Below are 72,089 nucleotides of genomic sequence, written 5' to 3'. Positions count from 1 at the left end.
AAATACAACAAATGTGAAGGCTTATACAAGACTTGACTCGGGCACAGTAAGGACCGCCACATGATCCCTAGCTTTACAGTACGTATATATGTCTCCATTATTCTTAAGTTTTTGCAATGATAGTATACAGTAACGATATGGATATATGTACACTACTACAAAAATAGACTCTCTTGACGATTTTAAACTATCAAGAATCATTATTCTTGACGATTTTAAAATCGTCATTGAATTCAGTGTCAAGAAAGACAAAGTTCTTGACGGTTGCTAAAAACGTCAAGAAATGTGAACGTTGACAGTTTATGGCCGTCAAGTATTCAATTTTTCATGACAGTTTAGAACCGTCAAGAGTATAAGTGTTAATGACAGTTTAGAACCGTCAAGAATGTGAGTATGTATGACAGAAACCGTCAAGAATATGAATATTTATGACATTTTAAAACCGTTAAGAGTACATTTTTTTCATGACACTTATTAACCGTCAAGAAAGTGATTGTTATGACATTTTATAATCGTCAAGAATATGTTTTTCCATGACATTTAGGAATCGTCAAGAATGTAATTGTTTATGACATTTTAAAACCGTCAAAAAAGTTATTGTTCATGACATTTCAAAACCGTCAAGCAATTTTCTATTTTTTTAATTGTAATTTATTTATATTTTTGTTCCTATATTATGCATCCATTGGTCCTGTATAGTAGTCCAACAATTATTCCATTTTAAATACATATAAATGACAAATATTCATAAATGGCAACTCAACATCATCTATTCACATCATTTCCAAAACTTTGCATCATATTCATATCATTTACAAAGCCAATATAAACAATTTCATCAGATTTCCAAGAATTCAACTAAAAATCATCTAATTAACTAACTTAGTCCAAAAGTATATCATCTCCATACATAAAGTTTCATAATGGCAACCCTCCTATATACGAACAATTCACCTATCAAAATTCACCTAAACCCTAAACTACAACAAAATCTCAAAAGTATATCAATCAACCCCCCTCCATATGAACAATTCAAAAAATCAGCCACAAAAAAAAAAACGTTTCCTACTTCAGAATCACAAATAAGTCGTAGGTCATATATACGAACCCAAAAACTCAGCCAACTCAATCTGCACCTCATCTAACTCGGCCTGTGAGTATGGTTTTCGTGTTTCAATCTGTAAACATGTAAAATAAATGTATTAGTACTCATGAAAATTATTATACCCACAAAAGAAATAATTTGATATATAACATAACGAATTCGAGATGACAATACTTCCCCTATTTACAATTTCTCTCATAAACTCCATGACATAGTATCCACACACAATTTAAAATATGACACCAGAATACGAAAGGCAGATAAATACTCGCAAAAAAACTAATAATAGTATATTTTTTAGGAACAAAATCCCATCAAACATGATACATACAAATTACAAAAAGGTTTCTAACTAAGCAATTTTTATCAGAGCCTGATTAATAAACAACCAACATTCTTGCCAATAATTTAAGCCACTATGGTTATAAAGGCACCTGTTGTCTTCGCCATGCTAATCACAAAGTTGCAGCCTCAGATAGAATTTTAAGTTCAGCCTCCTCTTCTTCCAAGTTCAAACTAAACAGCTCTGATGCACTTTCATATGTCAGCATGTAAGTTGGTTTGACGATTGAGTTTTCCACAGAGTATTCTGCAATAATGCTATTAGGGCACAAGGTGTTATTATTTACAGGTTTGCCTCCTTAGTAAAAACATCTGAATGGATCCCATAGTTTCGTGAAAGCAAAAATTCCATTGTATAATTTGACCAAATGAAAGATTTTTTTTCACAATCTCTAATGAATGCTAGCTCAAACAACAAAAATAACAAACACAGACAAGAAGAGTTCTCACATCAATAGAAAGTAACAATGAAAAGGAAAGAGCAATAATGTGCAAGCTATAACACAAAAACTTTCGCATAGGGTTTTCCGATTTAAGCACATAAATCACCAAATCTTCTAGTTATATGATATCAAAAACAAACTTCACCATTTGTTCCCTAAAATAACATTTGTAGTAAGGTATCTTTCATATTAAAGTACAATAAGGTAAGAACAAGCTTTGATTTCCATCAGAATAAAGGACAACAACATTTCTAGGGAAGAAGTCTTGCGATAAAAACAACGAAGTACATAAACAAGCTACCTTCCATCAGAATGAAGGACAGCAGAGTAGAGGCTGTTTTATTTAATTCAAAACACATTAAAATAACAAACTATTATTTTTATGTAAAAGGAAAAAAGGAGTAGAAATTAGTCCTAATTTTAGGAGCCAAAAGTCTAAACAAACTATTTTAAAGTATTATTTGACTACCTTCCTATCCATTAACACTTTGAAGAAACTATTTAAATAAACAAATTGTTACACTAACATCGTAAATGTTAAAGTTGTTAGGTAATTATGTGGAATCTTCACATTAAACAAACAAATTAAACAAAGAACACTACCACTTTTACAAACAGTCAAACAGCTTCCAAGTTTTATTAAAAAAGAAAAACAAGTTGGACCCATGATTCAAGGCTTTGTTCAAATATAAAAACTGAGATAAAGAGATTGTGAATTACAATTTTGTCTATGAGAATAGGATATTATGAACAATAATGTTTCGAGAAATTATTGTCCTTTTTCTTTTATTAATTTCAACAATTACAAACTAAAATGATGAACAAATCAAGAATATAAAAAAAAATTCTTCTGTCCCAAGACTGTTATTCAATTCTTTAAAAATATAATTGAAATGACAAACATAAACAAGAGATTTGATACATACAGATTTGCTTTTTTTTCTTATTTTGAGAAATTGAGTTAAGAATACATGTAAAAACACATACAGTTTATATATAATCAGCAGATTACAAGTCAATCTAATAACAATGGAGTCAAGTAAAAAGAAAGAAATTCAAAGGAGATTTTCGGATGAGAAAGAAAATTTCTTTACCCCAACAAAATGCAAATTCTTGAAACGAATTTTTATTTCGTTTTCTTTTCAATTAGCGAAACAGGATTTCACACAAGAAATTATGATATGGAGGAGAATCAAGAAATATTTACTTTAGATTAATCATCACACAATCAATCTATTGCATAATCAAATTACATAGATCTCAAATGTATTCAGATTCTATCGCACAATCAGAGTAAAAGCAGCAGCCCATGATTAAGAGAGAGATCTCTTCCACTTCCAATTTTAGTTCGTCTCCGATTATCACAATAGGATTCCACACAAGAAATAATGATTATAGAGAAGAATCGCGAAATACTTCAGAAAGAAGGCAATTTTTTGGGAGAAGTTTCGCCACTTCAAGAATAAGCACCACATGCCTACCAGAAATATATATAAAAAAAGAAACCATGAATTCCAATTAGAGAAATGGATTCCAAAACTGGAAGAGAAATGAAGAGAGAAGAAGAATGGTAGACCTTGGAGAAGCGGTGAAGAAGAAGAAGAAGGGAAAATTGAGACGAAAAGCTTTTGTACATTCAAGACTATGCAAGCATTATAATGAAAATTTCAAGTTGTCCAATCATTCCAAGTTTCCTACGTGGAATATAGTCCATAATGAAAATTTGATAATCCAAGATTATAACATCATAAAAGAGAAATCAAGAAATGGATTGATTAAGATCATGAATCCAACGAAGTCAGACAAAGGAGGCATTTCTTCATACAAGTTGTTAACAAAAACGAAAAAAGGTAAAAATGAAAAAGAAAAACCAACCAGAAGATCAGGAAAGGCTCATCCAAACTATTAAAGACATTGATAATCAAATTCTCATTAGTAACTGACTCAATTTGTGGCCCTAGAAATTGTCCATTAATCAAAATAAACTTAAAAAGAAAAAAAACACACACACACAATGGGGAATACATCTTTAAGCTAAACAAGAAAATGGGTGTTGCATTGATACAAAACTAATACATGTTGCTTTACTCCAAGAGGCCAAATGTCTCAATATGTGATATTCCAAGTAAAAAACTTATATGGGTCTTCACCATTAATGCAACTGAAGTTCAAAACCAGGAACAAGGAAATGAGTGAATATAAGAAACTATTTTCTCTCATTTTAGAGAAAATGGGTCAATGGGAAATGAGAAAATTGAAGAAGAAAAGCATATACACAATTGGAATGCGATGACTAAGATTTTCAGACACAGTTCATTTTTAATAACATCGCAAAACAGAATGGAATTTCTCAAAAAACATTCATAATCAAGGTTAAAGCTAAGAGATGATAAAATTAAAAAGAAACCAAAAGGTGTAAGAAGCGTACCACAAGATTTAACCTAACTATTAAATCTCCACCACTCGCCTTTAACAAAATCAGGACACAGGAAGAAGAACCAATCGAAGCTGAAAAAATGCAAAGAAGCTTGAAAAGATCTAAACCTCCAGAAGCATGTCGAGAACGGCAGATAAAACAACGCTTGACCTACATGTTCGATTGAAGAAGTTTGGAACGGATGAACGTTCGACTAAAGAAGAACGCTCAGAACAACAGCGACGGAGTGACCTTGACCAAGCTGAAGAAGAACAACGCTCGGTAACGGAGCGACGTTTGATGGACGACGTTCGGAAGACGGAGCGATAGAAAGTGAAGAAAGTGAAGAAAACATTGGGGAAGGCGCGGAGTTTGAAATTTGAGGAAATTTTGGGAAATTTTGAAGGTTATGAAATATTTATATTAAAATAATATTTTTTTTATTTAAAAATTAGTGATTCAAGAAATTTGGAAAATAACTTCCTCCACTTTTTTATAAAAATTCTTGACAACTAAAAATGTCAAGAATTTAATTGATATAACTTGACGTTTTTAAAACGTCAAGAAAATAAACATATTACTTAACATTTACAAAATGTCAAGAATGTTGATTTTTTAAATATTCTTGACATTTTAGAAAACGTCAAGTATTTAATAGATAATCCTTGTTGTTTTTAAAACGTCAAGAAAGATACATATTACTTGACGTTTAAAAACCGTCAAAAAATAGAAACTACAACCGTCAAGAAAGGTCTTTTTTCTAGTAGTAGTACTAAATTTAACTACTTTTGTATCATTATAGGACCTGCGGTGTAGAATGGCGCATACGAGGCTTATTAGGAGACTATGACTTTCTTTGCGCTTCTTTGTATTTTAAATACTATATTTTTTTGTATTATGAAGGCTATTATATTTTTTGAACTTCTTCGTATTATCAATATTTAATTTTTTTGTTCAATTTATGTTTGTATTTCATAATTTACTAATTTATTTTGAATTTTCTTTAATTTAATCCAAAACAAACGTGATTATTTCACAAAATAGAGAACTTGTTTGAGGAAAATATTTTAGGAAACAAATAAAAATTTAAATATTAAAAAAGACATATAAAAAGAAATTCCCGACACAAACAACGTCGGGAATAGGTTGCACACGACATGTCGAAAATAGATTTTTCATATGCACATCAGATGTCGGCTATAAGTACATGGGGAGAAATCATTCCCAACGCACAGAGGGACGTCAGAAATAATCATGTCAGGAATTACGATTTTCGAGGCGTGACATGCGTCGGCCAATCAGACGTCGGGATAAAGTTATTCTCGACGCATTTCTACCGACGACCTTTCTGAGGCGAAAAACGATGTCGGGATATCTTTCCCTGACCTTTTTTCACTTTTCTCGACGTTTTTCTGCGTCCAGAGTCCTCCCGCTTCTTGTAGTGTATAGATTGGGTTGGAAAATTAATTCGGGTTATTCGGCTTGCCAACCCAACCAACTCGAAAATATGGGTTGGATTGAGAATGTCTCCCAACTCAATCCGTTTACACGCCTAGTTGTTAATAGCCATAATGCTATAAAAATTAAGTCAAATTTGATCCAGTTAATGACAATTATATCATGTCATAGTAAACTTGATGCTGACAATTTATAGTTGTAAAAATTGTTAATTGTTGACAATTATTTATTGTTATTAATTGTTTGATTATGATATTTTTAGTAATCGTCTTTTATATAGTATTTTGGAATACAAGGACACCATATGTTTTCAGGTAAACCATTTAGATTAATCATTTATAACAATTACAAAGTCAGTCATATCTACAGCATTATTAGGATAACACATCCAACATTACCTATATATGATAGACTCTTTAAATAATTTCTTGAACCTGCATAATCATCATCACATATGCTGACCACATGTTGAGACCACATATTGTTTAAGATAATATATACTAATAACTTTAAATTTTGTGTATAATAGATAGCTTACTATTACCAATAAATAATTAGATGATGGTTATTATTAGATAACGGTTAAACTAACAGATAAATGTGAGGTTTTTAGGGTACAAATTAAATCAACTTATAAACCTTGAGAAACTGAAAATTTTCTTTTGAAATGTCATGACTTTACTAAAAGTATAATAAAGTTTTAATCGTTATTATTAAAAGTTAGAAAAACCAACCTACAATAACTTTCAAATTATTATTAATATATTAAAAGAGCAAGGACGAAGCACCTAACTCATCCTCCCCTTTCCTTTACACAAACTAAAAGAATTTTTTTAAAAAAAAAAAAAAATGTGCCACTTCACAATTTACTATATAGATAAATACAATCTAAGCATCATCCAAACATTTTATATATTATAATAATTACCAACTCGAAATTGACAATTGACACACAAGGACCATCATATTGTTTATATCATAATTTTCAATTTTCCATTATTGAATTACAAAATCATACGCTACATTCATGAATGTGTCAAATACTCTTAACAAATAAATATTATAACACAAAAATAAAAATTATAAAAGAATACGAAATAGAGATTAGCACAAGAAGAGCCAAAAAAAAAAAAAACTATGGCCTTCTTGTCAATGAATGAAACAAAAAATAATAATTTGGAACAACAAATCATTAATATTTAAATACGTAGGTAGTGAGTAGGATCATATTAAGATTCTTACAAATAATTAAGGAATCCAATTATTGTTACCAAAGAAAAACCACTTATTGGTTCTTAATTATTCTTTAATTAATTAGACAAAATCTCCTATTACTTGGGACACCATGTTCCACACCATTAGGAAATTATTATTTTTTTTTATATTTTTCGTATACTGTAACGATTTTTTATTTTGTTATATATATATCGATAGATTTAGTATAGGTTGAAAAAGCTCAAACTTCCCTTCTTTTTATAATATATATAATTAAAATAATAGTAACGATAAAACTGTCACCCATCTCCCCTCTTAGACCCAAGTCCAAGCTCCCACTATCTACCTTTTTATTTTTATCAAATCATTTTTAATGAATTATAAAGCTTTTTAGATATGGTATATTAGGTACTACTATTCATGAATTTTTGTAGTCAATGGTTTGTACTATCTTATAGTCAATTAAGAGAGTAAGTGAGTTGTTGAAAATTGAGGATAATGTTAAGAGAATTATTAAAGATGTATCTCGTTATTATTCAAATACAACAATCCTTCTCATTCAAGAATTAGAATTATTAAAGGATGTTCCTAGAAAGAAATCAAATAATTATAAATATGGTTAGCTAACACTTTTTTCCGGGTATTAATTGAATTTGTGAATGAAGTTTCAAATCATTAGGGTATGTTTTGTTACATTTTTGAGCTCATATGATTGACAGTGTTTTTATGAACGGTAATTGCATTTCATAACAATTTCAAGGATATTAAATTAAGAAAATTTTTAAATATAAAAAATAAATCAAAATGTAGCAATATTTTACATCTATTACCAATAGACATTGAAAGACTTCAATCAGTATCTATAGTCTATCAGTAATATTGATTGATGCTGATCAAAGTCTATCAATATCGATGTCAATGTTTATTATCGATAAAATCTAAAATTTTGCTATACTTTAGTTTATTTTTAACATTTTCTTCCTTTACAATCATTCATCTATTAATTAAGTGTATATCAATATTGATTAATAATTACAAATATAACAAAATTTATTGCCACTAAATTCTTATTAATAATATAGAGTCTTTTTTTAGACAAATGTTTGATTTTTATATTTACAACTCTTCCTAACTCTTCCTAGCTATAGTTATTAAGATTTTAATATAGTTTCCTTTTTTTGAAAATAATAAAAATAGAGATGGGTATGGTAATTTTTTTTGTTGTTTTCCGTTTCATCTTTCTCTCTTTTTTTTTTTTCATCTTCTTATTGTTTGAAAGGATATAAATTCTTTTTTTTATAGTTTATTATTAATAAACATAAATAGACATTTACCAACGATAAATACACACACGAAAATGAGCTTAGTTAGCAACGGTAATTAGTATAGTTTTATATATATATATATATATATATATATATATATATATATATATAGAAAATGTTAATAATTTGATTGTTAATCATCAAATTTTTATTGCTAATTACAGAAGCATCATTCAATTGTTGACGTATATTTTAAGTTAAAAATAATAATTTAACTTATCTAACCGACCTATTAGTAAAAATACTATTTTAAAAGTTGACGATAATTTAAAAGAGTAATAATAAATCAGTAGATTGAAGAGGTATATCTCATGCATTAGTGTGATTTAGTCTCTAGATATGAACCATCTACGTCTAACAATGAGAATATATATGTATAAATAGACAACTACATCTTTTGATTTTAAGTACCACATTAGTTTTATTTATGAATCAGTATGATTTGACTGTGTTGGGGGAGAGTTTGAATATAATATGAACTGATTACACTAGCAACCTTATTACAACTCATTTGGAAACAAATACATTTGAGCCACTTAAGCCAAATGATATAATTACGCTTAAAATGACAACAAAATATAGTTGATGAATGTTTCTGTTAAACGTTGTTATGAAGACAATTATTAGCTCAACATGAACTTTCAAGAAGACTACAATTGATCGTCTCAGTAGGATACAAGGACTAACTCTGATAGAACTGCAGTCTTGAACTATTCAAATTTAGTAGAACTTCTGGATATTTTCTCTTAACTCATCACAAGAACAAAAGAAAGAAAGAAAAAATGGAGAGAGAGAACACTTCAATTTTGGAATGGATGCTACAAATAAAGGAACAAATTGCTCTTTATTGGCTAGCAACTTATAAACTCTCCAAAATATATATAAAAAAAATCAAATAAATACAAAAGTTGAAATATTTTTCAATCAAACTATGAAATATTTTTCAATCTAACTCAATTTAGTTGTTAATTATTTGACTAAAATCAAACATAACTCATTCAAATTGAAGAAACAACAAATTTAACTTTCATAAATATTCAATTTATCCATGAAACAACATCTCAATTTGATGGTTTCAATCCAATTTGATATTTCTTACTAATTAATTTAATTTTTGCAATTAAATCCAATTGGTATGTCTTCACTTTCTTTCTCACTATATAAATAAACATTGTCATCCTCTTGAATTCATGGTTTCGAAATAAGAGTTAGGATATCAACATTTCAAAATTAAATCCTCTTTGCAAAACATGAACATAAGTTTTATACACAAATAATGAAAATCTTTAGGAAAAATTAAGGGTTACATCAAAATTGATTGAATCAAATTTCATTCTAAAATTTTGATAAAAAATGGTTAAAGAAAATATGGTCGATTGTATTTTTTTGATTGAATTTAATAGTCAACCTAAACATAACTCAATTGATTACGATATATATCTCCAATTAAGAAGGGCTAAGGAAAAACAAGGACATAAAATGATATATGTTAGGTTAAGTTATCATTCTTATCAATTTTAGTTAGTATACTTTCAAATATTCAATTCTCGACCATTTTATATCATTACAATTTAATTAGAATTCTTGAAGATAACTTTTCTTCTCTACTCTTTTTATAAAACAATTGTAATAATAAATTTGATGTCTATATTTTCAGATTCATTATAATTTTTCTTTTAAAAAAAAAAAGGACATAACGTGATATACTCAAATAAATATCTATAAAAAAACTAACCATTATTGTGAAGTACACTCGCTTTTGGCTAGTCAAGTTTATTTCAAATTAAAATATATATCTATTAAAAAAAAGAAAAAAGCGTTCAAATTAAAACATTATTTCATCTTCATTATGTCATTTTCACCTTGAAATGATATATTACCGGTTACAATCAGTTTAATATTATTATCAATTCATAAATGAGTAAGAATTTGAAGGAAATGTCTCTTTCATATTATATAAGGGGAGATTGGTTTAATTTGTAGTTACAATATACACATAAAGGTAGAATGGAATAGGAACCAAGGTAAGAAAAATAAAAAATATTGTTATATACTAACCCAAGGATAAATCTAATTGGTTGATTGGTGAACCGTAATGGAATGAGTCGGTAATATAATGTAATTTAAAATCTATGTTTCGATTCAACATCGTTTTGAACTCGATTAGTAACATTTTACTCGTTTCGCTTCAATAGTTTTCAATCCAATATATTTTTGTACGTTTTGAGATTCTATTTTTATTTTGTCCAAGATTTTTTACGCATCTCAACACCCATCAGATTTCCAATAATCTTGTTATATTTCAACCATCCAAGTTCTACCAATTTATTCTTACTCCTTTAAATTATTGTCAACACTTAAAATAGTAATTTTACTAATAGGTCGGTTAAAAAATTAAACTTAAATAATGAATATATTAGGTCTATGTCACACTCATACACGAATAGATTATAATCCCATTAGTAATGACAAAAGAGACATAACGTTGTTTGTTCAAATGTGTTTCTACTTCTAGATCGTGATTTAACATTTTTAGTCTAGATCACATCCATACATAAAAGAATACAACATTTCGAGTGTAACTACCTGAATTCAAATAGTTGTGATGTAAAAATGTAAGCACAAAATGGAAATGTAAAGATCTAACGACTTTAAAATTCGAAAATAAAAACTTATCAAATCAACATATTCGATCTACTTTACTCAAAAGTGTTACATCAATACAATAAAACAAAATAAATGTTCCTATTAGATCATGAGTATAACACGTTATACATTCCTAGCTATATGATGTTACACATCAAGATAAAGTGCTTAATTACAAACAAAAACAAATCCCTAGATATTAGATTACTACATACATAAAAGCTAATGAAATGTTCTCATTGAATCATGAACAATAATATAACCGTTTCCCTATCATGTCATTCTAAATATCACTGCAAATTAAATCAGAAGAATTTTTATACATTGGATTAGTCCAAAAAGCAATCAAACCACTACATAAATTACAAATTTGGACACAATGTCTTAGTAATACTATTAAGACATGAAAAATTTTCAACATTTTTTCTAACAATAATAGTAATAGAATCAATTTTGAAATTAAAAGCATATGTTTGTGTATTTTCAACTGTTATATCGCATCTTTTCTTACACTTTTTCCCTTAGGTTTCATATTTTCTAGACTCTTTTTTCAACCTTTTATCATAACCCCATGTTGGCATCATTATTTAATTTCTTTTTTAAAAAAATAGTATCCAACCAGACTATTTTTTAAATATAACAAAATAAATCAAAATATTAATAAAATATAACAAAATATCATAATTTATCTATGATAAATGTAATAGATCAAGACTATTATTTGTGTCTATGATCGATATTTGGTTTATCATAGTCTATCATATATAGACGGTAATATTTTATTATATTTGTTAAATATTTTTAAAAAATTTTGTTGTTTAAATAATTTTCGAATCAATACCATTTTGTTGTCGTGTAGATTATATATATTATAAAGTTATGCCCACAGATTTGCAATAATTAGGATCCTTGAAATAGTTTGGATATATAAGACCAAACCTTTGTTTAAGCCATACAATACTCCTACTAAAGAATTAACTAAAACCAAATAAAATTTTATATATCGTATTGTTTTAAGTACTTTTTAGAGTATTGTTTTCTTGAAGGGAAGTATTTTTTAGCATAACAACTACGAGATTAGGAATATTAAACTTTTAATCCACTATAAGAATTTTGGTCTCTGTCGATAGTTTTTTCTGGCAACGTAAAAAAATTATGGATAAAGATATGTTGTGCCGACCTAATTTCATTACATGGGTACACATATTCATTTTTTGCCGACAAAAATATAGACATGGATAAAAACTTGCCTATTACGTGGGCACATCATTGTTTTTACCGATGAAAATATATTCGTGGACAAAAAGTTGTGTGGATTTAAGAAAAATATTTTAAGTTGGATTTCTACCGACGTTTATTTTAGTTTATGGTCATGTACCATTGTGTGAGCAGATATTTTAAATATTTTTTGACGTAATTTTCATGGCGAAAAATTCACGATTTTTATACATATTTATGGCGCCTCAAGATTTATATATGGCGACGCAAATAATGTGGGCATAAGTTTTTTTTTTAAAATCTATTTTTTTTTTACTTTTTGATCCATTTCCCCCACAGTTTCCCCCTCTCTTCCACACAACCACTCCCCCCCCCCCTCGATTTTCTTCTCGCACACCCCCCACCCCAATTTTCTTCTCGTAGATGCCATGACATCAAGACGCCACCTCACTAAATGGGTCCCTTACTCCAACCACCCCCTTGATTTTCTTCTCCCAAACGCTCGACACTAATTTCTTTCTTCTTGCAGACCCTCCCCAATACCAATGAAGCACTCTCAGATTTCCCTCCTTACAGTCCTCTCCCCCGACGCTGTCAACGTCAATTTCCCTCTTCTCATGACAACTTCTAGATCTCACTCCTCGTCAAACAGCTCCCTTGCTTGCCGAAATCCTTGTCGGCTCGTCACACACTCGCATACCCCTCGTTGCTATAAGTTCGATCCAACTATTGGTAATCTGATTGAATGTTGATAACTAATGTTACACTTAGAATTATAGTATAATATATTGAACTATATTATCGGTATATAATGAAATATTCAATTATATATATTAAGAATTAAAAGTATTACATTTACACTTTTTAACTTGTTTTTAGAGTTATATTGACATTTTCACACTTTTAAGACAAATTTAGGTTGACATTGATATTACATGCGAATATGCTTCAACTACGATAGCAACTCATGCATATATTTCATATTTATTGTATGCTTGAGTTGTAGTATGTTGTGGCTATTCTGTAGCTACGTTAGCCAATCATGCATATATTTCATATTTATTGCACGGTTTAGTTGTAATATGTTGTGGCTATCATGCGGCTACGGTAACCAATCATGCATATCTAAAATATTTTTTACATACTATGTAGTTGGTTTTTAGTTTGAAAGTTACACTTGAGTAGTTTTAACTGGTGTTTGAGAGCTAAAGTGCCACTTAGACCATTTTTAGAGATTTTGATGTTGGTTTTGAGTTAGGAAGGTACAATTGGACATTGGTAAGTTGTTTTGAGATTTAAGACATTTAAAGGGGATTTTTATATGGTTTTTAGTTTTAATGTCATACTTGAGTGGTTTTCCCTTAATTTGAAGGTTAACAAGCTTAAGTTAGACACTGTTTAACTTGTTTTGACATTTAAAAGGCTACACAAACCCATTTTTGAGTTAAGTGTCAATTAAGCACTTTTTAACTTGTTTTTAAGTTAAAATGCCACTTATAGACATTTTTTTGGACATTTTATATTTGGTTATGAGTTTGGAAGGCACACATAGGCATTTTGAAAGTATTTTTGAGACTTAAGACACTTTTAACTTGATTTTTAGTATGAAAATCACACTTAGTCATTTTTAACTTGTGTTGATAGTTAAAGTCTCAACATTGATTGTTTTTAGTAATTTTATGTTTGGTTTTGAGTTAGAAAGATACACTTAACATTTTCTAAATTTTTTGAGATTTAAGACACTTAATAGGTGGGTTTTTTATGGTTTTTCGTTTGAAAGTTACACTTGAGTAGTTTTAACTTGTTTTGAGAGTTAAAGTGCCGCTCAAGCCATTTTTTGAGATTTTGGAGTTGGTTTTGAATTAAGAAGGTACACTTAGACATTTGTAAGTTGTTTTGAGATTTAAGTGCCATTTAGACTCATTTTAGTGATTGTGTGTATGAATATCTTTTATGTTGTTTTGAGAGTTAAAGTGAAAATTTGATACTTTTTGGATGTTTTTTAGGTCGGTTTGACACTTAAGCTAATATATGTTGTTGTAATTTGCTACAAGGTTGACTTTTTGTCCATTATATTTGAAGATGGATAGAGATTGGATTGAACTAAAAAATAGATTTTCAAAGTGATTATATTGATGGAGTTGCTCAATTTATGGAATTGGCTAAGTGTCATGTCAATGATGTGGGGAAAACTAGGTGTCCATGTAAGTATTTTTAAAATTCAAGACACAAACATTGGACGGAGTAGAGCGCCATTTATTTACGTATTGAATATCTTCTTTATATAATAAATGGGTTTATCATAGAGAAGCAACGAACTTAGCTCGATTTGAATGGAGTGCTATTTCATCAGAAGGTGGTAGATTAAGTAGAGAGTATAATGTCGACGACGAGGACGATGATATTTTAGATCTTTTAACTGATTTGCAAGGATCAATGATAGCAAGGGAAGAAAATTTTGACGATGGAGATGGTTTTGATGATGAATTTCTACAAGATGTCGATGAAATGGACACTAGTAACATTTTTTAGGAGTTAATTAGTGATGCACATAACCCATTATATTCTGGATGTACCAAATTTTCCTCATTAATTTTTTTGGTGAAGTTAATGCAAATTAAGGTTCTCAATAATTGGAGTAACAAATCGTTCGATATATGCTACTAGAACTATTGAAAGATGCATTTCCAATCAGTACATCTATACCTGGATCATTTTACGAAGCTAAGAGAAAATTATGTGACTTAGGGTCAGGATGTGATTCCATCAACACTTGCAAATATGACTGTGTATTATTTCAGAAAGAACTTGCTAATTTTATAAGTTATCCTGTTTGCAGTGAATCATAATATAAAACAGATAGTGGAAAAGGAAAGAAGATTCCAAATAAGGTTTTGTGCCACTTTCCATTAATTCCAGAGTGGAAACGATTGTTTAATCAAAATATATCGCTTCTGAAATGAGATGACATAAGGATAAACGAGTTGACACAGAGGATGTTTTACAAAATCCAGCTGATCATGTAGGATGGAAGCACTTCAATAGAGAATTTTCTCAATTTTCTTCATAGCTAAGAAATATTCATTTAGGCTTAGCTTCAGTCGATTTTAATCCATTTGGGAATATGAGTAGTACCGCATATAGACTGTGGCTAGTGGTGCTTATACCATATAATTTGCCGCCTTGGAATTGCATGAAGAAATCCAATCTTTTCATGTCTTTACTTGTACCTAGACCTGAATCTCTTGGGAAAGAGATTGATGTATATATGCAACTCTTAATTGATGAGTTGAAAGAGTTATAGAATAATGGTGTGCAGTCCTTTGGCTGTACATATGAGGAGTACTTTCGATTACATGCATGTTTGTTGTGGACCATCAATGATTTTTCTGCATGTGATGACTTGTCAGGATGAAGTATGAAAAGATATCATTATGGGATAAAAAAAATATCATTATGGGACATCGACATTATCTTTCTTCTAATCATAGTTGGCACCGAAGTCGACAACATGACAAAAAACTTGAACACAAGCCTCCACCGATTGTAATGAGTGGAGAGGAGATCTTACAACAAATAAACTCCATCAACTTTCCAGTGTTAAGTAAGCATCCATCCAAGACAAATAAGAAAAGAAAGCATACTATTAATTAGAATAAAAAAAGTATATTCTTTGAGTCTAAACTTCTTTTGAGGCATAAGCTGGATGACATGCATATTGAAAAAAAAGAGTTTGTGACTACTTGCTTGACATTTTATTAAATATTGATGGTAAAACAAATGACACAATCAAATCCCATTTAGATCAGAAGTGTGTACAACTATTGTTTAGTTATGTAATTTCTTTCATGATCTGTGCTCAAAGACAATACATATCAGTCATCTAAATCGTCTGAAAGCCGATATTGTTGTAAGGCCCTAATCCGAAGAAGGAAGTCTTGTTGTACATGACCCTTGTTGGGAGGTTGTTTCGATAAGTGTTGAGACATCCCGCAAGAAAGGATGCGAAAAGAGAATAGGTGACGCAAAGAGAAACGCGTAAGTTAAGGATCTATCGCGTGTAAGTGAGCAACGCGATGAGGATGGCTAGCGAGGAAGGCGTTGCACTGGGTGCCAAGAGTGAGGCGTTTAGTAGGATACTGGGAGAAGAAGTATCTGGGCAAGAGACTGAGGTGAAGAAGGAAATATCTTGTCATGACTTGACTACAGCAAGAAAGGAAACGCAGTGACTTTTTGGGAAGAGAAAATGGCAGTCGAAAAATTAAGAGTTTGGCTTCTCAAGGAGATAAGGTGTGCATCTCAAGGAAAAGTCAAATCACCATTGACGATTAGATTACGTGTGGAGTTTGAGTTGGGGGCATAGTGCGGCGTGTTAGTAGGTGACACGTGTAAAGCACAGAAGTGACCCTTGGATGTAAAAGGTCTCTATAAATAAGGCCAAAAGCCAAAAGAAGAAGGGAAGTTTTTTTTTAGAGACTCTACTGGATTGCCACTCTTCGCGTCAAGGTGTTTAGAAGTATAAGAGCCCATTTCTTATCTTTCTCCTTGATTGCAGCAATCCATCTAAAAAACAAGACTCATACCATACACAAAACTGGGATGCAACCCTTCCTGCACATAAAAACTTTAAACCATCCGAAGATGGATAATTTGATCAGCTTTCCTGCGTCACAATCCATCTTACCTTTCCTGCCTTGGGCTCAACGCCTCAACACTTGAGGAAAGAAAACTTAAACTAGTAAGTTAAATACTTAGTGACTGGGGATCTTGAAAAACCTTTTTAGGAATACAAGTCAAGCACAAATCATTTTCATTTTTAAAATGCGTCTTCCAACGCCCAATTTCATAAATCAAAGAAATCTCACATTAGCTCCTTTTATTCCTTTCTACCAAGAACATGAATACTTCCCCTTGCCAAGCTTACTACGATTCACTCTCCTCAGTATCTTGCAAATGAGTTATTGTGATGTTCACTCCATCCATAGCATCTAGGAAGTTTCTTGATACATTCATTTCTTGTTTCATTGGTCGTCCAAACGCCGCCATTACATTATGCGCACACTGCATAAGCACTGCTCACTTTGTAGGAATAAGGCTAATGGTTTGCAGGCATTCATCACAATCAACATAAAAAAAAAAAAGCAATAGTTTTCTCTTTTCAAACAACAACAATAATCATAATAATGCGGAGATATACAGAACGTGTTATGCATAACATAGACTCAAAAAGAATCTATTAAGAAAATATTACAAATCATTTAGCTTACAAATCATCCATGCAAGAGTGTTTAAGAAAGACACCCACGCAGAAATGTTTAGTTTAGAAAGTCACTCACACAAGAGTGTTTAGTTTAAGGTCACTCACGCAAGTTTCTGGTCCATTTTCTTCCCTGAACGCCTCTCCTTGCCTAGAACTCTCTCAATAGCAACTCAACTTCTTACACTCCCTCAACGAAACTTCCAAAATAACAGCACTTCTCATAGGTTTTCACTCCTATTTACACCAATTCTTTGGATCAGTTACTTTCTTTGCCTGCCAGTACCAAATTATTACTTTACACGTGTCGCCTTACCATCTTGTCGCACCATGCAACCAAATCCAAACTTGACAAGTAAGCTTGATGGCCAACTTCAGATTAGACATTCCCTCGAGACGCAAACCTTATCCTCTCGGGAAGCCAAACTCTTTTTCACCTACTCCCTTTCAAGAAGCCAAATTCTTTTCCGTCTTTTCCTTCCTTACCTTCCCTTTCTCGCAACAGACCTCAACCATCCACACTTCCTTTTTGACTTCATCTCGCGTTACTTCATCGGAACACCTAACTTTCCTTGTGATAGAACACCTTCACTGCAACACTTTGTCTTCATCGCATTCTTTCCAACGCAACTTCCTTCCTTTCTTTGAACTTTATCTTTAGAATGATCATTCCTTTCATTTTGGAAGGATCATCCCACTCCTTGACGCCTCTCTTCTTCAATAGGACTCCCTACTTCAGATTTGGGCCTCACATTGTTAATGTTTAACGTGGGCCTTTTTTTTCTTATAGACCGTAAGTATTTTTTATATTTTTTCTATTTAGGACAATTTCTCTGAAATAAAGGTATGAAAATAATTAAAACATAAAAATTAAAATTTATAAACTAAAAGTAATTGAAACATGAAAACCAAATGTATATAAATTAAATTAGACCATGAAGAAAAATAAATTAAAATGGAACATTTTTAAACATAACCAAAAAAATTGAAACTATTTACAAAACAAAATAAAGTCTATCAAATTCTTTTTTAACATATTTAAGTTTATTTGCTATATGTAAAAGGTAAATTTTCATAAATATAACAAAACACCAAAATATTTAGGGGTCTTTTTACAAATAAAACAAAGCGACAAAATATTTACACTGTATAGAATAATCCCGAAAATAGAAAAAGCTCATAGGCCCACCGTGTAAAATACCAAAAATGTCCCGTCAACAACGCGCGCATAATATATTTGATACAAAACTCACGCGTAATATATTTGGTACACGATCGTTTAAATTTGGCTATTGTTTAATACACGATCGTTTAGATTTGGTCATTTAATTTGACAATTATTTTTTTAATTATATCATTTAATTTGGTTATACGATCGTTTAATTTGGTTACTTTTAAAATTGGTTACACAATCATTTAGATTTGGGTAGGCAAATCGTTTTTCTTTTGGTACACGATCGTTTAGATTTGGCTAAATGATTTTTTTAAAAAAATTTTTGTACGCGATCATTTACTTTTTTTACATGATCATTTATTTTCTCAAGTGTTTTAGTACACAATCGTTTAGATATAGATAAACGATTTTTTTTTAATTATTTTGGTACGCGATCGTTTAAATTTATCTACAAGATGGTTTGTTTTTTTACACGATCATTTACATTTTGCTACTCCAATCTAAATGATTTTTTCAAAATTCTTTATACACGATCTTTTAGATTCTGCTATTTTAGATTTGGTTACCCAAATTTAAATGACGTAAAAAATAAGAAGAAGAAAAGAAGAAAGATGATGAAAAGAAATCGCAGAGGAAAAAAAGAAGAGGAAAAGAAGAAAGACGATGGAAAGAAAACGCAATAGAAAAAAAGAAAAAAAAAAAGAAGAAAGACGATGGAAAGAAATCGCAGCAGAAAAAAAGAAGAGGAAAAGAAGAAAAACGACGAAGGAAATCGCAACGAGGAAGACGATGAAAGAAATCGCAGCGAGGAGGAGAAGAAAGACGAAAGGGCAAACTTGAAATATTTAAAAAAAAATGGCTAATTTTAGGGGCTTTGTTACATGGACCGTAAATAGTTTGGTATTTTGTTACCTTTATGAAAATTTCTCAAATATTTACGGTCTGTATAACAAAATCAAAAAGTCCATGAAACTGGTAGAATCATTTCCATAAATTTTAGATTTGCTCTTGATATTGCGGACAATTTGTCACTTCTCTTTCTTTTACTTATTTGTCATTTATTCATCTTCTCTTCCAGATTTTTTTGGCTCTTTCTTCTTCTGTTTTTATTTTTATTCCAGATTTCTTCAGCTCCTCCGTTTATCTTCTTTTGGGTAAATAAAATACAGATTTCTTCCAAAATTTTCTTTCTTCTATATTTTTATTCATCTTTTTTCTTTCTTTCTTTCTTCATCTTCTCTTTCTTTCTTACAACTCCTCTTCTAGAATATCAAGATCGTTAGAATATCACTTTGATATGATCTAAATGATCATTTAGATTTGAAACATTTTCTACACGATCGAGTATCATCTTCCACACGATTGTGTATCATTTCCTATACGATCACGTATCATGATCGTTTAGAAGAAGAATTATATGAAGCATTTTTTCCATCTCTAAAAAGAACTACATGATCTTGTATCATCTCTTACACCACTACAAGAAACGGGGGTACTCCCGACGCACAAATACGTCGGCGAAAATGCAAAGTACGTCGGAAAAGGATATCCCGACGTACAAAACGGCGTCGGGAAGCACGTCGGGAGAAATGCGTCGCGAGAGGCTTTCCCGACGCCGTACCAAAGCAGCGTCGGGAAAGGCTTTCCCGACGCCGGAATATGCGTCGGCATGACGGCGTCGGGAAAACCTTATTCCCGACGCCGTCTATGCCGACGCATATTCCGGCGTCGGGAAAACCTGTTTTCCGACGTTTTTTTCCCGACGTAATGAACGTCGGGAAATATTTTTTTATATATTTTTTAAAATATTGTATTTTTACTTTTTTCCTTATAATATTTTGCTCAAACATTCACAATGATGTTCGGATTGCTCAAAAAAATTTCGCGACGTTTTGGATTAAATTAAAATAAATTAATAAATATACAAACACAAATTAAAAAAATAGAATTAAAATTAATAATACGAATAAGTTGACTACAACAAAATATAGTTCTCAATATAGAAAAAACATAAACATAATGAAGCTAGGGATCATGTGGTGGTCCCTGTTGTGCACGAGTTAGGTCTTCAATCATCTTTTTCATAGCTTCCACTTGTGAAGCTAATGCTTGGTGATTTCTATCTTGTACTTCAATCCGTTCCAAAGCTTCATTAAGTTTAGCTTGTAATTCAATCTCTTTTTGTGTGGACTGCGAACAAGATGTCGACGAACTGCTTGCACTTGCCGTTCTGCGGGTCTTCGGCTTGGGTCCCCAACCAAGGCCTTTTGAGTAGCCTGGTCGTCTACCCAACACCTGATCGCATATCTCATCCTCAGAGAGTGGCTGACTACCCTCTGGGATAGGCTGGGATTGGAGTTCCAGCATTTGATTCTGCAACAAATTTAAAAATTATGTTAGGTAACGCGCAAAAATATATAATAAAAGTGGATAATTAATAAGGGTATAACTTACATGCGCATCCTCGGCGGCTTGCGACACGAATGTCCCAGCTCGAACGTGTGTTTCCCGGAACAATTCCACACGATCGACCGGCTGCCCTCTTCTTTCAGCGAGCTCATGCTGTCGTTGTAGAAACGACTTGGACCCGCTACTATGATTGTAAGGCTGCTTCTGTCTAGCAGCCTTGTTTGTCCGTGATTGCTCCTGCATTAAAACAATTATATTGTTTATTTCTTATACATATAAAAACTTGTTATCATAATTAATCATGACTTGGGTCTTCGGCTTGGGTCCAACCAATGCGTTTGGTGGGTTGGCACGAGCCTCCTCCGGGTCGCTGTACTTTTTGAAATGTTTATGACAGTCGGCCCGGAACTCTTTAAAGGTCGTGAGCATCTGATGCTCAACAAACCTGTTCATTGCTTGATCATTGAAATCGAGCACAAAGAATCGCTGCACATTACAAACATAACACATTAGATTGGCTAAAGTTAGATATGTTTCAAATGAAATCATATATAAATGTGTAGTGCATTTAATTACCTGGAGGTCGCCCTTGACGACCTCAATGTATTCTCTCCCAACGTCCGTCCACTTAAGACAGCGGACGGGAAATGTCTTTCGCACGCACACGCCTATCGCCTGGCTGAAGCGAACGGCGTGTGGAGAAATAGGCTTCTCCGCTCCAGGGGCGATCGTCATCGGAATGCGCCCATTTATTGCAACGTGGCGCTCTAACTCCAAGAGTCGAGACTGCGCACGTCTCCTAGGAGTCGGAGTCGTTTGTTGAGAAGAAGACTCTGCTCAATAAATAGACAATAACATATAAAGTTAGAAAAAAGAACATGAAATATTTGTAAGTTAAAATGAAGAAAATTCTTAGACTCACCCGTATTGTCGCCCACAGATGATGACCCTCCCGCGATGTTATTATCTAAATCGTCCTCAAACTGGAGGAACATATCGTCCGTCTCCATAAAAGTTGATCGTCGATATGACATAATGGCTATGGACATAGAAAACAAACATTTTCAATTTAACTTAAACCTCCCTCTCCCCAGATAAGTAGTAATTCCATTTCATAATAATTACACGACCACTGTACACAAGATAATCTTCCCCATAGAATCTCTATCAGATCAAGACATCTCGGTATAGACTTAAGCATATTCAAAAATCTCATGCTAAAACTTTAACTTTCTTAAGTTAGCATGCTTATGAAAAAAGAAACTCTTGCATTAAGCAAGTCTCAAATCTAGCTTTGCTTTAAATTATCTCTTTGCTCTAATATTTTCAGAAACTTAGCATTCTAACACATTCTCATAAATCTCATGTTTTAAGAAATATGTTGAGTAGACCCATTAAAACCATCCGTATATAAGATTGAAGAATGTTAAACATTTTGTATAAACACAAAATTAAAAGTTTATTAGGTATTTCTCAAAGTTCAAACGACTAAGTAATTGGAGATCCTAAATCACAATCTCAAATTCAATAAACACCCCCCCCCCCCCAATTCAATATAACCTCAAAAATCTCTACACATTCAAATTTTTTATCAATCTCAAATTCAATTTCAACTTCAATCTCAACGTCAATCTTAAATCCTAAAACCACTTCAAATTCAAATTCAACACTAAAACCTAAAACTAATTCAAAATCTATATCCTAAAACTATTTCAAAATCTAAATTCTAAAACTAATCCTAAAACTAATTAACTAAAGCAAAACTAAAACAAAAACAAAAAAGAACTTTAAACAATTTCAATAATACATACATTTTTTTAACTTTGAAACAAAAAAAAAAAAAACAAACAAACCCTAAACTAATTTTTATCAAAAAAAACCCTAAAAAAACTAAATAAATTTACATATTTCACTTACCTAAAGTGGCAGACGGCGACGAGGAACAACGGCGAGGCGGTCGGCGACAGACGGCGGCGGAACAAAAGGATGGCGGCGACTTCTTCTTCTTCTCCTTTCTTTTTCTCCTCCTCTCGGTTTCGGTTCTGTGAATACAGAACTGAAACGAATTTAAAGGGGATTTCCCGACGCAGTGACGTGGCGTCGGGAAATCCCTCAAAACGCGTCGGGAAAAGGGGAATTCCCGACGCTCATTAAACCCCTTTTCCCGACGTTTAACGCGGCGTCAGGAAAAACCCCTATTCCCGACGCCGCTCCCGACGCACTGTTCACGGCGTCGGGAAAAACCCCTTTTCCCGATTTACTTTTTGCCGACGCCTTCATGTTGCGTCGGGAAAAAAGGTTTTCCCGACGCCGCTCCCGACGCACTGTTCATGGCGTCGGGAAAAACCCCTTTTCCCGATGTATTTTTGCCGACGCCTTCATGGTGCGTCGGGAAATATGGTTTTCCCGACGCATCTCCCGACGCGTTGTTGAGGGCGTCGGGAAAGCCCTTATTCCCGACGTTCTTTATGCCGACGTGCTTTTCGGCGTCGGGAATTCTCCATTTTCTTGTAGTGCACAATCATGTATCATTTCCTACATGATCGCATATTATGATTGCTTAGAAGAATAATTACACAAAGCATTTCTCATTGTTAAAAAGAACTACGATCATGTAATCATTTTCTAGACAATCATGTATTATTTCCTAAATGACGATATTGTATTATTTCCTACACGATCGCGTATCATGATCGTTTAGAAGAAGAATTACATGAAACATTTTTCCATCGTTAAAAAGAACTACATGATCGTGTATCCTAGACGATTGTGTATTATTCCTTACATAATCACATATCACGATTGTTTATAAGAAGAATTACACGAAGCATTACACGAAGCATTTTTTTCCATCATTAAAAAAAACTACACAATCGTATATCATTTCCTACATAATTGCGTATCATGATCATTTAGATGAAATGTTACACGTGCACGGGTGACCGATTAATCGAGTGTTGACTAGGATATTTTTGGTATTTCTCATTGTGGAATGTGAGTTTTTTTATTTTCAAAATTGTTCAATACAATATAAAAATTTTGTCAATTTACTATATATATATTTTTTAAATAATCCCTATGTAAAAGTAGTTTCAGTTCTTTTGCTATTTATAACAATTTCTTATTAAAAAAACTTACCTCAACCATGAAAAGAAGAGGGATCTTTTTTTTTAATAATGCATTTTAAAAAAGTAATGTCAAAAATAGGGTGGGAGGCAAACTATTGACAAAAATAGAGTGATTTTGTGGAAGTCGTGTACCATGTACACGAGTTTGCTACGAAATCGTAGACGGGGTCCACGACTTCCATGCGTGGACCCCACTCCCTCCTTTTTTTAATTCAAAGATATTCAATATATATATTTATTTATTTAGTATTTAATACGTGGGTCCCACAAATATTAAATATATATTTATATATTTATCTATTTATTATTTAATACGTGGGCCCCACAAGTTATTTATTTTTAAATTTAAATATATTATATATTTATATATTTATTGTAACATTTAATATATATATTATATTTTGGGTTTTTAATGAATGCATTAAACTTCTTAAAACAAAATTAAACAAACTCAATCTTTTGGATTTCTATTCTACCAAATTTCGTTATTCGGACTAAGCTAAACAGATAAAAGATGAAAAATATGTAAAAAAATTTGGAAATATTTTTTTTAATAATGCATTTTAAAAAAATAATATCAAAAATAGGGTACGAGGCAAACTATTGACAAAAATAGATGTATTATTAAAAAAAATATTCCTAAATTTTGTTGGATTTTATTGATATAAATTTGATGTATATATAGAATACTATTGTCTTAATTTTTTTAAGCTCGTTTTTACTTAATTTTCATCTTTTATCTACTTAGCTTAGTCCGAATAACGAAATTTGGTAGAATAGAAATCCAAAAGATTGAGTTTGTTTAATTTCGTTTTAAGAAAATTAATGCATTTATTAAAAATCCAAAATAATACATATATATATATATATATATATATATATATATATATATATTAAATGTTACATAAATATATAATATATTTAAATTTAAAAATAAATAACTTGTGGGGCCCACATATTAAATAATAAATAGATAAATATATAAATATATATATTTAATATGTGTGGGACCCACGTATTAAATACTAAATAAATAAATATATATATTGAATATCTTTGAATTAAAAAAGAAAGGAGTGGGGTCCACGCATTGAAATCGTGGACCCCGTCTACGATTTCGTAGCAAAGTCGTGTACGGGGTACACGACTTCCACAAAATCACTCTATTTTTGTCAATAGTTTGCCTCCTACCCTATTTTTGACATTACTTTTTTAAAATGCATTATTAAAAAAAATGATTCAAAGAAGAGGTTGAAAAAGAGATTTAAAAACGGAAGCATTGTTGAAGTTAAAAGCCTTATATAATTAAAAAACAAAACAAAACAAAAATTCTAAAAGTAATATTAATGAAGTTGGTTGTATTTGAGGTGCGCGTGATTATTGTTTTTTTTTCTTCAAAAATGGAAGGTTTGATATTTGAGAAAGGAAAAATTGAAAAAGTAAATGCAGCCCACCTAAAGCTTGAGATTACAGATGTTAGAGCATGCATTTATCATTAGACAATCGTTTCAAATCCATTTTCAAAAGTTTTATTTTAAAATAATTTTTTTTAAAAAAATTGGAGTATTTGGTAAATACTCAAAAATAACTTTTTTATTGAAGCGTTTGTAAAAATAGCAAAAGAATTTATGATAATAAGGTTCATGTTTCTTCATTTTCTAAATTGCAAAAGTATTGAATTTAAAAAAGATAGTCCTATGATATATCTAATTACTTGTCATATTTGTTATATTTGCAATATGCAAAAAATATGTGCTATGAATTGCTTTTTTCTAAATTTTTTTGTCATATATGATGCAATTTTTCTATTTTTCTATTTTATTTTAATTTTTTTATGAAAAATATTTTTATAAATAAATTTTTGAAAGAAAAAAGAATCAAATCATTCTAAACAGATTTAAAAGTTTTAGAATTTATATATATTATAGAAAAAAATAAGGTCGAACAGGAACTCAAACTCCGTGAATCCATATTATTAAATCTATGGATGATTTACACATAGAATTTGATTTCAATATTGAATTTTGATAAAAACAATTGAATAATAAATAAAGGTGAAATGTTTTCCAAAATCAACCAAGTTGATGAATATATGTATGAGAGACAAAATACATGCAACAACATGCCAAGTAAGGAGGATTCCCTATTCTTCCATGCGTTCAAATAGTAATGGATCCCTTTTGTCACAAGCAAAGCTATATTAGGGAGGTTTTTTTTTTTTTTTTTTTTGTTTTTTTTCCTTCAAGTATTATGGCTAACATTGAAACTATCAACTTCTAGTAATTACCTTATCTAAATATCGTAAAAATCAATCTCCAATCAATTTCTATCATTGATACACTCTCGTAATTACTTCTATCATTTATAAGTTTATTTACGATAGATTTTGATATATTTATATTTTTTATTAAAAAAATGTTGCTATACATTAATTTATTATTTTTAAAATTGCTATCTATTACGATTACCATATATTTTAAATAATAAATAAGGCAAATTTAAAAGTATACTAATGAGTTGATAATTACTTAATTTTAGCTAAGTTTTCGAGAATATAGATGTAATTTTGATCATTAATGTTTAAAAAAAGTGTGTAGTGCATTTGCAATTTATATAGCATTTATCTTTGCACATTCTACTAAATGGGTCAATAATAAATTGGGGCATAGCATATTCTATTAATTCTATTTAAAATATTTTTTAATTCAATTTTTATTTACATGATAAGAGTGTGATGCTATGAAAATATTGTTTTAGTATTATATATTGAGTTTTCAACCGGGGTCTTTTAAAAAATATAACAAAAGTGGCAAAATATTTACACTGTATAAAATAATTTCGAAAATGAAAAAAACCCACAAACCCACAATGGAAAATACCAAAATTGTCCCGTCAACCACGACATCAACAACACGCATAATATATTTGGTACACGATCGTTTAGATTTGGATAGCCAAATTTAAACGATTTATTTTGCCAATTCTATCGTTTAATTTGGTTACACACGATCGTTTAGATTTGGCTACCTCAAATCTAAACGATTTTTTTTTTTCAAAATTGGGTACACTATCGTTTAGATTTAGCTAAACAATTTGTTTTTAATTCTTTTGGTATACGATTGTTTATTTTTTTTACACGATCGTTTAGATTTGACTACTTCAAATCTAAACGATTTTTTGCAACATTCTTTATATACGATTTTTTAGATTTTGTTACCCTAATCTAAACGACATAAAAAAAAAAGAGAAAAAGAAGAAAGACGATGGAAAGAAATAAAAAAAGAAAAGAAAAAAAAGAAAGACGATAGAAAGAAATTTGGAAAGAAATTACAGCGAAAAAAAAAAGAGGAGGAAAGGAAGAAAGATGTACCATAGAAAAAAATTGCACCGAGGAGGAGATGAAAGATGGAAGGATAAATCTAGAATATTCAAAGTTGGATAACTTTAGGGATTTTGTTACATGGTCGTAAATATTTTATTAGTTTGTTATATTTATGAAAATTTCTCTTTTCAATGATGTTATTAAACATAAACATCAAAATTAAAAGATGGCTAACATGACAAGAGACGATTTAGAAGAAAAAATAATGATATTTCGGTATTTCCCTCCCCTCTCTCTTCTTCGTTTCTCTTTCTCATTCCTCTCTCTTGATCTTCTTCCTTCTCCTTCCTTCTCCACCTCATTTCTCTCCATTTTTTCTCTCTCTTGCTCTTTCTCCTCCCTCTCTGTCTCTCTCATCAATAAATGCTTAAAAACTCAAAGAAAATAAAATGTTTAGTCAAATGCACCTTTTGTTGACGACACAAGCACCTATTCTTAATAGAAATATTTTCAAATATAGTATAATAAACCAAAATATTTACAAGATTTTATATTCTATCAATAATAGATACCGATAGATTTATACTAATAGATATAGATAGAATTCTATTAGTATATATCTTTGATAAATCATTTTGAAATTTTGCTATATTTTATAAATATATTTTGTAGTTCTGTCATTTACAATAATTTTTCTAATATTAATATTAAAGTAAAATAAATAGCCTAATTTAAATATGACCTAAAAAAAAAAAAAACAAAAGTTATATGGAGGGAGAAAAGTGATCTCGAGTTTAAACTCAACCCATTAGAAAAAGAAAAGAAAAGAAAAAAAAAAAAAAAAAGACAATACTTAGATGTTATAGCCGAGTTAGGTTGCAACTAAATCTCATATTCTCTGTCTTTTGTATATATAAAAGGTTGATATGTGTCAATTTTTAGTGGATGCAGGTAGGTGCCACTCGGATGCATTTAAAGGTTTTTTCTCAAAACTTAAAACTCAATACTTTTAACTTTTGAGGTTCTCAATTTGATTTCATTTTAGTTGTACATGTTAATTTCTTTTCTAACATTTTGTTTCAATCTAACTATATATTTTAAAAAGATTCTTTAATTTTTTAGATAAAAATATAATTTTTCTCCTTTTTTTTTTTAATTCTTTTTTTCCTCCTCTCTCTTTCACTTTGCTCCTTCTTCTACTTCTACTTAAAATTAAAACATAAATCTAGGATGAGTCTCTTTCATTTTTATTTTTAATATATAAAGAAAAATGAAAGAGAACAAAGATACGAAGATAAGCTGAAGAGAAAAGAAAGCATTCTTGTTTATTTAATAAATAATATTTTAACTAGAATAAACATTTTGTTGGCACAAAGAGACATCGTTATCATTGATGCCAAATTTTGATAAGTAAAAACCGTACTTGACCCTCATGTCATACAAGTAGTTAAAGTTATAATTTACATAAGAGAGACCTACAAAAAAAAAAAAAAGGCTATGATGCCTAAATCAATAAAAGAATGGTAGTATCGAGAAGAAATCAAAATTAAGTTTTAGTTACTTCATATGAAACCATAAGGATGTATATTTATAGGGAATTTGTTATAGGGTTTCTCTTTGTCCAACTAGGAAATTAAGATATGAGTTTTCTAATCCTAGATAAGATAGGTTATCTCTCAAGATAATGGGTTTGGGCGTACCATATGAAGAAGGTCAGTCTCGACCTCGACCTCATTCAGCCTCATTTTTTGCCAAGCCTCAAATAGGTCATAATATGCCCTGATCATTAAATAGAGAAGGTCACCCTCGGCTTCATCGTTGGCTGAGGCCGAGTACAATCGGGTTATTTTGACTTAAAGTCCTTTAGCCCTTTTCTTTGAGCCTATTTTATCCACTAATTATTTCCTCATCTTATTAAAGGTTATACATTGGATAAATTGCATGCAAATCTTCTTTGGGTTGAGGCCAACCTGATCTAACATTTTTGCTAAGTGTACTAGGGTTTCATCTTTTAAGGCTTAGGCTATGTTGGGCCTTTGACCCCTTAGACTAACATAAGAGGTTCGAAACCCCAACTAACTAATCAAGCTCAATTTGTTCCTAGGACCTTTCCTTCGATTTTTACTTTTCTTTGATCATTTTACTCTTGATTCTAGAATTCACCCATAATAGTTATGTCGTAAACATCAATGAAAATTGACGGCCTGGACCAAAATTTTACTAAAAAGCCCTTAGTTTGAGATTAAATTCCAAATTTGAATCAAAATACACCAAAGCTAAAACCTTTGTAAAGACTTAATATAATGGCGAGTTTGAAAACGAAAGAACCAAAACATGTCCTAGAAAAGTTTAATTGATTTCCCTAATTGTTTTATGACCTTAGATTAAGCATGATATGTATAATTGTATAAATATTTTCACACATTTAATAATTTGAAAAAAAGTGATATTGTTGTCACAATTAGTACGTATGAGGATAGCGATATGATCATGCTAAAAATGAAGGTAACAAACATTGTCATGTTTGGGGAGACAGCTGATAACTTTCTTTTAGATGAATGTAGGCTTGGTTGAAAACTTAGAAAAAAATAAATATCTCTTTATTTTATGTAAAAACAAAGTTAAAAAAATTTAGCAATTCTTGTGTTTTTATGCCATTTTCATAAATTAAACCTATATATATTAAGACAAAAATTGTGCCCATAGTCGTGAGAAAAATATGGTTGAAACTAATCAAAGTGTAAATAAATTGCGAAGTGTGCAAGAGTGTTGCACTCAAGTTATGCCATAAGATGTGACTGCAACCTACAAGAACAGAAAATTTCAAGATTTTCAAAAGTTTTAGAATTATTTTTCAATTCGACCCAAATCAAATAAAATTTTCATTATAAGTAGTTTTCATAGAACTCTAGCTAATGGAAGTATAAGTCTATAAAGTTACCATTCTCTTTCTCCAAATCTTCAAGTATCGTTTCTAGAATAAACTATCTCTATAAATATAGTGTAACGAAAAGAATCAGTATTGTAAAAGTTTATTAAAATGTAAGCTATAATAATAACATATTACTTTTGAACATTAAAGAAAATGTAATGCTTAAATTAGAAGATATTCCAAACATGACCAAATTTTGACAAATTAGACACACTTTTGCATAAGAGCAACAAAACATGTCTAATATTATTGTTTTCTTTTCTTTAACTTTATATTTGAAATGGAACATTTAAACCTACATTTGATTCTCTGTTTGAAATTCAAATTGAAACCGAACTAAACTTTGTGTTCAGTTCAAAATTCTATTTGATGCAATTCAATTTTACAAGAAATGTCAATTAATATTAAAAAAAAAAATCTATAAATATCTTTCTCTACATGATATACAAAATATTATAATGGGTCAAGTTTTTTAACCCAAACCAATCATAACTTTTTTTATTTCATAAATATCTAAATCGAATCAAACACATTGTATTATATTAGTAAAAAATATCAAAATTTTAGTTTAGGTAAATTTGATTCAATCATTTGGCGTTTCAGCTTTAATTGAAATTACATACTCGTAAATGATCATTTTCAAAAATAGCAAAATATCGAAACTATTTATCAAATATAACAAAATTCATCAAACTCCCTACAATTCAATTGAAAAACTTATTTTGTAGATAGTTTCATTTTTTGTGTTATACATGGTAATTTACCTATTGACGAATGTAATAATTTGGCTTTTATTAAAGTAATAATAACGTATATCTCAACTTTTGAAGTACAAAAAATTCAACAAATCATTATACACTTGTGTTTACTTATTAAAATTTTGTTTATCCTCAAATTAGACGTTTCCCTCTGTGAATTAAAGCTTTCGTATAACTTTTGGTCTATTTTTGTGAAAGCTTCATAATTTAACCAACTTAATTCTTACCCTCTCTCTCTCTTCCATAATTCAAGGTATTTTAGCCACTTGTCTTCCTCCATTATCTCTATATAAGCAATAATAACTTCTCTTCATCTCTTCATACTAAAGCACTTTTGAGAAGAGAAAAAAAAAAAAAAAAAAACTCAAAAAGCCCTTTTCATATTCTATGATTCTCTCCCAATTATACACAATATTTTAACTTTTTTTTTTTCTTTTTTGAGAGAGAGATCAGAGAGCTTTGTAAGGAAAAAAATGGGTTTGAGAGATATTGGAGCAAGTCTTCCACCAGGGTTTAGGTTTTATCCAAGTGATGAAGAGTTGGTTTGTCATTATTTGTATAAAAAAATTGGAAATGAAGAAGCTTTGAGAGGCACTTTGGTGGAGATTGATTTGCATACTTGTGAGCCTTGGCAACTTCCTGGTATGTTTTGTAATTTCCTTTTACAACTTTATTAATTGGTGAGATCATTTTTAAAAAAATGATAAGATTTTTGTAATGGGGTTTAAATTTTGTAGTATTTGTTTTGTGTTTATATATTGGGCTCTATTTTTGTGCAGTTATTACATATTGATCTTTTGAGATCCATAATTCTTTTCTTCTTTTAACTTCTTTTATGAGTTTTTTAACTTCTTTTATGAGTTTTAATTTACAACTATTGGATTGGAGTTGGATATTATGAATAATCGATGCTTCATATAATGATAATTGATGTCTTATGATCAATTATTTAGCTAAACTTGGTATTGGAAGAAGGTTTATCTCAGTTAATTATTTAGCTAAACTTGATTATTGTGTAAATTGTTGCTATATTATTAATAGAAAAACATAAGAAAAAAAGACATTGTTTTTTTTTTTTCCTAAAACCCTAATCTCTAAATGAGGATTTCACTACCCAAGTTAGAAAAGGGAGGAGGAATTTAAGAATTATGGAGTTAAAAGAGATAAGAAGCGCGTCATGGGTCCCACCTAATTCTACGTTACAATTCAAATTAAAGGTATTGTACATATCATGTTTCACGAGATAATTCATCACTGAACACGATATCAGCTGACAGCTGACTGTCGCATTATAAATATAAATATATTTTTCATGTGATGTAAAATAAACTTAAACTTTATGCTATATTTGATTAATTCTCTTATTTATCATGATTGTTTAATTATATTGAATTTTATAGAATACAATATTGGATTACAATTGAGGTATTCTTGAACCCTTTGAGTATAAAATGGACAATAAAATATTGTTGATGTTTTAATCAATATTTGAGTTATATGTTTACTCTTATCATTTTCCTCCTATACTTCTTCTTCTTCTTTCTTTCTTTCTTTCTTTCTTTCTTTTTTTTTTCTTTTGGAGTTTAATGACGTGTAAGAAAGGATTCGAACATCTAATATCTTGATAAGGGTGTTAGTGAGTTATTTTCGTATATCGAAGAAGAGGAAGAGGGTTTGAAAAGAAATAGATGAGGGGTAGGTTTGTTGGGGAAGAAATTAAAGATGGGGTAGGGGTGGGTTAGAAATTAAAGATGGGGAAGAGTGGTTCTTTTTTAATATTGATGATGATGAAGAAGAAAAATGTGACGGCGGGTGACGACCCGAGATGGAGGACGATTGCTTCGCTGGATTAGGGTTAAAGGAGAAGAGAGAGAGAGTTTTTTTTTAACTATATATTATTATTATCATATATTTTTCTATTTAAATGATTGCCATATATTAGCGTCCGTTACTTATTTAACGTTTATGGTCAATAAAGAGACCAAAGTTAAGTATTTTCTAAATATCGGAGATTACATTGTGTAATTTTAAATCTTATGAACCAAAAAAAGTTTATTCTAAAATTGATTTAAGAGATTAGAGAATAAATTGTATGATTTGAATGTAGACTAGAGGATGATTCTTTAATAACCAAAGAGTTAAAAATGAAATAAAATATGAAAATTAAAAATTATATATATTATTATAATATAAATAATGTGATAAAATATTTGTCTTGTAATTATGAAGAAAATGAAATAATTACTATTTGTGAAAATGTGGAGAGGCCAATCCCTATTTCCCATATTTGTCCAAGAATGCCATTATTATATCATAAACAAATATACAAATACCAACTTTGTTCTCTTCTCACAAAACTGACTGAGCATTATTTCAGAAGAAAATGGAGAAAATTGACTCATTTTTTTTTTCAACATGCAAATGATTTATGGAAGGATTATTGTCCCCTACTTTTGTTTTCTTTGTTGATTGATACATTTATTTTCATTCATTAACCATTTGTTTCATATAAAAGTACTATATGGATAATTTATATTATTATTACATAATGTGACATATATATGTAATGATACTATTAGATTCCATTGTTGAAGTCTTTTTTTTAATTGAGTACTTCTCATTATTTTCACTTTTTCAGAAATGCTTTAGATGTGTGTAGTTTTCTAAATTGGTTGGTTTTATTGGATTGAAGATGATTTTTTTTTTTTTTTTTTTATAGTATCATCACATATTTCTATGTTTATAGATATAAAAGACTAAAAATAATGGTGATTACTTTTAAATATAGTAAAATGAACAAAAAAAATATATATAAATTATAGTAAAATAATGCAGTCTATTTACATTGGACCGCGGTACCAATATAGACTATTATTTGTATCTATTTGTTTTATGATAGCACAGACAACGGTCTATAATAGTCTATTAAATATAAGTTAATGATATTTTGTTATACTTTATAAATATTTTTAGAAGTTTGATTATTTAAAAAGATTTCTTAATCATTTTATTGGCATGGTATAAATAAAATCTATACAAATCATAAAAGAAAGTACCAATAAAATATCATAGTATTATTGACAATAAATCATAACCTATATTAAAATGAAGAAATGTTTATTACTCTCATTTTTATTTTGACAATTTCTTTTACAAATATTTATCGATATCAACATTGTATTGATATTTTTCAAGGTGAGACCGTTCACATTTTCGTGCACATCATTATTTCTTGATTTATACGTACATACGTACACATACATATATTATTTATATGTTCTCTTGTTTAGTTATTTAATATAGAGTGCTTGAAATGAACTTTTCAAAATAGTTCCCTCTAAGTATAAAAATAAAGGGAAATTGTCCTACATAGCAAAATATTAAAATTGTTTATAAAATACAGAAAAAAAAAACATAAGTAAGTTATAGAGAGCTTTTATGAATTTTGCTATTTCTAAAAATGTTCAACAATATGTTGGGAATTTTCACAAATACATGTGATAATTAAGCTATGATCCTTTTAACTTCCTTACAAAAAAAAACTACCATTTTAGCCAAAAAGTTCAAATCTTTTTTGATATAATGGTGACTTAATTAACATATGAAATCAAAATACTAAGTTTTATGTTTTTAATTATTTTTCATAATGCCATTCTCTCACATTACTCCTTGATAAATATCTACTTTTTACAGAAAAAAAAATCTAGTATCTAGAAATTCAAGGTAGTATTTACATAAATTAATAATTAATCAATTTCATGTAGGCTCAGTTGTTGAATTTTTTTTTTTTTTCAAATCGTGGTATAACTGATAACCCTCTCTAGCTAATCTTTCTCAATTATGGTAGATATTGAAACTATATATTTATATTTCTAGTTCTTTTTTTTTTTTTTTTTTTGTTCTTTTATTTTCAAGAAAATTATATTGAATAATAGCATATAAATCTAATATGCATTTTAAAAATGTTTTACATTATATGTTTTTCTTTTACAAATTAAATTTGACAACAGAAGTTTATGCTTATGACCCAATGTGAAATAACTGAAGTGAATAATAACTCTATTTTCTCAATGGATAATGCGTAGAGGTAGCCAAGTTGAATGGAAATGAGTGGTACTTCTTCAGCTTTCGGGATCGAAAATACTCGACGGGTTTTCGAACCAATCGAGCGACAACAGCTGGCTATTGGAAGGCAACAGGAAAAGATAGAATGGTAATGGACCCAACAAAAAAAGAGATCGTGGGAATGAGAAAAACTTTGGTATTTTATAGAAACAGAGCTCCAAATGGGATCAAAACAGGATGGATCATGCATGAGTTTCGAATTGAAACTCCACATATGCCTCCAAAGGTATTCCTATCTCTCTTTTCCCCCTTCACTACTTTTTCTTGCCTGTTTATTAGATTGTCTCCCACCATACACACACAGATGATAGAGAAATATTTAGAAACATTTAAAGATCAATTGGAATGTTGGGTTGAAAATCAGGATCTGAAATAGTATGAGAGTAGCTAGAATGAAAATTGGAACCCAAAAACACACCATATTCTAGTTATCTATTTCCATCCAAAATATACTAATTGATTTCTACTTTAAAGGGTAATTTGGAAAATTTATGAAAGAAAGAACATAGCATATCTAAACAAATTAAATTGAAAAGTATAATGTTGGGGTATTTCTTATAATATATAGTCTATATATACTTTAAATAAGAGAGTTTGGAATGCCAAACTTGATAATAGTTTAACTATATAAGATGTACATCTAACCAAAAAGTTAAAAAGTGTGAATTTATCTATCTCATAGTTGATTAAAAACTAATGAACATATGATAGAAATTGAAGAACGGTAAGTAAAATCTTTATGCTTAGGTTGGATATAGCTATCATTTGTTTGTAAGTTAGAGCTATTGTGCATATCAATGACACAAGAAAAAAGTTGTCAATAAACTACCATAAAACTTATTATATCTATTTTTAATCTGTTTTTGGTTCTTGAAAAATGGGCGGTTTTTATAAAAATTTCCAAATCAATTACCTTAAGGTATATTGTTTTTGGTTTTAATAAACAAAGATTTGTAACAGAATTTAAATATACTTTTTAAAAAAATAATAACAAAAAACTGAAATGATATCCAAGCAAATTGTAATCATATTTTGAATTTAACGATGCAACAGGTTCGACTTTTGGTTGTCAAATAATAATAATGATGATCATGATCATGATAATGAGATAACGAACCAAAACTTGTTGATCAAATTTATTTTTTTGACTTGGTCATTTATTTAAATTGGAATTCCATTGTGTTTAATTGCCTGTTAGGGTTTCCACAAGGCACCAATTTTCATTCTTTTTTTTTTTTTAATTATTTCATTTTAGAGTACATAATTGACCTACGCTGTACTTTAATCTCAAAAATCTCAACCTTGACCCTAAATTTTACATAATTTAATTATAATACACATTTAATTTGCAGCCTCAACCTTAACCTACGTCAATCTCATTCTCATATAGTTGTCTTTTTCTTTAAAAAACATACACATAATATAATCTCTTATGTAATTTCAATTCATATTGTTTTTCTTTTTTTAGCTTTTTATATATAACTTAATTTATGTTGTAGATATGCAGGCTTATTTCTCACGGGTAGTTGAAGTTAATTTATTATCATTCCTTTCTCAACCTTCTTTTTCTTTTTTTAAGTAAAACAAATGTACAGTATAAAGATTTGAAGGATAAAAATATGTGAAACTTAGGTTAAAAATAACATTGTGATTTATGATTCATTAAAGCATGAACCATAACCATTCTAAAAAGACAATATCAAAATAAAAGTTTGGTAACAGAAAACATTTTTTTAACATTCAGTTGATTACGGTCCTATCAACCACTTCTTTAAAAGTTTATTTAAGTAAGCTTACCACAAATTAGAGAATAAGAAGAAAGAAAAAATATTATCCCAAAAAAATTAAATGAGAGAAAAAACCAAAACAAGATAGAACTCTTGAATGGTAAGTTAGTTGTATATATTAACTATATGTGTGTATGTGTGTGTATGTATGTATATGTATATATCTAAAATGTCATGAATAAAGATATTCATTATATCAATGTACAGGAGGATTGGGTTTTATGCAGAGTTTTTCACAAGACCAAATCAGATCAGGACACAACCGAAACAACAACAACAAAACATACCACCTCACATTTTACGTTTGATGCAATGATGGCAGAATCGTCCTCCTACTACTTGCTGCCAAACAACGTCGAGTTTCTGCCTAGCTACAACTCGAACGGGCTGCTACCATTGGACATCAACTTGGAAGAAACATCCTTTAATGGTTCATCCTATGGAGTTGGTGATTCAAATTCAGAAGAAATGAAGTATGAGATAATTGACAACAACATCCATAATAATGCCTTCCCTTTTAACTATTTTGTTGCTTGAGAGAAGAGATTTTATATATATCAAAGGTGATTTGATTATTTTGATGTTGAATTGTTATAGTGCATGTGTAACTAAAAGGGTTTTGGTTAAGTACTGTTTTACTTTCTAGTGTCTATGTGCAATGCTTTGTATAAAGTGATGTTTAATAATTGATATTTTTGTTCTTCAATTGGCTGAAGTTAAAATATAAATTTATAATGCATTTGAATAAATAATAATGAAGAATTTGTGTTAAATTAATAAATTATATTAGAAGTCCTTCAACGCACATATGATTATCAGAGGGCTATATATTTGTCTTGTAATGTTGCTATGATAAGCTGCATTGCCTTTTTCATGCATGGTCTTCAACTATAAAGTTAGTTATATATGGTTGTCAGTAAATGAGCCATTGAAAACATTGAAGGAAGGGAAGTTAGTTATTTGAATCAATAAATTGAATAGTGCGTGCAAACCCTAGGAAATAGGGTTTAAATAATCTTTACTCCTATTTTCAAACACTTAAAAGCTATTTATGGTAACTTTGTGGCATCCACCAAAACCAAAAATATATATATGTATAATATATAATAATGAAAAAAAAAAAACTCTCTTTCTAACTTTTGTCCGAAATAAATTTTATTTTTAGCTTTATTAGGAGAGAACCATATTTTCTTTGTTCATGTTATAAATTTGAATTCATGAATATTTGTAGACTCTAGATTAATATCAGAGGAGTTCACTCTATTTTTAAAACAGGTAGACGTGACACAAAATAAGTAAATGTTATTTTAAAGAGGATTTTCATTGATTCATAACATAAATCTGGGATACTTGCAAAAAGGGCAAAACAAAATACATTAATTAGGTTCATAGTCCACATGTTGGTTATTTGCAAAAATGGTAAAAATGAAGTTAAGTTCACTATATAAAATATGTAAATTTTTGCAAATGTGCTTGTTATGTTGATATAACACTTTATACACATGATAAAGTACTAGTGATATATATTTGATACACTTGGTTTGTATTTTTGACAATAGTTTGCCCCACCACTCTACTTTTGCAATTTATTTTCAACTCACCCTATTTTTGTCAATAATTTTTAAAATCATTATATTTCCTAAAATAACCCCTAATATTTACTTGATATACTTGTCAATCATGCACTCATTTATATAGTTGATAATCTTGGATACACTTGCCTGATATCTTGGATATACTTGACTGATATAAATTTGTTAATCATTCATTCATTTATACTGCTAATAAACTTGATATACTTTAATTTACTGATTATGATACGTTGACTGGTATATTGTTGATACATCAGATTGATATACTATTGATAATAATGTTGATAGCAATACACTTGATTGAGTTATAATGATACACTTAGATTTAAAAAAAAAAAAATAAACTTCTTCTTTCTTCGTAGCAATAAACGTTCTCTCGCATCTTTCTTTCACCAACCAACACTCCTCCCCACCATTCGTTGTTGGCCAGTTCCACCTTCTCACCACTTATCTTCGTGATCGTCGTACAACCAATCGTTAGTCGTCGCTTTGCTCTCTCTATTTTTCTTTTCTCCGACTCTCTTTCACCAACTAGCACTTATTCATACCATCTACCATCAGCCAGTGTACCCCTTTGGTCGTGGATTACCCTTTTTCTTCCTCTACCAATTGAGTTCTTAGGGAAAATGTGGACTAAAAAATAATTAGAAGTGTTCTATCATATTTGTAAATATGAAATATGTATGACACAATCATTAGATACCAATTCAAATTCTTACGCATTGCAATTTTTCAATAATTTTACTTCGATAGTTTCAATAGATCTCACACAATTCTTAAAAGCAAACTAATACAAGGCAATGAAAAAGTTCCCGTACAAACTTTCCCTAACAAGACGGTGCGCCAATTTCCCGCGAACTTCCAAGACGTCTACCATTTTCAATGCGATGAAATTCCAGTTTCTTTGATCTCAGCAACTGCCACGTTGTGTTTCAATGGCACATCAAGTCCTAGCCTCAACTTCACAACCAACCTATGTGGCCTTCGATTCCCTTTATAGTTCTCCAACTACCATCTTCCCTACTTTTGAACAGTCACCCACCAAATTTCTTCATTCCCTGCTAATTCCCCACAAGGGTTTTTAAATTTTCTGCCCAATTCTTCATCTTCCTCAATTTTGCTCTCCACAAATGGCGGACAACGGAATATCTCTTGTCGGGAATGATGGTATTGAAGTTGTAGATGAGAAAGGTTCCCCCGGCATCAAGGTACAAGCGATGCAATTCTCTTATGAAAGTGATTCTCCTCTTTTTGTCGAGTTTAATCTCCAGATTGGCTCTGGATCTCGATGTCTTCTTGTTGGCGCCAATGGATCTGGTATTTCAATCATTGTCTATTTCTCTCTCTTTCTCGTTTGGTTTACTGCGGGAATATTGGGTTTAAACATGAACCCGATGGGAAAGTGAAATACGAAATCTCTTTTAGTTTTTGCAGCCCACCCCCATTGTTTCTTCGGAATTGAATGATGTGCAATTAGTACGCATTAAAGTGCTCATGAATTCTCTTGGACAGTGGTCAAGGGTAGAGCGAAGGATTGTTGCTACTTTCTGCTTCTCTTAGATTAAGAAAATTATGTAAAAACACTAAATTTTTCCCTGGCTTATTAAATGTATGGCTATCTCCCTGCTTTTGGCAGGCAGATTCAAATATTACAGAAAACGTAATGGTCCCAATGGCAGATTTTTGGTGACATTGATACATGTTATGCACTTTTGTGCAGGGAAGACGACTTTGCTGAAAATTTTGGCTGGAAAACATATGGTTGGAGGAAGAGATGTTGTCCAGGTTTTAAATGGTTCAGCTTTTCATGACACTCAACTCGTATGTAGTGGTGACTTGGCCTACTTGGGAGGATCTTGGAGTAAAACCGTTAGCTCTGCGGTGAGTACTTGCACTTCTTGTTTAAGCTGTGAGCTGCCGTATTGCTTTTATGTATTTCTATTATCCTTGCATTGTTATCATTGTTCATGTCTTTTATATGAAACAAGTATCTTTCGAGAAGTATGGACACAAATTTGCTCTGATTGTTTCAAATTCAAACAAAGCATTTGACGTCTTTGGCACATTACAAAGGCGCAATCCTGCCAACTTCACAAATCTCAGTTGATTTCCTATAATTTGATTATTCTAGAATTTTCAGTGGTCTTCCTGGTGTAACCTCGCCTTTGTTTCAGGGGAGGTAGATTACCAACTAAATATAGTTTTCTTAGACATCCATCTGGTTTTAGCGCTGAGCTCTCAGAACATTTAGCATTGATTATGCTATAACATGTTACCACTGATTATTTTTCTGTTTATTCTAAACAGTAACTGGTTACCTTCAATTTGTCTCTTGCAAAAACATGGATGAACTTTCTAATGTTGAATGCACCGTCTTTTCTTAAAATCAGGGAGAGGTTGCATTACAGGGAGATTTTTCTGCCGAGCATATGATATTTGGAGGTGGGCTATGTTCAATTGTATTATATTTGCTGTCTGGGACATTATAAATGTGAACTTTTATTATATTTCTTAAACTCATGTGGGGAGTAGATTCTTTTTTCTTCCTCTAGTCAGGGGTATCTAAGGATACATAGGAATTAAATTGACATTTGTCTTAATAAAGGAAACATTACTAAAGATGGTTAAGAACCTCCCCTTACTAATCTAATTCTGAACCTGTTGGAGTCCTCTATTTATAACAACCTTCACCCTAGAAAAAAAAACCTGTTTTAGCCAACTTACTAGTTATGACCAATATAATAAAGAAAACCCCTTAAGGAACAATGTTATGTATCTTCTCCTAAAATCCTTCTTTTCCAGAGGATGTGAGCTATGTTCAAGTGAGGAATGAAAATGCTGGTAAACTCTTTTAGGTTCCTTCTTTTTACTGAAAATGAGGATGCAAAGCAACATGGTGTCTACAAGCTTATCTCTAACACTACTTGAAGTTATAAGTGTAAAGTAGGAAATGGAGGCATTGGTGAGAAATATATTTTTACCACAATTGTTCAACCACCCAAACTTCTTAATCATTTGTTGTATTTTCTCTCATATTCAACCCTCTTATTCTTACTTTATAAGAGTTGAGAACTTGAGAGGGGTGCTTGCAATGTGTGGTCCATCAGTAGGTTCTATGTTTCTCTTTGGGTATTGGTTACAAAGTCCTTTTATTTGTTCGTTAGGTTTTGTTCTCCCTTCCTTTAATATCATCTAATAGGCTCCCTTTTGTGGGCTTTTTTATGGGATGTCCTTGTATTCTTTCTTTTTCTTTTTTCCTCTATGAAAGATTTTCTACATCAGCATATTAAGTTTCTTAGTTCCCCCACTCTCACTAGAAACACAATCCTCTTGACCATCAATAACTTCTCAGACTTATGAAACTTGGGCTCATAATACCCTGTCGGGATCTCAATTGATGGCATTTCCAAGTTCCAATGAGCATTGTGAACTTTTAACTTGGTCCCTCCACAATGCATAAATGCCTAGATGGAAATGGCCCATCTCCAAATAAAAATCTGGCTGTTAAGAGTTCGTTCCTTTCATTTTTATCTCTCGGTCGTATCTTCATTAACTCTTTTGCAAATTGAGGCCACCGGCAGATTTAGCATAAGCCCAGGAGAGATCGAGCCCCTCTCAACTTTATCGTCTTTATATAATATATAAAGAAAACTATTTAATTTTTAATACTTGTAAGTAGCTTAGTGGTTACTTTGTCTGTCAATCCCCCTTCTAACCCTGTCAATATATTTTCTGGATCCGCCACTGATTGAGGCTATGGTATGATATTATGTCTCATCTTGATTGCTTTTCTAATGGTGGAATTGCCCCCTGACAAAGCTTAGGACCAAGTCTCATTGATGTATTAAAACTCATAGTTATACTGTACATGTCCAACAAATCTTCCTTGAATCTTTTGTCCATTTCCATCCTCGCTCTAACAAATTTCTCTAATCATTCATTAGTTATGACTAATATTCTTCTAAATAAGCCATTACTACTATCCTATCAGTGCTTTAGTTCTCTTGCGTCCTGGATTAAAATTTTCATGTACTTGGTTCAATTTCAATAAGATGTTTACGTTTTTTCTTTTTATTGGTTGTAAACATGTACAAATTACTACCTCTTATTTATGTTAATAGTTGAAGGGACGGATCCTGAAAGGAGAGAGAGGTTAATTGACCTCCTTGATATAGATCTCCGGTGGCGAATGCACAAGGTATCTGATGGGCAACGTCGTAGGGTGCAAATCTGCATGGGCCTGTTACATCCTTTCAAGGTATTAAATATCGACTTTTCGATTGCCATGGACTGGGAGGCTATTAAGTGTACTCTGATAATGGAGCCCATTCTTTCACTCTGTCCAATTTCTGGACCAGTTGATTTGAAAGTTCCCATAGAGCATTTCCATTTTGGCTGGCTCCTGTTCTAGATTTCACGTTTGTGGAAACATCGCCACAGTTACATTCTCTGCTAATTTTCAATTAATGCTTTTGATTTGTCAGGTTCTCTTATTAGATGAGGTCACGGTTGACCTTGATGTCGTCGCAAGGATGGACCTTCTGGACTTCTTGAAGGAAGAGTGTGATCAGGTATTAAATACTCTACAAAACTACTGGCACTTATTATGTGTGCTAAAATATTCCCTATAAATTTTGTGTTAAATAATTGTTTCTTTTACCAAATAAATAAATAAATTTTGTGTAAAATGGCCCTATCATCCCGAATGGAAGATGTAATTCGGCTCTCTAGTAATCTTTCAAATTCAGAGTTTCATTCTGGGATGAAAATCAAGATGATGGTATGACCCGTCATATATCACTAGTAATCTTTCTCAAATCAATGGTGTCCGAACCTGGTAAAGAATCTAGTAGCCGATAGGTTGAAGGTTTAAATCTCCACCTCTGTTGTTGTAATGCCCATTGTCAATATTGATGGAAATGCTTGAAGACTCATAATTATTTTGAATACCCTTTTTTTCTATAATCGTGCTCTTTCCAGAGTGCATTTTACCTTGCCCCTCATTGTAATTTCCTCCATTTAACATTATTTCAGTTTTCTTCCCACAAAAACAAAAATGGCCGTTACCCCTTGAATTTGAGAATCTGACTGTTTTCGCGACAGAGGGGAGCTACAATTGTATATGCAACTCACATATTTGATGGACTGGAGACATGGGCAACTCATCTAGCATATATTCAAGATGGTGAGCTAAGAAAGTCGGAGAAGTTATCCGCAGTTGAAGAGTTGAAGACTTGTGCAAATTTGCTATCTGTGGTTGAGACTTGGCTGCGTGCTGAAACCAAACTTGAGAAGAAGAAGAAGAAGCAACCAATTCAACCTCCATCCAACAATCAGAAGATTGTTTCTCCTTTCGGTTCGTCTCCTTTCACGTCTTCCAGACATATGGCTTATTATCGTTAGCTTTCGATTTAGTAGTATTATTTTGGGCATAGAATCTAAGAACTTATTATGATTGATTCTAGTTTGCCATTGTTTTAGATCAAAATTGATCTAAATTGTATGTGCGATGTAATGATAAAAGTAAGAAAAGTGGGGTTCACAAGCCCCTGAGGGGTGGCCCTGGGGTATCTCGATTATACCAAGTTAGAGCTTAGAAGTCCTAAGTTCGAACTTTTGGGAAGTTCAATATTTAAAACTATTGATGTCTCTCCAGTTCAGGCCTTGGGAAGGGCATCAGTGTCTATCGAAAATAAGAGCCAAAAGCTCTAACTCCTAAGTTATTATAAAGAACATTCACAAGTTTAGAATTCAAAATAGATTTGTATTTTTCTTTTCTTTTTTCTTTTGCAAGCTCTATAGACTTCCATAATCAATTATTTGATTCATGATTTGAAGTAGTTGACATGCAATGAATTATTTCTTGCGATAAATACTAAATACCAATGGTGTGAAGAAGATATCGATTGCCTTCGGGAGAGAACTTGACACTTGCATCAATTATAAAATGTTGATAAAGTTTATAGAAATTATTGGAAAGGACATGTAGGTAGCAATAGCAAAATTGTGGTTAAATATATAGTGAACTGTAAAGACCCTTAGGCCCTGGGGATATAGGAATGTTGAAAATTAAGCATGTTTCTCATTATACGTACATTACACATATATATGGATTCATGAAAGCTGTAATTATTATGATATCTTTATTTTGTTTTATAAACACTTTCCTGCTAGAATTGAAAAGATTTGAAGAAACTACACCAAAAAAAATCTAACCTAACTCAACTCAACTATGAATGGAAGTAGGAGACCAAAAATTCTGTATCTATAAACAATAAGAGAAATCATAGAACCTTGTCATAAAATAGAATAGGAGTTAAACTTTTTTTCACTCTCATTCTATTTTAGGACAGGTTTTTTATATTTCTCGCCCTTTTCTTTTTATTTTTGCTTTTCCAAATTAAAATTTATACAATGTCAACAAAACGTGTTAGCTATAAAAGACATATTTAAAGAAATATGAATGCACGTATGCAACCTAGTAGTGATGGATATCAACTTTGATAGGTAATAGGTTCATTTGAAAGTCAAGTGCTGTGAATGATTAAAGTTTAGATGAAAGTAATTCCAACAAGATCCTAAACATTTTATAATTAAACTTGATGAATATTCTTACATGCACAAAAACCTTGAAATACTTGTCAAATCTATTTCAAATAACCAACTCAGGAATTTTAAAACATAATGAATGGTATGGCTAGAGTGAAGATTATATTTCTTTTGGAGTTTTTAGATTTAATAATGATTAAATATTAAAAAAAAAAATGTCTTTGAAAGGTGTATATTGCAACAAAAATATCCTACACTTTTGAAAGATTTAAAAATGCACTTTAACATTTGAAAAATGACCCAAAAAAACTCTTACCGGAAGACTGAAACCTCCAAACAATTGAAGTTTTGTCCCAAATACATTTAGGGAGAAAATGGTCAAAAAAAAAAAAAAAGAACTTATTGTGTATTAATGGTCAAATACATTTTTTTTATTTGATTAATTATTGTTTTAGTTTTTTTTTTTTTTTTTTTTTTAAGAATTCTATTTTGAAGAAAATTCTCTTTCAAGATTTTGTGAAATTTTATGTTTTAACATAAATTTTTTTTTTATTTTGGGTGTCGATAGTTTTGGGTTAAAAATTGGATTAATGAGGTTATTTTTTAACATTTTCCAAATTTAAGCTTTTCAATAGGCTCAATGATATTTCTAAAACAAAATTTTAACAGTTTCCATCCAAATTGTAAGAGGTTTTTTAACCCTTTTGAAAAGCTCAAGGACACTTTTGCAAATTTTGGAAATTGAGGGACATTATTAACACATACTATAAAGTTCATGGCCGTTTTCACAAAATTTAGCGTTGAGTATTTAAACTATTTTCAAACATAGCAAAATTTAAACCAAAATATTTACAAAAAAAAAAATCACAGTCTATCTACGATGGACCGCGATAAACTAAGATAAACTATTATATGTGTCTATTTGTATTATGATAGACGTCAATAGTAATCTACGCAACCACTTTCTCATACCAAACTAAAATTCTTTACATGACAATGATATTGAAAAATATGCTGCAGTTTTTTGTAAAATGTGGTCTTAATCCCTAGGGATGTGACAATATATCTAGAAGATGTTCGATCCTTGCCAATAGATATTGATATTTTATTATATCTTTAATACTTTTCAAAATTATCATTCAAAATAATTTAGTGTTTAATAAATTTAGGTTAAACATTGATTTAGTCTAAAAAGTTTAGTCTTATACTTTAACCTATAATAATTTAGATTTTATAGAGTTTCTATAAAATCAAATTTGTAACAAATTACTCATTTTCCTTAATCTTAGTAATACATTAGAGACTCGATCAAAAGTCACCTTTTAACTTGAATATTATTTTAAAGTTTAATCTGTAAATCAATAAACATTATTATAAATAACAAAACAGTTAAACATTTTTATAAAAATTTAAATTCTTTAAATGATAGATACTGATAGACTACTATTAGACGCTAATAGAAGTCCATTAGACGATAGAAGTCTATCGGTATCTATTAATGATATAATAAATATAGTTACTCTATTTTATAAACATTTTGTAACAACTTAAAAGGAATTAGTTTTTGGAACAAAAATAGATCCATTCAACTTGCCATTAGCTAATTCAAAGAAAAAGTTGTCATAATGATCCAAGAGTAATATGATTCCAAACAGTGAAAGTTAAAATGTTTGATTTTGAAAACACAATAACCAAATATAATCTCAACAAATGGTGAGGAACCCAAAAAAAGAAAAAAGAAAAAAAGAAAAAAACTCTAAAAACTCAACAATTGCCCTCCTTAACATGTCCTAAGCAACTCAAAAGAACGAATATTCACTCGATCAAACACGTTTATGAGCTAAAGTTACACGTTAAACCAACAGAGAACAAAAAAAAATATACGGAATAAAAAGATAAAGAAAGTTAAGCAGACAAACATATTACACATCAAAGTTTTGTGCATATATATATTAGAGAGTTGAAATATCATCCAGTACAACAAGAAATTAACAAGGCAGTTTGGTCGGTCCTTTTTTTTTTTTTTTTTTTTGGGTTTTTGGGTAAGTTTCAGAGTTTTACTACTAAACTTCATTCATACACTGCCAATAGCCATTGAGGGTTAATATTCTAAACAGTTAACAAAGGATCATAGTCACCTCTTACCATCATTGATCTGATTCAGTGAAGATACGCAGCAGCTTGATACTGGTAAGCATTTCCAAAGTAGTTTCCATGAGCTGCAGGAGACATGTTGTACATGGCCGAACCCAAGAGGGATGGGCAATGGTTGTCGTTAGGGGTCGGGTACATGTACTGTCGATCGTACATGTACTGTGGGTATCTATCTGTCACTCTACCATAAAAGTTCTTGTCAGCAACATTGTTGTTATTCATGAGTGGGGCATAACCAACACCGTTTGCACGGGGTCGCTTTGGTTGAGGTTTTGTAGCCTCGGTCACCCTTTTCTTGTCAGCCTTAGCTTTCTCAAGTTGGATGACCCGTTTCTGAAGAGGGTCAACAGGATATTGTTCTTCAAGCTTGTGCTCTTCAATGCACTTGATTACGGCCTTAAGGGCGGTCAGCTCTCTGTCACTAACATCATTCTGAAATTTGTACAAAAACAATGATGGAAAAGAAGAAACATCATACAACAGAGAAATAAACGGTAATGGAAGTTCACAGGGAGGGAGGCAAAAAAATAGTACACAAAGTCCCAACTCGGAGTATAGGATCTAACACCCGTATTCTTTTGATTCCCGATTAAAAGAAAATCCAACCTAGGAGAAATTCAAGTCAACTGTAACTCCACAGGTGTAAAAGCGACCTTGAGGGATTACTGTTGGTGGCCTTGTAGTAAAAAACGAGACAAAGTCTCAAAATATGGCTAAGAGATCATGGATATTACATGGTGGGAATTAATTTTCTACGAGTTTTCTTAAAACCCAAATGTTGTGGGATCAAGCAGATTGTCCTTTGATTAGTCGAAGTGATCGTAAGCTAGCTCGAAAACTCATCAACATTAAAAAAAAAAATGAAATATTGGAACTTTGCAGACTGGGGATTTTCTAGGTAGTTTTTACGTTGGTCTTTGTTCTGAAGTTGGTGGTCGGAGGCTTTCAATCTTAGTGCCTTAGGTTTGGTTGTTTTTGTGGGTGGTAAGAGAGTTTTGCAGGCTTTGTTTGGTAGACTATTTTCATTTTTTTCCCACACCATGCAAGTTTGTATGATTTAGCATTTGTATTCTTTTTCATCCACGCTTTTTTTGTGTTGGGTTATGGCAAAATATTAGGAGTGTGGTTGTACCACATCGAAAATGTTCAAGTGATGGGTTCCAAACACTGAGAAAGTTAATGGCTTTGGTTTCAAGTTTGTTCTAGTTGGTTAGAAACAATTTAAGCTTGGTGTTCCAACTCCATTTAAATTCTTTTTATGTCTCTAGTTTGAGGGGAGGAAAAGGATTTGAGAGAGTGCTCTTGTAATTGGGATCAAGAAGAGAATACTTTTGTGTAATTGTAACAATCTTTCACATGATGGATTTCACTTTCATGGGTCGTGGTTTTCTCCAAGTTTGAAGTTTTCACATAAATTTTTGTGTTTCTAATATAATTGTTTTCTTTTAATTTCTCTGCTAGTTTTCAGCATCGGAGTGGGAGGTTTTTTCCCAAACATTTTGTAAATTAAAATTTGAAGACGACTATTCTGACCAAAAAGATTAACCAGAAGTAGAAGGATTGTGAACTTCTGCCCCTATGTTTCTTAACTTTGTGTCAGTGATGGCCGATGGGATAATTCTCTAACCAAGTACACAGTTTGAAACCAAACCACTGGCTATAGTGGTGGTATTAAATCCTAACGAAGAATAGGATAATTACAATTATTTTATCATGCTCCAGTTCCAGCTTTAGTAACCAATTTGAGACTCCAACATTATTCTTCAACTCAAATGAAATAATTAATCAAAACTTGGTTAATAAGGAAAACCTGTGCAGTTTGGGATGTATTTCCAGATCTGACAGGTGAAGACACTTTCTTTGCCTCCTTTAGATAGGACTTCAGCAATGGCACTGGAGAGAACTCCTGTGTAAGTTCAAATGCAAAAGCCAAATTCACTGCATCAATTTGCCTTCCACTGTTAACCAATACTTCGATGACACCTGCAGAAAGACAAGCAAAGAAATCATTAACAAAAAAACGAAAAGAACAAAGTTGAGGTGAATCACATCCAACGCCCTAAACTGAATATACTTATCCAACTTCATCCAACATTCCTATGTCAAGAATACTATATCAGAAAGACTCAATATCTGGACAAGAATAATTATAATAGTATTGCAACCATGATGACGTTTTTCAACATGTTGGCACATATTTTTCAGTCTCTCACGCCCTATATTACTGTGTTTTACAATGCATATGGTCTTATAACTTCAAAGTTATTCAGGATAGAGGGAAAATTTGGTTGAATGCGTCGTCTACACCCACGCTTTAATCAAATCTGCTGAATAATAGTATTAAAATTGAATAAAGAAAGAATGAACATGATGAACTCGATTAACAATATTAATTTCTACAAATACCCACTTCAAAATTTTTCATTTGCCCTTACTTGACGCACCTTGACTATCCTCACGAGACTACCGGTTGACCCTATTACATTTGGTTGTCAAGAATCTACCATCTTGTTGGATCCAATCGAGAAAATCACATCCACCTTTTTGTAACTCTATCCCTTTGTTGCTTGTTGCTTATCAAAAAGGTATTTCGTAGTTTTATATCAGTGAGATCTTATTTCTTTAAGTTTGCCATATCAATGAAATATCTATGTCACATCTCCATCCATGGATTCAAAATATTTGATCCCCAAAAACATTTTTTTGATCATGTTGTCCGTAAGGCTATTGCTTGGTGCAAGCTTTCACCAGCCTTTAGGTCATATAGTTTTTGCTTCTTTGATTGCAAATTGGAAATGTAATATGTAGCTCTCTTGTTTAGAGGCTTCTTTCCCACTCTTATCTTGTAATTTCATTTCATTATTGAAATTGTTTCTTACAAATATATATATATATATATATATATATATATATATATATATATATATATATATATATATATATATATATATATATATATATGTGTGTGTGTGATCCAAAAAAACAAAATTTAAGACCATGGGTAAATAAAGTACAACCTGCTTAAAAATTGTTCTATTTTTACTTCAAAAACCTTCAAATACTCTGTTTAGTCATCAAACCTAATGTTTCTTCCATTTTGGTCGCATAACTCTTATTTTAATCCTCATTATTTTTTTTTTCTAAGATTGACACTTGCTATTAATTATTCAATATAGATCTAAATAAATGAGATCTAACACACGACCAACCCTATCCGTGGATCCATATATATACTTTTCTATGCAGAAACTCATGAGAAAAATTAATGAAGCAGGTGCCTAAGTTAGGTATAAATTAAACAATTTTATTACAAAAAATCTAACAGAAAAAGATAGTTTTTATGCAGATTTGAGAGACTAAAAAAAATATTAGAAAACTTGGGACTAAAAAGGAAACAATTGCCAAAACGGTTTAAGCCCTATGAAAACGACTTGAAATTGACCAGAACTCAAATCTCATCGTTAACAAAAGCAATCTGAAAGCCAAAATTGGTAAGTCAAGAATGGCCCATTAAGAATGAAACACTGACCTGGCATTTTGTCTGATAAGCCTAGAGATCGACATAAATCAGCTGCTTGACGGCGACGGGAGACCATTGGCACAAGCCTGGATAACTCTACATCATTGAAATCAGATGCAATTCCAAAAGTATCCAGAAGCTGCAAAAAGGCATGAGCCTCCAGTGAGTTGCCATTACTAGCATCCAGATCAAGAGCATCCAACTTTGGTTTCCATTCTCCAGAAATTTTCTTTGCTTGCACCTTGACTTCAGCTGACATCACTTCAGAAACAGATTTAACGTCCATAGTTTTCAGCAAAATGCTTAAGCATTCCATCAACATGATGCATGTTCGACGTGAACCCAATAGATCTGAGTTCTTCTTTCCATCCAAGTTTGCAACTTCTCCACTGTAGAAGTCTTCCAAGGAGTCCAAAACCATACAGGCTGGGTTTGCTGCAGCTTTTAGCGCAAATGGAATCTCCTCCCTTATGGCAGCAAGGTTCTTCCGATTATCTGATATAAATTTGTGCAGTCCTGCAGAGTCCATCTCTTCACATAATTGTACTAATTGTGGATAAGACTTGACCCCAAAGTGCCTATCTTCTTCAGGAGTATCTTTCAAATCTTCTGAGTTATTTTCACTAGTCAAAGAATCAGGTGGTTTATCTACCACATTTGGTTCTGCACTTAGATAGTCATCAGAGGGAGAAGGCATTTCTGATGCAACCTTCTTATGCTTCTCACGTGCACTAGCAACTGCAAACGCTGCAGCATCTCTTTTCTTTTGAAGACTCTCAAGTGAGACGTGCTCTTTAGCCAAAATAGCAGCTTCCCGCTTCTCTAACATTTGGCGTGCCTCTGTTGTTTTGGTTTCATATTCCTTTTCTTGGTCTTCTAACTCATCAAAACGCCTCTTCAAAGATTTCTCTAGCCCATGGAAATGTTCTTCAAGTTCTTTCCATTTCAAGTTAAGTGTTAATGCTTTGTGACTTTCAAGCTCAGCAAATGCTTTCTGAAGCTGTTGTATCTTAGAGGTTGTAGAGTCAATCAGTGTTTCAACTGAATGTGTGACATCCATGTCAAAGGAGCTGAAGGTGATACGAAGAGAGAAAGATGTTAAACCGTCAATTTGGATTTATTAATCTGATTAGACAAAGAAATAAGGACACTACACCTAGCATGAAACAATATATACATATAAAAGTAACGCTCACTCTTAATCAATCAATAATGAACCACACTTAACCAAAACAACTTTAAGGTAACAAATCTGAATATCCATTGAGATAATCAGTTCAAATTACTAAACCCTAATAGAAAAGTACCACACAACTCTCTCCTGCATAACAAGACGTAGGTTCTACATATTTGAATATCAGATAATATTAAGATTCTCTCCAATTTACTATGGTTTCAGAGTTGGAAAATCTAGTCTCCCTGAAAATGAATAAGTACACTTCCATTTTCCATTTTCTCCTTCTAGAAATATTAAATCCTCGGAAAATTAAAAGAATCATTTTCCATTGATTTGATTTTTTGTTTCAAATAGAAAGGAGAAGTCATGGAGATTGTGATTAGTGGGAAACTAACTTACTCAACCAACCATGTCTTCAAAGCCAAACCAAGGGATATAAATTCTGGTGTATACCAAATATGAAAATTTTATTAATGTTTAAAAATTGTGAATACAAGAAGACAAATACTCTACTTATTATTGAAAAGCAAACTAATCTTTTCTTTTATAAGAAACATGTATATTCAGAAAACAAAAGAGAACAACCTAAGAGCAAGGGATAAGATGACCCTCCCAATAGAAACTAAAGAATTATGGTCTTCCAATTGTTGACAATCGTAGAAAGGCATTACAAAAGTGTTTGGTGTAATTTTTACTCCACCAAGAAGTTGTGTGCTGCAACAAATTCCAAAAAGAATAAAAATAATTATAGTTGTCCTAAAAAATTCTACCATTCCTCTCTTTCCAAATGCGCCACAAAAGAAACCAGGTAGCACATTTCCACAAAAGAAGACAAGTGCTCTATTTATTATCTAATTAAGGATTTGACCATAATACCTTATTCCTACTACATCATTCTATCCCTCCCCAATAAAAAACCTCATCCTCGAGTTTTAAAACGAAAATGAAGGTAACAAAAAAATGGTAAGCCATTTGAACGGAAATACTCCAAATTGCATAAGTCGAGCCAAGATTTTTCTTTTGAAACAATTCAATTTTCAGCAAAATCACCAAGAATTAACCCAATAATTATGCTGTTCAAGAGATCCATGGCCATCATAACCAAGTCTCGCATTGCTTCATCATCTTGTCCTTTCTTCGTCGGGTCTGTTAGTTCAACCATCTCAAACTTTCTGGCAATTTTGCTAGAATACCTGCATTTTTTCAATTCCAAACATGGCATCTCCCACGTTGTTTTGCAATCAACTTGAATTAGGTTTTCAAGTTTATTCAAATAAGTTTGCCTGCAAGTATTCTCCTCTTCAACGACTTCAATTTTTTATGGTGTGGAGAAATTCGTGGGTTGAGTCACTTCCCTCCATTTTTGACATTGATTTATGTTCTGATTTTAGTCTCACAATCTCCAATATGAAAGTATCTTAGTCAATTTCGTTCCCACAGGTTATTTCTTCTTTAATCGACTATCACTCTTCAACTTGAATCTTGATCTGCTTGTTCTTGCCGATAATTTTCCCTTCAACACCAAGAATTTGGATCATATTTTCTTCTCTGTTTGAAATTTTGTGTGGGCTCCCCGATTTTTGTTCATTGTTTTCTTCCTCATAGAGAATTTCTTGAATTATATCTTTTTTTTAGTTTTTGCAAATGTTCTGAAAATTGCTCCACGTTCTGAGCTATCAGTCCCAACAAACGTTGGATTTTCTCGACTTCCTTCAACATTTCTTCAAAAACTTCACGATTTATCTACAAATGGGGTGTTCATGAATAAGCTTCTTCATCATAATTGCTGTAGGACCGATTCTTGAATTTTCTTGCATATTTCTCAATCTTTATTGGTTGTTCTCTATAACGAAAATAATAATTTTTCCCCCAATTTGTATTAGTTCCTCTATAAATTCTATTCTTGCAGAATCTTGATAAATCTTTGGGTTTTTTTTTTTATTTTAAGGGTTTTCCCTGTTAGATGTGTTGTTCGGCAACAAGCACAACTCACAAAGCTCCCTCTTGTGATCGACATCACGAAGAGTTCTCGGTTTTCCACTGATGGCAGTCAACATTAGCCCAGACAGCTGCTCTGATGCCAATTTGATGTATACTAAATATGAGAATTTTATTAATGTTTAAAAGTTGTGAATACAAGAAAAGTACTATATTTATAATCAAAAAGCAAACTAATCCAAATCATAATTAATAAAAGAAACTAATCCTAAGTTCCTTGCTCATTGTATAACCCTCTTGTACTATGAGCTTTTGTCTCTATTCTTTAATGTTTAATAATAAAGACTTGTTTCCTCTTAAAGAAAAAATCAATCCTAGTTCAAATAGATTAAGGATTTGATCATAATACTCGATTCCTACTTCATCAATTTAAGTGTTTTTGCCATACAATTGTGATCTATATTCAGGTGAAAGGTGAAGAAGCATGTTTAGATCCATTAAGTTCACGATTCAGTTCAAGACAATATATGCTTGGTTCCAAGTTCTAGTTCGAATAGACTTGGTTCATTGCTAATTCAGTTTGGTTGGGTTCTAGTGTCACCTTTTCATCCAAGATAGTTCATTTCTTCAACATAAATGCTCGACAATTATGGTGACTCAAATTTCTCTAGCATGAAGTAAACTTATCGACTCTCGAAATTGTCTCCTACCAATTTACCTTCTAACAATTCTTGCATATCCTTGGCAAAAAACAAGTACTAATCATGAGACATGTGCTAACTTAACTATGGATCACATTTATAAACTTTGAAGTTTTCACTTGTGTAGCCATTCCTATTCTTCTTCATGTCGTAGTGAAAAAATTAGCATTGCAAATGGCAAGCTTTTCTTCAACCATTAAACAGACCAGGACTACTTCCCTATGACCTTTTATTTGTGTCCATCTTAAATCTATAATATCCAATACTCCCCCTTGCTTGTGGGCTTGAAATACGAAGAAAGACCCACCAAGTGGAAATCAATATTAAATGGGGAGGAAACAATGCAAGGGCTTGAACACAGGACCACCTGCTTTGATACCATTTTAAATAACCAATTGATCCAAAAGTTTAAGCTAATGAGTAAAGGTAAATTTAATTATATATCACTAACAGTCATCAAACTTTTATTGTCATGTTACGTTCTCCATGAAGATTTGGAGGAGATAATGGGAAGTGTTAGAAAGATTGGTGATAGTTGAGGATGGTACTTTTAGTAATAAAACATGGGTAGCAATATGGCCTACATTGATTGGAGACAACCCAAGTATTAATATGACGGCAAGAGGGAGAAACCCAAGGTTAGGCATAACATAAAAAAGTCTCAAACATGTACTTGTTGTATCTCTTTAGAAACAATACACCATTCACATTCAAATCTATCCATAAAGTCTACTTTCCTCAAATTTGACTTGAAGTCCATGGTAAGTTATCTCCAATCAACCTTTATTAATCCCTGATTCAACATGTACAGCCATTCCACAACAAGGATAATATCCAAGTTATTTAAAAGTAGCAATAAGAAGTTCGCCAAAATATTGTCATTCCCTTATCTCATTATGATAAAGTAACTTCTCGTGAAACTTAATTGTACTGGAAACTCCTTGACTAACTAATCTAAGACAAAGGAATAAATTGTCATTATCATTCAACAACAGAACCAACCCACAGCCAAGTTCGCGTAAACTACTTTAATCCCGTTAGTAAGTTTGCAAACATCTTTGTTGGTCTTGGTTCTTGCATGTCCATCGACTAATTTGTACACAAATTACACCAGTAGCTTTGACACAAGCTTTTTCATCATATTTTAACAATCTTTTTTCTAATTAAAAAAAAAAAAAAGAAAAAACACTTCCCACTCCTTCCTTTATTGCCTATGGAACGAAAGAAATATCAGAATTTTTGAAGTGTGCCTCTTTTAATTCTCTTTGGAGGGTCATGCAACACACGGCCTCTCGGTGGTGTACAAATTCAATAAATCCTTTTGTGATTATGGCTTTTCCATGATTTTTAATAACTAGAAAGCTCTTCTAAATCAGTCCTTTTGGGTGGGGTTTTCTCAACCCTACGTCATTAGGTTGTTTTCCACTTATTTATTTGAATATATCTCTGTTTCCTATAAAAAAATTAAAAAAATAAATAAATAAATAAAAGCAAGAGAATGTAATTCAGGAGGCAAGAGCCCAGCCAAAACAACCTATGGGGCGAAGGGGTAAGGCTCCACTCTACAAAAGAAACTACTACAAAGAGACCTAGTTACAAAATCGCCTACGTTAGGCAGTCCAAGTAAAGGCCACAAACTGTACAAGGTCACAAAAGAAGAGGGCTTGATTGATCTAAAAAAACTCTCTTTCCAAAGAAGCCAAGGAATGTCCCTAGCAAGATTCATCCAAAGCACTCTAGCTTTGACTTTCAACCACCCCCCAAGATTCAGCCAACCAAGAAACCACACCATTTTTTTATTGAAACAACTTTCATTGAGAAAAAAAAATGAAAGAACACAAGGACATACAAAAAAATCAATCCAAAAAATGGTTGCTTCTAACATGTTTAGATAAGAAACATCTCAAGATGAAATAAACGAAAACGAACTTTAGCCTCAAAAAATTAAAAAATAAAAACAAATCTTTCCAATTGAAATAAAAAAGCAAATAAGCTATAATTTAAAAGGAGATAAATTTTGCACAACGTGCTGGCTAAATAGGTCATTCAAAAAACCTATCAAAACACTGTTCTTTATACTCCATTTTGAACTGTAGAAATTCAAGGAGTGATGTCAAGGCCAATCCCACACTTCGGAAGCAAAAGGAAAAGGCTAGAAAAATGATTAAGATCCGATCCATCTATTTATGAAATATGCAGCCCAAGAAAAAAAAAATCTTCTTCACGACTTTCAACTTACAGAATTTAAAGAGAGAGGAAAGAACAAGCCAAAGAAGGACAAAGAGATGATCCCAATTAAATGAAAAGACTTAGAAATGCCATAAAATGTTTCAGGTTTAAATACAAATGGCCCTTTTACTTTTAGCTTGGTTCATTTTGGCCCTTGTACTTTTAGCTTGGTTCATTTTGGTCCTTGTACTTCCATACACTTAATTTGGTTCCGAGATTTATAAAAAGTGCAACTGTCTAGGTACCATCATTTATTTGTTATCTATTTTTCCAATAACAATGTCAACACAAGCATTACACTCCGATAGATTTCTTCCAATGCAGTCATAACTTTGTATAAAGAGTTTCGTTTGGGAATTAGAGGTTTTTTTACATCAAAAAAGAAACTGTACTAAACAAATTTGAACAGAGACCAAAATGGTTACTTTTTAAAAGTATAGGAAGCAAAACAATCGTTATTTAAAAAAAATGTAGGGATCAAAATTAACATTTTGTAAATGTGAGGATCAATATGTACCTACGTTCAATGTACAGGAACCAAAATAAGATTCAAAACAATACTATAATCTACAATTGACAGTCTTTACACGTTGGAGAAAGATTAATCTTTTTGATTGAATGATAAAAATCTAACTCTTCAATCTTATCTATAAGAAGCCGTCAATAAAAATCAATATCAAATAACCAAAGAAACCAAAAAGATAAAAAGAGAGAGAGAGACCATTATTCCGTTCCATATAGTGTCGTTAATGACCTCAAGGGTAGTTATTAGAGTTCTCTCTCATCAAACCTTGTCTTGTTCAGTTATGTTTTGGTTGGTCTCTCAACTTTTATGGACGGTGATAAAATCTCTCCATAAGCTCCAAAATTTTGTTTAAATTCCTAAACTGTCTATTGAATTATTTCTTATTGCCTAGTTTCTCCCATCCGTTTCAGCAAACTAGTGCAGTTTGAACCTACTGCACATAGTCCAAAGTTGTGATTTAATCCAATATCCATTTCTACAATCTTCAAAGTGGCCGCAGGGACAAATGGAAAATGGAACACGTTGGATAGTGTTTAATAATTAAGAAGAGAAACGCATGTTACAGAAGAAAAGGCAGAGTCACTTGGAATTATAGTTCAACCTGAATTTGTCAAACAAAACCAGAAAATTTCAACAAAAGAAACTCCTTCGTGACCTCTAAATGGTTGATAACCCTTTAATGTTGAATATTTTCTACTTCACTGTTAACAAAACTACGCAGATAAAAGCTATCAGTTCGGCTTCCCATACTCATCAATTTTTACATTGGTGGATTCATTGATGAGAGACTTTTTCCATTAATTTATTTCATTTTACCTACTCGTTTTTAATCAATGGAAGTTCTACTCATTAATTGACACTTATCAGAAGATGGTTGTGGTAATCACAGCACATGACAACCTCTGCAGCTACATAAGAGCATAGATACTAAACTGCATGCAGAAAACCCTCCTGCATGAAATGCTTCTCAGCATCTTACAGATTAAAACCGCTCGTTGAATAAAAAAGACCCGAACTTAGCATTCTTTCAGATCCTACATAGAAAAGGGAATGAAATATCCAACACCCAGAAGAGATTCAAACCAGCTTTGTTTACAGAAAAATGGGACACAACATTTCGAATAAAAAGCTCAAGAAAAACCCCCAGAGTCCAAACTAACCTTCCAAAGTACTACTACCTTTCAAACAACTACTAAAACCCCATTTCCAATTTTCCACCCTAAACCAAACCCAATTTAACAAGACAAAGCAAAGCGATCCTAAAACAGCAAGAAACAGAAAACCCATCAACAAAAACACAGTAAAAGCTCAAATTAGGAAAAGGGTACTCCATAATTGAACCCTGAAGAATTAATACATCCCCACAAAAAGGTTCTAGCACAGCAAAGAGCAGAAAAAAGAAAAAACCCACAAAAACAAATAGAAAAGAAATGGATCTATCTGGGTGAGTAAGAAAAGGGAAGAAAATAGATTACCCGATTGATGGAGTGAGAGAGAGAATACGGAAGTAGTCCGAAAGCTGCAAATAAATGCTTGACCTAACACAGTAAATACAAACATCCAAGCCAAAGAAGAGAGGCGAGAAAGAGCGAAAAAGAGAAGAAGGGGGGGGGGGGGGGGGGGAGAGAGAAAAATGAGAGGAAAGAGGAAAGTAGATTAGGGAGAATGAAAAGTATTTATTGAAGGCAGTGAGGTACAGCATCAGTCGCTCTCTATCTCTTGGCTTTTTTGGGGCGCTCCCATTTTTTATATTTCCAATCCCTCCATTTCCAACTTTCTCTTCTTCACTCCTCTGTTTTCCTTTTCGGGTAAAAAAGGAATCTAATGTTTCGCCCAATTTTTACTCCACCGTGTAATAAATAATGGAGGAAAATTCTTTTTTTTTTTTTTTTATATATTTTCAAATATTGCAAAATAAGTTAATTCATTTATAAATATATAAATATAGTAAAATTTTAATTGAGTAGTTTTTAAAATCACAAAATAAATAAAATATCTATGAACTATGGCAAAATTTGGATTATATTAGTGATAAAAATTGCGCTCTATCAATATCATAAATAGAAATATATCAGTATCTATTAATGTTTATTATTGATAGAATCTGAAACTTTGTTATATGTTGTAAATACTTTGTCAAATTTGCTATTTTTGACAATTCCCCAATTTTGATTTAGATAAACTATCATTGATCTAATTTTGTTATTTTAATAAACATTTTCAATGATTTTTTAATTTAAAACAATTTTCTTATATAATTTTGTTTTAACGATAGATTTTAAATTTGGGTAACTATTTTGTTTTTATAAATTAAATCTATAAATAATTTTTTCACATATTAAGCAATGTTTTAGAAGATCAAATTAAATTTTGTAAAAGGAAATAGTTTTTAAAAATTTGTTTTTTTTATTTGACTAAAAATTGAGCTCTTACATTTTATGGAAAATCGGTGTAAGGAATGGAGAGGGAAATAAACAAGATTGAGTTTTCAAAAGTATAAAATTGAAATAGTTATTAGATGGGACATGCATTTTAGTTTTTTAGTTTGTAAAATTGGAAAGGATGGCAAGTTGCATATGATACATATTTACAAATATGAGAAAAAACTTCACATCTAAATTATTAATTATTTTTATTCCACGTTTTTCTAAACAAACAATTGATAGAGCGAGAAAAGTGACAACCAAACCTGTGCGGATCTACAAAAGTAAGAAGCAGAGGAGGTGGAGTGGGTGGCATTGGCAACAAACGGTGTTGAGTAAAGTGCTAGTTGGAGAAAGAGAGATATTGGGAGAAAGAAAGATAAATGAGAGATAAGCGGCAACTAGACTTATGGCCATCGATAGAGGTAAATGGTGGGGAGGTGGAGCAGTGGCTAATGACATGTGGTCTGGAGGAGCGCTAGTTGGTGAAAGAAAGAGATTATGTGAGGGTTTTTTCCTACGAAGAAGAAGTTGAGGGTTTGTTCCTACGAAGAAGAAGTTGATCCTCTTACCAACTACATCAAGTGCATCATTATTAAATGTATCAAAGATATACCAATCAAGTCTCATCAAGTAATCAGTCGAGTGTGTTAGCACCATAAAAGAGTAAATCATTATTAAGTTTATGATTAGTATATCAATCAAGTGTATCAAGTTTATCTATAATATAAACAAGTGAATGATTGACAAATCAAAATCATTAGTTTATCGATTAATGACATCATTATCAAGTATAATAAAGTTTATCAAGTTTTTCAAGAATATAAATGAATGTGTGATTGACAAATATGTCAAGTATCTTAGTCAAACATATCATTATAAAACATATCTCAAATATATCAGTTAAGTGTATCAAGTGTATATCAACAAAGATCGGCATTTATATGTTTTATATATGGCATGAGCATTTTTGCTACTTTTGCAAATAACAAAATGTGGGAATGGGTCTAATAAATGTACTTTATAATACCCTTTTTGCAAATGCCCATATCCCATGAAAATGTAATATATGAATATAGTAATCTTAAAAGTGGTCTCATTTGATTTTGGTTATTGTTGTTGTGTGCTGTAATTGTAAATGAAATGTTAAACCAACTTCCAAGTTTTCAATCAGATAACACAATTGCTCGTTGATCAATTCAATTGTGTTTAAAAATAATATGGAACTCACTAACTTTGTTTCAAATATGCTTGAATGAATTCTCAAGTTTTGTTCTGCAATTATTTTTATTGTTATCGTTACCGTTGTAGATATTATTACTATTATAATAAAATAATTATAAATATATCACAATTGCTATTACCGTTACAGATACAATTATCGAATGATCCCTATTGAATAATAGTAAGAAGAAAATGCAAAGTAAATAATCTCAATTACAACTCTCTTAAATTTGCAAAATGCCTAAGTAAATGTGATCAAAAGCAATCCACTAATGTTTGCGATTGAGACCTATTACAATCGACACATTAATGGAATCTCATTTAGACAGACAAAATTTCATCATGGAAAGGTAAACAAGGCCTTACCAATTTAAAAGTTACACGTTGAAATCTCATAGATCAATCAACTAATAAATTCTTTTTCTCCAATAATATTGTGCGCCTATAAAACCTCCACTATTTTTATTTTTTATAAATCGAGTACATATATAAATAAATAAAATAGTTAAAACCAATTGTCTTAACATGGACATTTAAGATAAAATGAATATAGTTCAATTGACATATATAATATGATATTGGTCTTCAAGTCAAAGATTTGACTTTCTTCTCACCTTGTAAAATATATGTGTGTGGTCCTTTGTACCATAGGCATTTATCCAAAATATGTAATTTTTTATTAGGAACATTACATTGTCGTAAATTTAGCGTTTAACTTTTTTTTTTTTAATTAGAAGTTAAAAGTAAAAAACAAACGATAATGATTATGACTAAAATGAGTTAGTTCAACAATAATTCATGTTATTTTCCTTTCTAATTATTAATAATTTGATCTCCCATCTCCATTTATTTATAAATATCCAATTACCTTTTTCACTTTTCAAAATATAAAATGAGAGGTAATTTAAATTTGCGTAGGTAGAATGTTAACCTTAGAGATTAATTTATATACTCGAAAATTTCAAATTGTTTATCTAATAAACCTTTTATCTACTTAACTCTTTTTTTTAATATTGACCAATGCTTTAAACATAAACTTGAATTTAAGCCTAACAAAATTCTAATTTTTTAATTCAAAGTCTAATAGGTCTACTATTTAAAAAAATTTATATCAAATAGGTTGGGATACACTTTAGATACATCATTGTAGTGGTCCCTAATTGTTGGATCATGTGATTGTTGGGTGATGTGGTCTCTAGTCTCTAGTTGTTGAAAGTGATCAACAATAATGGTAAAAATGGCGAAGTGGCCATCAACGATAGATAGCCAATAGTACGTAGTGGTCGATGAAATAGACTCATTGGTGATGGATGATATCGCTGTATGTTAGTAGCAACCATGGTCTAAATGATGGTAGAAAGATTTGGGAGTGGTAGTGTAAGAGTATTTCGGTCATTTTCATATATTATAAAATATTGAGAAAATTTCCACTTAAATACTAAAAGAACAATTTTTTAAGTTGACTTTAAGTGTTTCTTTGCTAAAAAAATATCTTTTTCTAAAATTCATTTTTATAAAAAAAAATATTTTTACCGAACATTAGTTAAAATTAATCACTTTTAAAACTAAACGTTTCAAAAGTTAATCATAAATTAACTTTTTTACATGATACCGTGGACATAATAGTTTTCTTAATGTAATATGATTGAGATTTTTTTTTAAAATGACACAACCGCATTTCATTTTGTATATTTCATATGCACTTCGAATATGTAGTGTTTATCTTCTTTACATAATATAGCGCAACATGGGGCAGCTCCATTTAATAAATGTTGCAAAAAAACTCAACAAAACATCATTTTGATACACGTGTTTTCTAAGTCTCATTCTATTTTAAAATTTGCTACTTTAAATATCAAAGTTGACCGTGCTTCAATAAATATAAGAGGTCTTTTCAAAAATATAAAAAAACAGCAAAATATTTATACTCTATAGAACAATTCCAAAAACAGAAAAAGTCCAAAGACCCATTGTGTAAAATACAAAAAATGCTTCATCAACCACCACGTCAATAACGCACGCGTAATATATTTGCGATCGTTTAGATTTGGTTATTTTTTATATCTGATCGTTCAGATATGGCTACAATTTATACGCGATCGTTCATGCCATAATTTATACGCGATCGTTTAGATATGACTAAAATTTATACGCGATCGTAGATATGGCTACAATTTATCTTTTTAATTTTATCGTTTAATTTTGTTACACGACCATTTAATTTGGTTATGCTTAAATTTGGTTACAGGATCGTTTAGATTTGGGGACCCAAATTTAAATGATTTTTTTTCCAAAATTTGGTACACGATGTTTGAATTCTTTTGGTACACGATCTAAACACTTGTTTTACACGATCGTTTACATTTGGCTACTCAAATCCAAATGATTTTTTTCAAGATTCTTTATACACGATTTTTTATTTTTTTTACACGATCATTTACTTTTTTTTTAAAACGATCGTTTACATTTGGCTACTCCAATCTAAATGATTTTCTTTTTAAGATTCTTTATACACGATCTTTTATTTTTTTTTATACGATTGTTTATTTTTTTACACGATAGTTTACATTTGGCTACTTCAATCTAAATGATTTCTTTTTCAAGATTATTTATACATGATCTTTTAGATTTTGCTATTTTTTGTACACTACGTAAAAAAAGAAAAGAAGAAAGATGATGGAAAGAAACCGCAGCGAAAAAAGAAGAGGAAAAGTAGAAAGACGATGGAAAAACGAAAAAAATAAGAGGAAATAAGAAAAACGATGAAAAGATTAAACAACATAAATAAAAAATTGTAAAATAAGAAAGATGATAGAAAGAAATTGCAGAAAAAAATAGGAAAGAAGAAAGACGAAATCGTAGAAGGAAGACGATAAAAGAAATAGCAAGACGAAGACGAATCGCAAAAGAAAGATGAAAGGACAAATCTGAAATATTTAAAAAATGACTAACTTTATGGGCTTTGTTATAGGGACCGTAAATAGTTTGGTGTTTTGTTGCATTTACGTAAGTTTCTCTAAATATAACAAGTAGTCATTATTATTGTGAGGTATTGTGAGGTTATTCTTTTTTCTCAAAAGTCGCAACATGATAAATTGATTTTTTCATTGAAAAACAATGTGAATATGTTTTTCAAATTTATAGAAAATGATAATAATTTAAAAAAGGATAACAAGCAACCAAATAATATGAATTAATTTTTAAATTTATTAAAAAGGAAAATTATAAAAATGGCACATTGAACGAAATATTTACAAATTACAGTAAAATTTTGGATACATTGATACACATTGATATGCTTTTATGAGTCATATTAATAAACAATAATAGAAGTATATTTGTAATGACCTAACTCTTTATATTAAGCTAAAGTCATAACTACTTAAAGGAAAATAAAAATTCTCTGAAGAAAATGGAAAATAAAATTATCTTTTACTAAAAACCTCAAATACTCATTAAAATTATTAAATAAATAAATAAAATGTAAAAAAAATCTAAAATAAACTCCTAATTTGGGCCCTATCTACTTTTAAAGAAAAATAGTCAAAGAATACCAAAGAATACTGAAATCATAACTGCAAAGTAAAATTGGAAGCAAAAAGTTTTCCTATGGCGCGTCACAATCAGTTCTTGTCATTCGTTGGCTTACATCTACCCTTACCTCTACCTCTGCCTGAAAGATCAAACATAGAAAGAGTGAGTATAAACATATATTCAATAAGAACTTACTATCAGTCCCGCTAGGTGTCTCTTAACTTTCCATTAAAGTCATGTAAAGAAGTACCCTTAAACTGGCGCGTTCCGAAACACAAGCAATCTAATGATCCCATAGGAACATCTCTAGTCTTCGGTGAACCCAAAGGAATACCTAGGACAAAACTGGTTTTTTGTGAACTCGAAAGAAGGACAAACTGGTCTTCGGTGTACTCGAAGGAACACTTAAGACAATCAGATTGTAAGTGACCCCATCAGACCACTCATATACATAACATCTCATGAGACTGGTGATTCCGTCAGACCACATAGTCATAAAAAGGTGGTGATCCCTAGGGACATCCATGTGGGTACGACTCTAATAGATAAATGTAACAAAACACTTTATTCATAGCATGCAACACATCATAACATCATAAACATAGCATGAATATTAATCATAACATTCTTAATTATGAGATTAATATTTCATGCATCAACATTAACATAAATTAGTCATCATTATCAATATAACTCAGTCATATTATCAATTATCAACATACATCATCAATACATTATGCATTTGAGTTACATCAATGCATAATAGGAAAAAAATTCACATGCAAACTCTTAATTCGGTATGAGGGTTTAGTAGGAGAATCTCTTACCTTGAGATTAGCTTAACCAAAAAATAGTCCTAATAGCAATAACCAAGCTTTCCCAAACAATCAAGTCCTAAATACAAACAAAATTAATTTAATAATTTTGTTGACTAATATCTACCAAAATTTAATTAGGATTTCCAACTTACCAACAAATAGGATTAAAACCAACTCAACCTTAGGCAGAATTTCTCAGGTAACTACTTCCAAAATTCAAGTAAAAAATCATTCAAGAAAAATATTCCAAAAGTCAACTTAAATAAAAAAAAAATTAATTTATTTAGTGTCCAAAATTTAACTCTCATGGGTATTATCCAAAACCCATTAAAACTTACAAAAAATACTCCAAAATAGGAGGAAAAAGGCTTAAAATAAACTTGGTGGCTCAGCGGTTTAGCTAGGAATGGGTAGGCAGCTCACATGACTTTGAGAGGGAGGCAATCGGCTCGGTGGCTAGAGGAAACGACTAGGTGCGTGCACAGCTCAGGGACAGATGAAGCTCGACTTGAACGTAGCTTTGGAGAAGTAGCCACTCAAGCATAGCTTGAAGACGACTTGCAAGGAGGTGACGACTCGGGTAGTGGTTCGCAAATGGTGATCGGTGCGACGGATGCGAATAGACCGTGATGCTTGAAGGCGAACGACAGAGGAGAGACGTGACCAATGACGTGCAGCAACGTTGATGGATGAAGGTTTGGACGAAACGCGACAGAAACTTACAAAGACGTTCGACAATGGTTGAAGACGCACTTGACGAAGACGATGGAGGCAAAGATCTTACGCACAACAGAAACAAAATGAGATAGGTGACGCGCGGCGGATGGTGGTTGGAGTAAGGGCGGCAACTAGGGTTAGGGTTTTGTGAGGAAGAAGAAGAATGAATAGTAGATCACGAAAAATGAGGCTTATATAAATAATAATAATTATTATTATTATTATTATTTTATTTTTTTCCTTTTTCCCTATTATTTTCAAAAGAAAACTTACACATTCTCTCTCTTCGTTTAAAACAAATCAAATCTCCTTATTAAAACTCCAATATCCTCTCTCCTTATTAGCTCTTCCTATTAAATCTTCTTTTTATCTTTTTTTCTCTTCTCCCAAAATAATATATTTTTTCTTAAATAATTATATTGTCCCCAATAATATAATCATTCTTAAACTTTTAAAAATTTAAAGAATTATATATACACACATATATAATTAATTATACTTCCCTCAACTTCACCAAATATAAATCAATCAATCACATTCCACTTAAATCAAATCTTTCATAACACCAAAAATTCCAAATTTCTAAACTAACTAAGGGGGCGTTTGGCTCGTAGGTTCGAAATCAAATTCCTTGGAATTGAATGCCTGTGGGCTTATTTGATGGGTTCTGATGCCTAGGAATTATAATGACTGTGGTTGGAGTGCAGGATTTGGGAATCTGTATATCTGATATCTATACTTGGGTGCTAGTTTTGAATTCCTGAGTTTAGCAAATCTATTTATTTATTTTTTATTTTTTGTGAACTGTACATCCTAAATTTTATCGTGTATCAATATTTTAATTGATTTTTTTTCATATTTTATATTTCTAATTCAATTTCTTTAACTCTATTGATTTTTCATGACAATAATGTAAAAATAAAAATTTTTAATATTTAATAACAATACTTTTGATTACAGTTGCATGAACATGAATGATATAATTATGAATATTATAAACCATTCATAAAACATAATAAGCCGAATGGTGTTTACAAAAGTTTTAGTTAATTAACACTAAAAAGGGTCTAATAGGTTTCAAAATAAGCATAACCAAAAGGATCATGCAAAAGCGGAAGTCAAGTAGAGTTACCTTTAGCCATAGTCATGATTATGTTGTCTTCCTATGATGTGCATGCAACGTATTTTAAACCACTTATCAAAAGAGTTTAAATAAAAATGAGTATTTTTATATACACTTTTCTCTTAAGTCAATCAAATAAGTTCAAAGTCTTTTAGTTATTGTGATTAAATCAAAGACATATTTGGAAATTGAACTCAGAGAAAAAAATTTTAAAATTTCATTTTTATTATTTTTTTAATGTTTGTGGCGATTGTTGGAGTTGATGGTCGGAAGTTCGCCGACAGAGTTGTTAGAAATGAAACCCAATAGTCGACGATAATGGTTACCGAGGGTGGTGTTTGGAGTTGGCTGACAAGTTTTCTAGATTGAATTAGGAAAAAAAAAGGTAATCTATAGGATTGAATAGTGTGTACCATTTAAACCCATGAAAAAGAGTGTAACAAGCCTTGGTGAAGATGGTCGATTGATCAATGGTGAAGATGGTCACCTGTCGTCAATGTTTAATTAAGACAATTGGTTGGTCGTCAATCATCATGACAATCGATCACCAAGGGTCATGACTATTGGTTATTGATCATCATGATATGAGGCACGACATCGATAATTAACGATAATGGTTGTCCGCCGTCGATCAAGATGTTCACCTGACAACAGAAATGTCTAAAGTTGTAGGTTACCAACGATCAAAATGATTGGTCATCGACAATCGATAATCGACAGTCAAGATGATTCGCAGGCGATGATCAAGATGATCTAGAGTCGACAATTAAGATGATCGATCGTCGTAACCATCGATTGGTCATTATGGTTGATCGTCAAGTTGGCTAACGTTTGTTGTCAACGGTCATTAATGATCAATGGTAAAAGGTTGATGTAAAAATTTTTCTAAAACATATGATATTCAATAAAAAATATATATATTTCAAAGCCATGAGTTTGGTTTTCTTATCTTAGGAATTTTATTCCAATGGTCCAAACATGGGTTTGGCTTCAAATGCCAAAACCTCCCTAATTCCAAACTCATGGGCCAAACACCCCTAAATATTTTTCCAAAATATTTAGTTAATCATACTTCCTACAAAAACAAACAATTTTAACAACTAACTCAATTAACACCCAGAACAAATCCAACATTGTTAAAAATTAAACTTAAGATAATTAAAATTAAAAATTACCTTATTTTGGGGCATTGCAATCTTCTCTCCTTTGAGAAACTTTAGTCCTTGAAAGTTCTAATTCTCAAACAGCTCGGGATACTAAGCTCTCATGTCATCCTATCTCTTCCATGTGGCCTCTTCAACTTCGTGGTTTCACCAAAGAACTTTAACCAGTGCAATTCCTCTATTATGGAGCAACTTGACATCTCTTGCCAAAATCTCAACGGGTTGCTCCTCGTAGCTCAAATTCTCATTAATTTACAATAGTTCAAAGTCAACTACATGCATTGAATCTGCTACATACTTCCTCAAGATATAGACATGGAACACATTATGAACTGTAGAAAACGATGGAGGCAACGCCAAACGATAAGCTACAAGGCCAATCTGCTCAAGTATCTCAAATGACTCTATAAAACGTGGACTTTCCCTTCTTCTCAAATCTCAAAACATCCTTCATAGGTGCTACCTTCAGAAAAACCATGTCTTCGACATCAAACTCAAGATCCTTACGCCGTTCATCAGCGTAACTCTTTTGTCTGCTCTACGCTGTCAACATACGGGCTCTAATCTTCTGTCTGGCTGCACTGGTGGTCTGCACTAGCTCAAGGCCTAACATTCTCTACTTACCAACCTCACTCCAACAAACAGGAGATCTACAACACCTACCATACAGAGCATCAAACGGTGTCATGCCAATGGTAGTCTGATAGCCGTTATTATAAGCGAACTCCATCAAGTACAAATGAGAGTCTCAACTCCCTGAAAACTCCAACACACATGCTCGCAACATATCCTCTAAGATCTGGTTCAAACGCTCTGTTTTACCATAAATTTGAGGATGAAATGCTGTGCTAAAATCTAATCTCGTGTCCAAGGCAATCTGAAGTCCTTTCTAGAACTTTGAAGTGAAATGAGCATCTTTGTAAAAAACAATCGACACAGGCACTCCATGCAGTCTCACTATCTCAGTCATATATAATTGTCCCCACTTACTAGCAGTATAAGTGGATTTCCCTGGAATGAAATGAGCCAACTTCGTGAGCCTGTCAACAACAACCCAAATCACCGTATAACCCTTCAAAGTCTTAGGCAGTCCAGTAATGAAGTCCATAAACACATTCTCCTACTTCCACTTTGGTACACTCAAGGGTTGAAACAAACCTACTGGCCTCTGTCTTGGTGCCTTCACCTGCTGGTACACCAAACATCTACTAACGAAGTCTGCCACTTCTCTCTTCATCTTTTGCCACCAGTAAACTCGCTTCAAGTCCTGGTACATCTTTTTACTGCTAGGATGCATGGAAAATGGAAAACTATGAGCCTCAGTCAAAAGCTCTGTCTTAACTGCACTGTCTGCTGACACACATAACCGCCTCTTAAACATAAGCCCATCATTAGAGATATAAAGAACTCCTTAGCTTACCCTACTTTTGTTAGGCGGCACTTCTCAACAAGAAAATGGATCATTTAACTTAGCAACAATAATCCTCTACCTCAAAGTCGGCTACACTAACAACTGAGCCAACTGTAAGGTGAATTCTCCTACTGAACTACAATTTCAGCTCTCTCAAAGTCTCTGTGCAACATAACTTGCTCATTAATAAGTGCTTTTGAATGTGATACCTTCCTACTAAGTGCATCAGCTACCACATTCCCCTTACCTCATTAACTCTTTCTATCAAATCTTCTTTTTATCTTCTTTTCTCTTCTCCCAAAATAATATATTTTTCTTAAATAATTATATTATCCCCAATAATATAATTATTCTTAACCTTCTCACAATTTAATTAATTATATATACACATATATATAATTAATCATAATTCTCTCAACTTTACCAAATATAAATCAACCAATCACATTCCACTTAAATTAAATCTTCCGTAACACCAAAAATTCCAAATCTCTAAACTAACTAAATATTTTCCCAAAATATTTAATTAATCCAACTTCCCACAAAAACAAACAATTTTAAAATTAACTCAATTAAGACCCAAAATAAATCAAACATGGTTAAAATTAAATTTTAGATAATTAAAATTAAAACATTACCTTATTTTAGGGTATTATAGTATCATTGATAGAATCTAAAATTTTACTATATATTATAAATATTTTAGTTTATTCTATTATATTTTTAAAATGATTCTTTATTAAAGTTGCCTAAACTAAATAAATTGATTTGAAATTACACTAATTAAAATAAAATAAATTTCAAAATAACATAGCTTAACTTATTCCCATCAAGTTCAAGATGGATCATAGATTTTAATTTCTTAATTTTATGGTTAAAATTGAAACAAATAAATACCAAAATGATATTTTAATATGTGTGTATATATATTGTGTTTAAAAACAAAACTCGAAATTATCCATTGTTGGAAAAGATTGATAATAAATAAAAAACGTAAATAAAACTAGTATAAGACAAATAGAGTTGTCATTTTGGAAACAAAACAAAACAAATATGATTTGACTCGTTACGTATTTTTTGTTTTCCTCTCACTTCCTCGCGCCATTTTGTTTTGTTTTATTTTATGTGAAGGACGTTTCTTAATTATGTGAAATCATTTTAGATGTTGGAGAGCACTATTTTATTCATTAAAATTTCATTTTAATAAAGTTAGGATGTCGATCGTAATCGTAATAAAATTTTATTGATAGGTCAATTGTAACAAGTTACAATCATAAACTTACTTGGATTGTTTTTTGGAAAATTGCCAAAAATATGATAAAATTTTGGGACTCCAAAAGTTTTAGGATGGTTTTGAAAATAAAGAATTTTAGGACAAATAAGGTGGTCAAATATCAAAATTACCCTCAACAAAAAGAATACTAAAATGTTGGTCATTTTCCTCCCACTTCCTCCATCTTCACGTTTTCCATTCTCAAATTCTCTCACGTCACAGGTGACTTTGACGAACGACGATGGTAGGCTTTGGATAGGGATGACGAGGCTTTAGATGGCGACGACGAGCTTCAGACGATGGCGACAAGGCTTTAGATGATGATGACAACGAGGTTTGTAAAGATTTTCACACAATTTGTAGATTTTTTCTTTTTCTTTTCAATTTTGTTATGAAAATTATCAACACAACAAAGAGGAAAACATATATGTATTATAGATCTGAGCCCAACGAATTCACATTGTCTTCTTAAGACAAATTTACTCACCTTACTGCTTAAGTTTTGAGAGTAATTGTCTCCCAGGATAAAATAGATCGTCTTTCTTCTAAAAGTAACACCCCGACTAGAAGATCAACGAATGAAACTTTGTAGATCTACCGAATGTCAAGATTGTGAATAATAGAGAGAAAATGTTTTGGAAGAAGACAAAGGATTATAGAAATTGATCTCTCCTTCAACCAAATAGAAAAAGACCGTGTTTATAGATTTATTCGTATCCATTTGAAAGTCGTATCTTTTTTCTATAATACCTTTCATGAAGTGATGCATCCACTCATGAAAAAACACAACTAGTTATTAGTTTTCATGAAGTGATTCATCTACTCATTATGCATCCATTCATAAATAATAACCATTTATTCCAACAATCCCCCATAAATGGTAAGTTGACAAATGGAAGAAAATAAGTGTTCGGTGTTTTCCAATGGAGAACCTACATGAGGATAAGTAATATAAAC

At 31.3% G+C, this 72,089-nt stretch overlaps 4 protein-coding genes and 1 long non-coding RNA gene across 7 annotated transcripts; 2 read left to right on the top strand and 3 right to left on the bottom strand.

Moving 5' to 3' along the window:
* Positions 1–781: 781 nt before the first annotated feature.
* On the bottom strand, positions 782–4,684 carry LOC103497634 (uncharacterized). 3 transcript variants are annotated; one of them, XR_539468.3, is made up of 6 exons: positions 4,482–4,678; positions 4,319–4,398; positions 3,467–3,584; positions 3,307–3,367; positions 1,540–1,705; positions 782–1,178 (listed from the first exon to the last, which is right to left on the bottom strand). It is a non-coding gene; the product is annotated as an uncharacterized LOC103497634 (long non-coding RNA). The 3 variants fall into 3 exon arrangements; XR_539465.3 differs by having other exon boundaries at positions 4,319–4,684; XR_539467.3 differs by lacking the exon at positions 3,467–3,584 and having other exon boundaries at positions 4,319–4,678.
* A 15,849-nt stretch (positions 4,685–20,533) lies between these two features.
* On the bottom strand, positions 20,534–21,308 carry LOC127148726 (uncharacterized). The gene is made up of 2 exons (XM_051083020.1): positions 21,054–21,308; positions 20,534–20,972 (listed from the first exon to the last, which is right to left on the bottom strand). The coding sequence occupies exons 1-2, from the start codon at positions 21,249–21,251 to the stop codon at positions 20,625–20,627; spliced, it is 546 nt and encodes a 181-aa protein (XP_050938977.1). The 5' UTR covers positions 21,252–21,308; the 3' UTR covers positions 20,534–20,624.
* A 10,164-nt stretch (positions 21,309–31,472) lies between these two features.
* LOC103497633 (NAC domain-containing protein 21/22-like) lies at positions 31,473–37,766 on the top strand. Its single transcript, XM_008459881.3, has 3 exons — positions 31,473–31,790; positions 35,234–35,499; positions 37,268–37,766. The coding sequence occupies exons 1-3, from the start codon at positions 31,622–31,624 to the stop codon at positions 37,595–37,597; spliced, it is 765 nt and encodes a 254-aa protein (XP_008458103.1). The 5' UTR covers positions 31,473–31,621; the 3' UTR covers positions 37,598–37,766.
* A 1,619-nt stretch (positions 37,767–39,385) lies between these two features.
* LOC103497632 (ABC transporter I family member 19-like) lies at positions 39,386–44,430 on the top strand. Its single transcript, XM_008459879.3, has 6 exons — positions 39,386–39,969; positions 40,373–40,533; positions 41,043–41,094; positions 42,774–42,910; positions 43,137–43,223; positions 43,756–44,430. Exons 1-6 carry the CDS (start codon positions 39,783–39,785, stop codon positions 44,053–44,055), a joined length of 924 nt encoding a protein of 307 aa, XP_008458101.1. The 5' UTR covers positions 39,386–39,782; the 3' UTR covers positions 44,056–44,430.
* A 2,693-nt stretch (positions 44,431–47,123) lies between these two features.
* Positions 47,124–59,186, bottom strand: LOC103497631 (FRIGIDA-like protein 3). Its single transcript, XM_008459878.3, has 4 exons — positions 58,922–59,186; positions 50,885–51,945; positions 49,166–49,338; positions 47,124–47,787 (listed from the first exon to the last, which is right to left on the bottom strand). The coding sequence occupies exons 1-4, from the start codon at positions 59,146–59,148 to the stop codon at positions 47,362–47,364; spliced, it is 1,887 nt and encodes a 628-aa protein (XP_008458100.2). The 5' UTR covers positions 59,149–59,186; the 3' UTR covers positions 47,124–47,361.
* Positions 59,187–72,089: the final 12,903 nt, after the last annotated feature.

This window comes from Cucumis melo, chromosome 1, assembly GCF_025177605.1.
Source record: "Cucumis melo cultivar AY chromosome 1, USDA_Cmelo_AY_1.0, whole genome shotgun sequence".
Taxonomy (NCBI): Eukaryota; Viridiplantae; Streptophyta; class Magnoliopsida; order Cucurbitales; family Cucurbitaceae; genus Cucumis; species Cucumis melo.
This window is presented reverse-complemented; position numbering and strand designations above follow the sequence as displayed.

Bases quoted from the DNA above. Each gene is read 5' to 3' on its own strand.
- LOC127148726 (XM_051083020.1), bottom strand. From the start codon at position 21,251: ATGCAGGAGCAATCACGGACAAACAAGGCTGCTAGACAGAAGCAGCCT. The intron at 20,973-21,053 runs GTAAGTTATACC...AATTTGTTGCAG, and splicing joins AAGCCGCCGAGGATGCGCAT to AATCAAATGCTGGAACTCCA.
- LOC103497633 (XM_008459881.3), top strand. From the start codon at position 31,622: ATGGGTTTGAGAGATATTGGAGCAAGTCTTCCACCAGGGTTTAGGTTT. The intron at 31,791-35,233 runs GTATGTTTTGTA...GATAATGCGTAG, and splicing joins TGAGCCTTGGCAACTTCCTG to AGGTAGCCAAGTTGAATGGA. The intron at 35,500-37,267 runs GTATTCCTATCT...ATCAATGTACAG, and splicing joins CTCCACATATGCCTCCAAAG to GAGGATTGGGTTTTATGCAG.
- LOC103497632 (XM_008459879.3), top strand. From the start codon at position 39,783: ATGGCGGACAACGGAATATCTCTTGTCGGGAATGATGGTATTGAAGTT. The intron at 41,095-42,773 runs GTGGGCTATGTT...TTATGTTAATAG, and splicing joins CGAGCATATGATATTTGGAG to TTGAAGGGACGGATCCTGAA. The intron at 42,911-43,136 runs GTATTAAATATC...TTGATTTGTCAG, and splicing joins GCCTGTTACATCCTTTCAAG to GTTCTCTTATTAGATGAGGT.
- LOC103497631 (XM_008459878.3), bottom strand. From the start codon at position 59,148: ATGCTGTACCTCACTGCCTTCAATAAATACTTTTCATTCTCCCTAATC. The intron at 51,946-58,921 runs GTAATCTATTTT...TATCACCTTCAG, and splicing joins TCTCTCACTCCATCAATCGG to CTCCTTTGACATGGATGTCA. The intron at 49,339-50,884 runs GTCAGTGTTTCA...GTCTTTCTGCAG, and splicing joins CTTATCAGACAAAATGCCAG to GTGTCATCGAAGTATTGGTT.